Source organism: Urtica dioica, chromosome 7 (assembly GCF_054948205.1).
Source record: "Urtica dioica subsp. dioica isolate 48M chromosome 7, U.dioica_male_clone48M_v1_H2, whole genome shotgun sequence".
Classification (NCBI taxonomy): domain Eukaryota; kingdom Viridiplantae; phylum Streptophyta; class Magnoliopsida; order Rosales; family Urticaceae; genus Urtica; species Urtica dioica.
The window spans coordinates 29,550,803-29,622,891 of record NC_142762.1 but is presented as its reverse complement, the minus strand read 5'-3'; the positions used below and the strand labels follow the sequence as shown (position 1 = coordinate 29,622,891).

The following is a 72,089-nucleotide window of genomic DNA, read 5'->3' as shown; positions in this document are numbered from 1 at the left end:
GCTGCTCTTGCCTTTAGAGACACTTTTCAGGCCGGTGCTTCCTTGTACGGCGTAAGTATCAGAGACCTGTTTGAAATTTCACGAGGTTTAGGATATTATATATGCATTTCTTGTACCATGTGAACAGATAGCTGATCTGAAACTACTGAGAGCTGAGACTCACAAATTCGAATCGCACTACCCAGATAACCTCGTTGGTAATAAGATTGAGTTTGTATCTCAATAAATCAAAAGTTTGTTCTTATCGTGGCGATTCTCTTGACGTAGACAATTATTTTCAGGGAGCGAGCAGGCCTTTTACGATAGATCACCCATAAACTCCGTCAACAAATTTTCGTGCCCATTAATCATATTCCAAGGGCTGGAAGACAGGGTATAAAAGAATGTAGAACCTAACTAACATTGGTAAAAATTCGTTAAATATCGCTTTTTTTTTTCTTAGGTTGTACCACCTGATCAAGCGGAGAAGATATACACGGCGGTTAAGGAGAAGGGTTTGCCCGTCGCTCTCGTGGAGTACAAAGGAGAGCAACATGGTTTTCGAAAGGTTTGTTTTTCCTTTTTGGGATATATGTTCATTGCTGAAAGATTGGTATTTTGTTTCTTTTCCATAAATGCGGTGCTGATTTTGTATTTTGTACAGGCTGAGAACATTAAGTTCACACTCGAACAACAAATGGTCTTCTTTGCAAGGTTAATCGGACACTTTGAGGTTGCTGATGACATTACACCGATCAAAATCGATAACTTCGACAAATAACTTCCATCAGAAACTGTGAGATAGAGGACAACAGTATTCGAGTTTATCTGAAATTCATGATCTCTGCTCCATGTGCGTGTCTATGTAAAGTTTCTTTTTCTATTTCTGTGCCAGTTTATAAAATGTACCACTTAAAACTACCTAATGCCATTGTGATTTGAGTTCATGTAAGTAACATGTTTCACGGCTAGTTTTCCAACATTTCAAATACTATGTATTCATTTGTTACTTGATGTACAAGGAATAAAACTCAAGTTGAAACGTTTTCACGAACTAGAGATAACCTATTATAAGTACATGGAATACAATTCATTTACATGGAACACAATTCATTTGTTACTATGTATTTCCAACTACAATTATCAAAATTTGGAGCGAAATCCAATTCCAATTTCATCTATGTACATGGAATTTTAGTTAATGCCCAGTTACAGTAATCAAAGACAAAGATATATAGAGATATAGGCTTATGATATACAATTTTGCTGAACTAGTCACTTTTTCCCCCTACAAATGCATTTTAAGTAAAAAGAAATGTTCATCTGCTAGTGAGATTAAAATATCATTTAGAGGTAGATGATATTTCTTTAAAAAATTTCTTCATAATGTTAGACTGAAAATAGATTAAATAAAGACCAGTGAAGCAGAATAAGAAGCGTTTGGGTGTCGGGGACGAAATCGAAACACCGAAATCAGTATCCTCGTCGTTGCGGTCTGCGAAATCGTTGGAGAAAATCCTTTATTTGCAGCAATATGGTTCAGTTTTCATTAGCAACGTTTCATAAAACAAAGAGTCAATTTAAAAGGACAATTATCCAGAAAATCATATAAGAAAAACTCATAAGAACAACAAGTACCAATTCAGCGTAAACTGAATTTCCAAGTACAGTTTGAGTGTGTTATAATTTAATCAGTCCCCAAATAAAAAAAAAACCCTAAATATATAAAATCCCCTAATCAGCAAGATATGTGGAAAAAGATGAAAATCTCTTGACTTCCGGCGACGGTCAAAAGATGAAACGACAATCAACTATCACAAATAAAAAAAAATCAAGGTGAATTCCAATTATGATTTTCTGTTACTCAAATTTATAAGCAAATTCCAATTTTGATTTCAAAAACTTAAACATGAATCCATAGAGATAACTAGTTATGGAGACATAATCCCTATCAGCCGTAATAGCAAAATCAATTAAGGAAACAAAAACCTATGAATGGGAAGAAGGAGTCTGGTCGTCAGTGGGGAAGGAACCAAAAGCTGAAAGCGAAATCCTCGTCGTCGTGGTCTGGGCAATCGCCAAAGAGAAATCCAAAGAGCTCTGAGAATCTTTGTCCGCGTGAGAGATGCAGAGGATGGTCCTGTCGCCAGAGTTAAGGCGAGGGAGTCGAACGACCGAGAGGAGGATTCACTACGGCGGAGCGGAGAGGCCGCGGAGATGCGCTCGTAAAAAATTTGTTCTCCGTCGTCAATTGAATTCAAGACCCATTGAATTCATAGGTCGAGAAAACGCGGGGAATGAATTGTTTATGTGTTTACGGGGCTAAAACGCTGGTGCAGTTGAAATTAAGCTATATTTGGGCGAGGTGGGGCTTAGTGGGTCGAAATTTTACAGCAACTAAATATGTAGTCGCCGCTGCTTAAAAAATGACCGGCGACTACATTTATAGTCGCTGTTGGGTTTACGCTTAGAAGTGATATTTATTGTAGTGTAAATGAATATCCCACGTTTGAAATTTTAAAAAATTTAAAAATAAAAAGGAAAGTCATTACTAAATAATGGAATAGAAAAAAAAAATGCTTAGAATCTGTTGAAATCCTTTGACACAACGTGAAAGTGAAAGAAATCTTTGATAAAATATTTAAAAATTAACCAAATCTTTATTTTTACTCACACGCAATTTAATAAAAGATTTTAGATTACAATCGCCCGTATTCAGTGTTTCTAGCTCTTCATAGAGTATATTGCTGTTAATTTGGTAGTTGTTTTTCTTTATGTGAGATACAATGTTAAATTTTACGTTTTAGTAGTTTTTTGAAGGTATAGTTTAAATTGATTTGAAATATGATACAACACTCTATAAATTGTGGTTAATTTGAGTTTATTTTCATTTCAAATAGAATGCAGGTTCAAGATCTGAAAAATCTCAAAGTTAGAAACATACAACCTTAGTAATAATCTATCTTACAAAACTTTGTCTACATAATATTTTTCAACTAGTTAGGAATCATAAAACTACTAAGCACTTCAAAATAAAAAATAAAAAAATAATCATTGTATTATTAAAATTCCAAAATATGAAAAAAAAAAAAAAAAAAACACACACACACACAACCTAAATTATTATTTTAAATTCAAACTTCATTGTAAACAAAAAAAAAAAAAAAAAAAAAAAGGAAGATGCTTAAAATTTGCAGGATCTCTTTTTATGTCCTCCTTTTCACATTCAAGTGAGATATGACTTCAGCTTCTGGTGGTAAGACTAGTGAGCATTGATTTACTCAACATGTACGCATAAAATTAACCATAATTAACAGTATCTAATCTTAATTTGGCCATATTGAAATAAACCAAAATATATAGAAATAAACAATGTAATTACTTTTATTATGGTCTATCAACAATTTTGCTACTACACTTCAAAACAGTTACACATGATTAAATACACAATGAAAACGATGATCTACCATGATGCTCTATCGAGACAATCTGGGAAACCAAAAAACATCGCAAGCGAATTAGAAACAACATCTATTTCGATACATTTTTTAAAGTAAACATGATCATGAACAAAAGAAATTATTATAAATCAATTCTTACCGTAGAAAATTTTATGCATCCCACAGAAACCAACGCCAGAGAAACCTCTCAAACAATTGTTCAAAAACTTTAATTACATATGGAAGTTTAATGTATGAATATATACGTGATAACTAAAGTATTGGAAAATTATAAAAAAGAAAGAATATTGGTCAATTGCCTAATATAACCACATCTGTTACGTTGAAAATTTTAAAAAGAACTAATCCCATACATATTGTCTGCTTGAGATTAATTATGAGGGTGAGCTCCAGGGAGGTGGTTGACGCAATGGCGCTATATATCATATGCTTCACGTTGCCTTCGTCGGGTCGACTTTTACAGTTTCCCATTGTTTTGTATATTCATTATAATGAATCATCATCATATGTCCTGTATGGATTTTCTGCACGATCAGCCAATCATATATTGTACTGGTTTTGTAAAAACAAATGCATTAATTAATAATGTTTTTTGTTTTTGTTTTTGCAGGTGAAAGAAGCGCGCACCATACACAAGATTGTGCAGCACCAAGGAGATCTTGACGGTGAACGGAAAGTTTCCAGGTCCAACTTTGCAGGTTCACAAAGGAGACGCAATATACGTGAATGTCCATAACAAGGCCAAACAAAACATCACTATTTATTGGTAGTAGGTATATAGTTGTATAAACACCAAAAAAAAAATACCAGAATATGAAAAATTATTTAATGGCGGGCATGGAGTGAAGCAGCCGAGAAATCCGTGGTCGGACGGCCCGGCTTATATAACACAGTGCCCGATAAAACCCGGAGAAAATTTTAACCGAAAGGTTATATTTTCTATGGAGGAAAGGAACGTTATGGTGGGCATGCTCATAGTAACTGGTCTAGAGCCACAGTTCATGGAGCTATTATTATTCACCCCAAATATGGATCGGGATATCCTTTCAAAACTAGCTATGGTGTTCCTCCCATAGATGTGCCTATCATATTTTAGGTCAGTCCAATATTTCTTTCACATTTTTTAATGGGTGTGAATATCTAATTGAAGCATATATCTAGGATCAACCTCTAATAAATAAACTATTAAATATCGAGGACTAGTTAAAGTAATTTTTTAAAAGGAAAAAAAAAATAATTGAACGATTTTGAAAATTGGGTCGGATTTCTATTGAAGAATTCTAGTCTGAACCTTCTTTTTTGAAGAACATAAATTTTAAGTATTGGTTAAAGGTTATTTCCCTAGAAAACTTGGAACCGGACTGAGCTTGTACAGTGGACGGGATGCTTCCTCGAAGAGTTTAGAGAAGCGAACAAGGGAGTCGGTCAGAGTAAAGACAAGAATCCGGCCAAGCCTATGTGGATCCCTCCGACGCAAGGAACAATCTCGGTGACTGTGGATGCTGCTCTAGATCGGGATCAGGGAGGATTCGGTATGGGTTGCATTGCTCGAGACCACACCGGAAAGGTGATAGCCTCGCAAACGCTTTCCCAAGCTAGGGGGTTTACCTCCCAGCTTGCGGAGGCGGTTGCGGTCCTCCAAGACGTAGTTCTAGCTCTCAGCATCGGCGAGTCGAGATTGGAGCTTCATTCGGATTGCTCGGAGGTGGTCAAGGCGGTGGCAGGGGGGAAGATTCACACGACTGAACTCGGGACAATCTTGCATCACATCAAGAGAGAGGTTAGTAATTTGGCTGAGTTTAAAATTTCGTTTATTCCTCGGCTATGTAACTTGCGGCCCACAACTTAGCCCGTTTTGCTGTCACGACTCGACATGGAAGGGGCTTGTCCCTCCGTGCTCGGAAGAGGCTATTAGAGCCGACACTACTACAAATGTTGGATTACACAACGGAAATTCCACAACGGAACACAGTACCGTTGTGGAATCTATATGCTTCCACAACGGTACAGTCGTACCGTTGTGGAATGTCCAAGATTCAACAACGGGACACCGTACTGTTGTGGAATATCCAGGATTCCACAACGGTACCACAGTACCGTTGTGGAATCTTTATGATTCCACAACGGTACTGTAGTACCGTTGTGGAATTCTGGACATTCCACAACGGTACAGTGACCCGTTGTTGGATCTCGCCGCGGCCAAGGCTCAAACTCGCCGCGGCCAAACTTTTCCACAACGGTACACTGTACCGTTGTGGGAAAGGTATGAAGTCAGACATCTCGCCGCGGCGAAACTTATGAGTCGCCGCGGCGAATCGATTCCACAACGGGACAATAACCCGTTGTGGAAATTTTTTATGACATTTCGCCGCGGCGAAGGCTGAAACTCGCCGCGGCGAAATGTCGTAAAAAATTTTAGGGCTTCACTATAAAAGCCTCATTTCGATTTCTTTTTTCATTTTTTACACTTTCTCTCGCCTCAGACCTTCATTTCGGCCGATTCTGTGCCATTTCTCCTCCCAAACCAACCTTGAAACTTCGCCGCCATTTCGCCGCCGCCAAATCTCGCCGCCCTCCTCGCCGAAGCAAAATCTCGCCGTGCTCTTCTTTCTTTCTCTCGGTGTCGCCTCCCTTGCTCTCTCTCCCACCAAATTCTTTTATCAAGGTATGTTTTTATCTCAATTTCATATCAAAATCCTAATTTTTATGAATACTTTGTGTGATTTATAAACTAATTTATGATTTTGGTTGTAATTTATGATATTGGGGGTGTAGATTTGGCCGAAATTAGGGTTTTTTATTTTGGGTTTTTTGTTCTAATTTATGATTTTGGGTATAATGTTATTTTAGATTTAAAATGAGTTGTATTTTGATATTGTAGTTAAATTGAGGTCGGATTTGAGTTTGAATTTGTGTTTGTGATGAGTTTTATGTTTTATTTATTTGAATATAATGTGTTTTTATATGTATTTAGTGTTGAATTGAGTTTAATTTTGTGTTGAAGATGATTTATTGTTTGAAAATGTTGTTGAATTTGAGTTTGAAATGATTTGTTCAATTAGGTGAAAATGGGCCGTTCAAAGACAACCGCCGGTCACAAAGAAGCCGCCCCTAGCTCTTCTCGCCCCCCCACAAAAAAAATAAGAGGTCTCGTCAAGCCGAACCCGAACCCGTAGTGGATTATAATAGTCGGGTATTCACTAGCAAGGCCGCAGAAGAACGCTACGACATCCTCGTTCAACGAAGTCCGATCTTTGAACGAGGGTTGAAGGTGAGCTCAACCACGCCTATAGGGTCTCAAATCAACAATACCATCGAAGGTTTCTCTTGGAGAAAATTATGTGCCACACCCGAGCACAAAGCAAACGTTACGCTCATGTACGAATTCTACGCGAACTTACCAGATCACGAGGATGATGTGGTGACGGTTCGTGGTGTAGACGTTGATTGTAGTGTCGGAGCCATCAACGCATTGCTAGGAACCCCGGACATCGAATTCAAGAATGAGGGTTATCGACAATGGTTGAGAAATCCTAATCTCGATGAAATGTTGAGTTTGTTGACTACTCCAGGAGAGAATTGGGTCATGGACAAAGGAGTTAGAAAGCTTTTCCGTAAATCACTGACGAGGTTAGACTTTTCTTCTTTTTTGCATGTATTATTTTATCTATTGTATGTTTTAAATAGAACGGTGTTTATTTTTTCTATTAATTGCATGTTTTAAATATAACGGTGTTTAATTTACAGGCTCGCAAAAACGTGGATTTATTTCATTTGCTCCCGTCTCTTTCCGATAAAGCACTTCACCCGCCTCGACGAAGAACATGTCCATCTTTTGTTTTGTATCATTCGTGGTAACACCATCAACGTCGGTCGATTCATCTACAATTGGATGAAGAGAATCGACTACAAGAATATCAAAAATGGGTTGCCGTATCCGTCAATCATCTACGGCTTGTGTCTGAATGCCGGTGTTGGAGGCGCAAAACACGACACAACCAAGAAGTGTGGGGCGCCTATTAATGACAAGACGATCGAGAGATACATTGTCAAAGAGCCGGAAGAGGAGGAAGAGGATGAAGAAGATGAGGATGAACCGTCACTCAACGAGCCACTGTTGTGTTTACAACCACCTCCGGGGTATGATCCCGCCACCCAAGAGTACATTGCTCGGTGTAGCCACTATCTCGTTGGCGGGTATCAACACACCCAAGATTACATGTACCAACAAGGACAATATGGCGCCGCGGCTTTCGAAGGATTGAACGAGCTGATTGGTCGATGGGACATCAATCAGGAGAATCAATACCGGTTTCCTCCATATCCTCAATACACATACTATCAGGCGCAAGCACCGCAATGGCCACCGCATATGGCACCTCCTCAGTACCCGGGGCCACCACCACCACCACCACAACCACCTACGAATGACAACGACGACAACGAGTAAATTTTTTTATGTGTTTTTTGAAACCTTCTAAGTTTAATAATTGTTTTCATCTTTTTTTTTTATGTGTGTGAGACTTAAATATTTATGTCTTTATGTGTGTTTGATACTTGTTTCAGATTTTAATTTGTGTTTGAGACTCGTTATGGTATTGTATGAATTTATGTTTGAGACTTGTTATGGTAGTGTTATGGTATTGAATGGATGATTTGAGTATTTAAAATTTATGTATTGATTGTGTTTGATATTACTTCAGATTAAAAAGTAATAACTATAGATTCTCCCCGATGAAGAAGACATTAGCCGCGGCCACATGTTGTTTTGGCTGCGGCGAGTCATCTTCGCCGCGGCGTGTTTATAAATGGCCGCGGCGAATTGGGTTCCTAAAAAAACATAGACTCTGGAACTTATTTCGCCGCGGCCAGGTGTTCTATTGGCCGCGGCGAGACATCTTGGCCGCGGCGTGTTTTGTACATGGACGCGGCGAAGTGGGTTCCTAAAAAAACATAGACTCTGGAACTTATTTCGCCGCGGCCAGGTGTTCTATTGGCCGCGGCGTGTTTTGTACATGGCCGCGGCGAAGTGGGTTCCTAAAAAAACAAAGTATCTGGAACTTATTTCGCCGCGGCCAGTTGGTCTATTGGCCGCGGCGCGATATCATCATGGCCGCGGCGTGTTTTATACATGGCCGCAGCGTGTTTTCATCATGGCCGCGGCGAGTTATCATGGCCGCGGCGGAATATTAAGCCTTGACGTTTTATAGTCTTGGAAGCGGCCATATTAGTATTTATCAACAGGATATTAACAATAATTATATAAAGTATATATCATAAAATAAACTAAAATACATATTTTTTTTGTTTTCACACTAAAATATGATTGATATCCGAACGATGTAAATGAGAAACATCATCATCATCAAAATCTTCGATCTCTTCATCAACAAGTGGCAAGCCGGATGTGAATGGGGGGATATTAGACATGTTGTCGTCTTCATCTTCTTCAATATTTCTCGCTTTCATGTGAATCACTAATGACAAATCTGGATTGACGGGTTCTGGTACGTAAAACACTTGAGTTGCTTGTGAGGCCAAAATAAATGAATCATTCTCGTAACTTGTACGTCGAAAGTCGACAATCGTAACTCCGTCTTTATCAACTTTAACATGATTGTTGTCTGCCCATTTGCACTTAAACAAAGCTATTCGTAGCCCACAATAATCAAGTTCCCAAATGTCTTCAATGTACCCATAATAGTTCATAAAAGCTTTTTTTGGATTTTTATCCTTTGCCGAAGAAACGTGTAATGCTTCAGCAAGTAATGTAACACCACTATTTTGAACGGGATGCTTGTTGTCTCTTTCTTTGGTGTAAAAAGTAAAACCATTAACATACCAAGCAGTGTACCTTGTAACCATTGACGAAGGACCGCCAGATATTTTGCTCAACGTTTCTGAATGTCCTGATTCTTGAAATAATCGTTTTCCAAGCCACTTCTGAAACAAACGATTGTGCTCTTCTTGTAACCATTTTTCATTTTTAGCTCTTTTTGGATCATTTGCCCTCAATTCTTTCAAATGAATATCCACAAACGGCGTGACCTCGGAAACGTTATGCAAGACATGGAGACTGGCTTGCTCCCACTCTTTCCGGTTGACGATAGAATAAGTACCTATACATAACCACTCATATAAGTAGTGGTCCTCTCATGAATAAGTTAAATACACAAAAGAAAGTGTCAGAAAACATACCTGTAGATAAAGCTTTTGATTCATGACTTGTGTTCTTTGGCAACCCAATCGCGTCTGCATTAGTTAAATACTCCGAACAAAATTCAACGGACTCCTCAGCTATATAGTTTTCTACTATGCTCCCTTCCGGTCTATTGTAGTTCTTCACATAACTCTTCAACACTTTCATGTAACGTTCGATTGGATACATCCAACGTAAAAATACGGGCCCACATAATTTCACTTCACGTACCAAGTGAACAGTTAAGTGAATCATGATGTCAAAAAACGAAGGTGAGAAAAACTTCTCTAGCATGCATAGAGTTTTTACCAACTCCGATTGCATGGAATCCAACCGAGTAGGATCAATAACCTTCGAGCAAATCGAGTTGAAGAATACACATATCTTGGATATTGCAAATCTCACATCGGGTGACAAAATTCCACGCAAGGCGAGAGGTAACATTTGTTGTAGAAGCACATGACAATCGTGAGTCTTCATTCCAATAAGTCTCAAATCTTTCATAGATACAAATCTCGTATAGTTTGAAGAATGACCATCGGGAACTTTGATAGACGCAAACCATTTACACAACTTCTTCTTCTCCTTCCTTTCTAGAGTATACTTAGCCGCTGGAAATTTAGTTTTTTGTCCGACCTCCTCATCGGCGTGCAAAATACTTCTTATATTCAGCTCCTTGAGATCCCTTCTAGATTTTATTCCGTCTTTCGATTTATGTGGATCATCAAGAAGAGTACCGATAACGGATTCGCAAACATTTTTCTCGATATGCATAACATCCAGACAATTCCGAACGTAGTGCGTCTTCCAATACGGAAGGTCATAAAATATCGATTTCTTCTTCCAAGGATTCTCTTGAAACGACTCTTTAGTACTAGCACGACGCTTTCTTTTTCCAAGGACTTCATTGACGTTTTTTACCATCTCGTAGACATCTTCACCAGACAAAATTCGAGGATGGAGCCATTCTTCTGTGTTGCCATCAAATGCTTGTTTTAACCTTCTAAATGGGTGGTCTCTTGGTAAAAATCTTCTATGCCCGAGAAAAACAGTCTTCTTACTATGCTTCAACCGAATGGAAGATGTGTCTTTCATACAAATAGGACAACCAATCGAGCATTTCACAGAATATCCTGACAAATTTCCATAGGCCGGAAAGTCGTTAATAGTCCACAATAACATTGCCCGTAAGTTGAAAGAATCTCGACGATAAGCGTCTTTAACCTCATAGCCCTTATCCCATAACATCTTCAAATCATCAACAAGCGGTGCCAAATAAACATCGATATCATTACCTGGTTGACTCGGTCCTGATATCAGAAGCGTTAACATCAAGAACTTTCTCTTCATACAGAGTTTTGGAGGGAGATTGTAGTTCACCAATATAACCGGCCAAACACTGTATTTACTGCTCATCATGCTAAACGGGTTCATACCATCAGTTGCTAAACCAAGATGAAGATTTCAGGGATCAGCACTGAAATCCTTATACTCAAAATCAAAGGATTTCCATTGGGCAGCATTGGCAGGATGTCTGAGAACACCATCATTGACACGTTTTTCGGAGTGCCAAACCATGTTCTTCGCGTGTTTGGCACTATTAAACATTCGTCGGAAGCGTGGCATTGGAGGAATGTACCATAACGACTGTAATCATAAAAAAACAATAAGAAGCATACCATTATAGGCTATACATGTATTTGATAATCGAGTAGTGAAAACATACCTTAACTGGAACTCCTTTGACTCCGTCACGTGGCATTTTACCCTTCTTCCACCTCGACTCTTTGCAGATCGGACATTCATCTAGATTTTCATGCACGTGTCTGTATAAAATACAATCATTCGGGCACGCATGGAACTTCTCGTACTTCATACCTAATGTGCCCAAAGTCTTCTTCGCCTCATACATACTTAAAGGAACTTTATTGTCTTTCGGAAAGGCTTCTATAAGTGTTTCCAACAATTTTGTAAAGCTAGTGTTTGTCCAACCACCCGACGCCTTCAAATGAAACAACGTAACTAAAAACGACAACTTCGAAAAGCTTGTACACCCTTCGTATAATGGTGTCTCCGCATCAATCATCATCGACTCAAACAACTCCGGCCGGTCAACAAAATCGTCCTCCAAATCATTCATCATTCCGGGGATATCATCAACATCATTTTCAATATCATCAACGCTATTGTTTATCGTCGAACGAAAAACCTCACCATGATAGTACCATCTTTGATAGGAGGTCATTATTCCATACGCAAACAAATGGGTTCGAACAACATCAAGCGAAAAATGCCTATGATTTCCACATCGAACACAAGGGCAACGGATAGATTTCACGTCGTCCATATTATCTCTAGCGAATTTACAAAACTCATCTACACCTTCTTGATATATCTCAGTTAATCTATTCTCCCACATCCATTTTTTCATCTTCAATGATAGAAAATCCTAGATTTTACAACAAATACCCATTCTAATTACCAAGTTATAAAAAACAAGTATATTCAAAGCAAGTAGGAGAATAACTTACAAGATTTGGACGTATAGTTGAGAGTGATAACTAAGAATGGCGCAGAACAGGTCGGAATTAGGTTTGGAGTGGGTTTCCGAATGAGGTTTTGAGATTAGAAAGTGAAAATGACGAGAAATTTTAATTTATAGATCCAGTGCGCGATGTTTCGCCGCGGCTAACACTATACCTAGCCGCGGCGAATAGATTCCACAACGGGACAATCGTCCCGTTGTGGAATACACTCGCCGCGGCGAAAGAAATACATTGCCGCGGCGAAATGAGTTCCAATAAATCTGAGAACTGTTCGCCGCGGCTATACTATACTTTGGCTGCGGCCAGGTATATCACGCCGCGGCGAACTGCATACGTGGCCGCGGCGAAATGAGTTCCAGGGGCTATGTAAATCTGTGAACTATTTCGCCGCGGCCACGTATGAAGATCGCCGCGATGTGAATGTTTCGCCGCGGCTAAGTATCTACATGGCCGCGGCGAAATGAGTTCCAGGGGCTATGTAAATCTGTGAACTATGTTGCCGCGGCCACGTATGAAGATCGCCGCGGCCAGAATGTTTCGCCGCGGCCAATCAGATACGTGGCCGCGGCGAAATATTCCACAACGGGACGGTCATACCGTTGTGGAATGAACTCGCCGCGGCGACGTTGGACTTTGGCCGCGGCGAAATATCGCGGTCAGACCCTAAAACAGTTTTCCCACTCGATTTTTTTCAAAATTTTCAGAAATTTCATTTTTCTTCTTCTTCTCTCTTTCTCTCCGACCCACCCTCTTCTTCTCTCTTTCTCTCCGACCCACACCCACTTCGTCGCCGTCGTCTCTCTCTCTCCTCTTCTTTCTCGGCCGCCGTCCCTCTCTCTCCTCTCTTCTTCCTCGGCCGCCGTCCCTCTCTCTCCTCTCTTCTTCCTCGGCCGCCGTCCCTCTCTCTCCTCTCTTCTTCCTCGGCCGCCGTCCCTCTCTCTCCTCTCTTCTTCCTCGGCCGCCGTCCCTCTCTCTCCTCTCTTCTTCCTCGGCCGCCGTCCTTCTCTCTCCTCTCTTCTTCACAAATTTCTAAGTCCACAAAACCTTGCCTCCGACCACAACCCTCCGACCACAAGTCCCGACAACGTCATTGACGTTTTATCTCCCCACCACGCCTCCGTGCTCGTCATCTTCACTCCGGGTAAGTGTTTTTTCTATGTAATTTGTATTTTTATGTTGAAATTAGGTTATGGGTAAGTGTTTTTTTATGTAATTTGTATTTTTATGTTGAAATTAGGTTAGAATTGTGTATTTGTGTTTAAGTTATATAGAAATTGAATATGGAATTTGATATTTATGTAGAAAATTAGTGTGGAATCGAATTTCGATTTGAGTTTATATTGAAATTGGTTTGAATTGAAATTGAATTTAAGTTTGAGTTTGTGTTGGAATTGGTTTGAATTGAGTTTATGTTGAATTTTGTTTTTTCATAGATTATATCTAATACTTCCACTAGTACCGTTAGCGGTAAACGGAGATCCACCAATATCGATGGTCCCGGGAAAAGAAGAAATACTCTTATGCCCAAGATTAATAAGGTTAAAACTCTTGGTAAAAAGATAAACGTCAAATTTAATGATAGAGATGAACCATTGGATAAGGAGGGTGATGAGTTATCGAGTTATTTTGGCGTGTTAGCTAGAGAACACGTTCCAATTTCGATGATCGATTGGAGACTAAAAGAGCATAAACAGCTAAAAGAAAGGATTTGGAACGAAATATGTGAAGCATTTACGGTCCCTATCGAACTTAAGAATAATTGTCTTATGAGAGTTGGAGAAGCGGCGAGGTTATTCCGTCACGAGCTATACAACGATCTAGTCAAAGACAACCTCAATGATCCAAGCGTCTTGAAGAGGCCGGAATACGTTTTAAAACGCTATGGAAATATCACCGAAGAAGATTGGATAAAATTTGTTGAGTATAGACGTTCCGATATGTTCAAAAAATCATCGGACAATGGGAAAGAAATAGCGAGGAAGAACGTGTACAAATCTAGAACCGGCCGCAATGGATATCGAAAACTTGATCAACAAAAGGTTAGATCTACATGTTTTATTTTGTTGTCCATGTTTCATAATATTTATTAATTAATTTGTGGTATTGCTTGATAATAGTACGAGGAAACGGGTGAATGGCCTACAAAAGAGGTATTATGGGTTGAGTCGAGAATGAAGGGAAAATCATCTCAAGAAGTTACGGATGAGTCTATGGAAAATGTCTTGCAATCTAAGGAACATCCCGGTCGTGTTCGTGGGCAATCTAAATACTCGTCAAGTTGCAATTCCGTATCTCGTCGGTCAAACTCGAGTGACGAGGTAACTAAGTTACGTCGAGAAATGTGTGAGTTAAAATCTTTCATTATGAAAGCCTTAACTCAAAATGGTTTGAGTCTCAAAGATGCTAATGACGAGTTGCCTAGTGTCCTACGTCCCACAAATGAAGAGGAAAATATTGGTGTTGATGAAGAGATGCCTAAGGGTGATGATGTAGAGATGGCTAAGGGCGGTGATGAAGACATGGCTAAAGATGGTGATGAAGACAAGGCTAATGAAGTAACGTCTTTAGGTAATTTTTAATTTTTTAATACAAGTAAAAAAGTCAAATATTTTTATATATATTTTTTAATAACATTAGTGAATTTATTAGATAAACAATCTCAACATGAAGTTGCCGACAAACCCGATAGTGTTCGAGCAAGTTGCTCAATGAATCCAACCACGCCGGTGACACCGTGTTCGGATGAAAGCATAGAATGCATTCTCCTCCTTGATGATTTCATGAATGGAGGCACGATTCATGTAGCAAACGGGCGAGCGTACATGAATGCCGAACACGTTCATTTTTCATCTTTGGAGGATGTAAACGTTCGAGTGAGCATTGCGACGGCTTTGATTAAGAAAGCTTTTTTGCCGATTCCCACCGATGAAGCCAAGACTATTGAAGAAGCCGTAGGGGGCTTCGTTAAGTGGCCAAAGAGATTAATAGAAACTGAAATTGCAAAAGAGAGTCGCGGCCCGGTGGTCACACAAGTGTTGAAGGTCGGTGGTGGTAGTGAACCTAGCGCCGATGACGATAAGAAGATTTCATATACGTTGATTAATCCAAAGTAGGGCCAGAGATGCTAGAGCAAACCACAGAAGCAATCAAGAAGATCCGAGCGAGGATGAAGGCTTCTCAGAATCGTCAGAAGAGCTATGCAGATAAACGAAGACGACCTCTTGAGTTTCAGGTCGGAGACAAAGTGTTTCTGAAAGTTTCACCAATGCGCGGGGTAATGAGTTTCGGCAAGAAGGGTAAGCTGAGCCCCAGGTATACAGGACCTTTTGAGATCCTGGAGCGCATTGGAGTGGTAGCTTATCGTTTAGCTTTGCCACCGTCAATGTCTCATCTGCACAATGTCTTCCATGTTTCCATGTTAAGGAAATATGTGGAGGACTCTTCTCACGTTCTTCCGGTCCATGAAGTCGAGGTTTCAGAAAATGTACAATATGAAGAGCCAGCAGTTGCAATTCTCGACAGGAAAAAGAAGGTTTTGAGGAACAAAGTAATCCCCTTGGTGAAAGTGCAATGGAAAAGGCACAATGTCGAAGAAGCGACATGGGAACTCGAAGAAGAAATGAAGAAAAAGTACCCATCGCTTTTCTAAGTTTCGAGGACGAAACTTCTTTAAGGGGTTAGGGGTTGTGAGACCCGACTTTTGTACACGTCAGCTTCTGTAAAAATTTCCTCTTATCAATAAATAAAGGAAATTTTCTTCTCTCTCCGTGTTGAATGAATTATAAGAATTCACAATAAGGAAGTGGTGAGTTTTGATAATCCGAATATAAGGAAAGAGATTTTTGAAAGCACTTGAATGTTGGAATAAAGTTAAGTGCTTGAGAACGAAGGAAATAATATTTGAGGGTGATGAAATTTCGGAATAAAGATATTCGAGTAAACCGGATATTATTTTCTGAATAAAATTACTCGGAATGTACTCGGAGATTAAAAATCTCAAGAGTGAAAATAAATTCCGAAATCCCTTAAATATATTCAAGGTAACGAGAATTAATGAGGATTTTCTCGGTTATTTTTCGAGATTATTTTCAATTAATCAAGGACGAGATTGTGAAATATTATTTTGAAAGAGTTTATGTGCAACGTTTTGAGGGATGAAACTGAAAGAAAAGAGAAAAGAGGGGTTATTTTAAGAGAGACGTGTCACAAATCGGGTGGGCCACCTGTGCACGTGTGGCTTAGTGAGGAGTCGCCACGTGGTTTGTTTATTCCACTAATCCTCTTTCTTACACAGACACCTCACGTTCTCTCTCTCTTCCCTTCTTTCTCTTCTTTTCTTCTTCTTCCTCTGCTTCTCTTCTCCCGCGCGCTCACACACCTGCAAACGAAAAAAAAAACAACAAAAACAATCAACGTGAAAAGCTTCAGCAAGTCATCATCACCCCCACACCATCTCTTTCTCTCTCTCACCTTCTCCTTCTTTTCCTGCGCGAGCGCCGAGCACCAGGCCGATTGCACGCGTGCCTCCGCCGATCGCGCGACCAGCCGCCGCCGTCATCTCTCTCTCTTCTCGAGCTTCGCCGGACCTGTGCGCATCTGAGCGAGTCTCGGCGAGCTCCGAGTCATCGCGCGACGCCGGACAGCCAAACCCACCCGTGCACGCTCCGACCGAGAAAAGAAGGCGCCGCAGTGAGTCGCCGTGACGTCGGGCCGAGAGGAAAGACGTCGGGGAAGTGGGAGAGCTCACCAAGAACGCCTAATTTCACGATTTGAGGTAGAAATTTCCTCTCATTGGATTTGATTTCGTGATTAGGGTTCATGGTTTGGTAGATTTGGGGATTTCGAGTTTGATGATGATTTTTGAGAAATTGGGGGTGATAAGTTGTTGTTTGAACTTGATTCTCGATGTTGAAACTTTGTATTGGAGGATTGATCTCGTATTTTGTTGGTTTTGGTATGTTTTGCCGAATTTCATGAATTAGGTTTTGATTTTTGGGGTTTCTTTTGATTCTGCGTTTTGATTGATGAGCTTGAGTCGCTTGTGAACGAATTTTTGAGTATTGTTATGAGACGGTGATGCTGGTATAAGATTCTGGATAATTTGGATTAAATGGTTGTTTTGGCCGTGTGATGTGTCTTGGCCGTTATGCTTCGTGAGATTGAATCTGAGTCTCGGGTTGGTAATTGTGTGTGAACGTTTTTGTGTGTTAGCGTTTAGTTACTCGGATTCGGGTTATGTTTACTTGATTTGGTTCGGGTTTGAGATGTCGGGTTTTGGATTTTGGAATTGATACGAGTTTGAAATTGTGAAATTGACTCGTTATCGGATTTCCCGACTTGATTACAGATTCAGACGGACGAGCGGGAACCGACAGAGTCGAAGGCAACGAAGCCGGAATTTGGAATTTTCAAGAAAAGAGTTATCGTAGTTAAAGCTCGATAAACTCGTGAGTTTTTTTAAATCGCTTAGTGCGTTTAAATACTCTTGGATTTGATTATGTGATGTATTTCGCGTATTTAAATAAATAATTTATGTTTATTTATTTAATAACGTTTAAGAGTTTGATTTGATTCGCTTTGGAATTCTCGGTTACTTTTTATTCGGATCAATTTATTTGAGACTCATAAGCATGTTATTGGATTTTATTTCGTATTATTCTCGATACGAAAATACGCGAGTCTTGAATAAGTTTGACTTCCGAAAAACCGGAGAATAATGAATTAAATTCTCGAATTCCGAACCGACTCGAATCTAATCCCGACAACGACCATCATCTTTTCAAGTAGTTCGATAACTAACGAAGTTCCAACTTCGGATTTCTAGTTCTCTCGACGCTCCAGGACGTGCTAAAGGTCTCGGGAAGCGTGTAAAGCAAAGTGTCCTCCGGAATTCATCGAGTTCTCTGACGAACTATTCCGGGTAAGTGGGATTTAAGTTTGAGGCGCCAAAAAGGGGAATGGTGCCTACTAGAATAATTGTTTATGTTTCTTCGTTTAATCCTAAAACAAAGAGAAACCATCAGTTAGACAAGATGACCGAATAAGGCTTCGGCCACTAACTAATAAGATAATAAAATGATAGGGTTAAACGGTTAGCGGGTTAAGAACCTTGAAGCCTTTAAAGTTATGTTGAGCTTCTGTTATAGGTTTTACCCCTTCGTCCTGATGAGAGGACAACAGGAGGAGGAAAGACGGTGTCCTCCAGATTCAATCCCGAGAGGAACTGTTCTAGGAGAAGGTCCAGCCTCACAGCTGTCGACAACTCCTTGTAAAATACTTAAAGAGCCATACAGTGAAATTAATAATGTTAATGACGGGCTTTATCCCGATAAGATCTCCTCCTGTATTAAGATAGGCAGGTAGGCTGTAGACAGCTCCTGTAAAACATAACGAACTCTTGTCGGCAATGTAGCGAGTGGCATTCCTGAAGGCCCTTTAATGGGAAGTCGATGGGTGGCTTCAGGTAAGTCGATGAGTGGCTTACCTGTCCTGAGGGAAATATGAAACCCTGGACCAACCAGGGATTGGTGAGGGTTTGCTCCCCTCTACCATACGCGCGTCAAGGCCCTCCTACATGTGCTAGTGGATCCCAGACATTAAAACTTCGGCCTTTTGAGGACTAGGCTCAAGTTCTCAGAATGGTTTACTCATCTCTCATGAACGGCTGCGGACTGAAGTGTTGATTGGCCAGTCCACTGATGTAAGGCGCCGGTATGAGCGAGATGGATGAGTTTCTAGGAAGACGGTTGTTAGCCGGATTCCTATATGATTATGTGTTTGATTGTTTTAGAACGGGGTTCTAAAACTGAGTATGTCTATGTTGATTGAATGATATTTTTGTTATCCTGTTTGAATGATTGAACTTCTTTATTCTTCTGAATCTATCACCTGCTGTCATCTGCATTCTATCATCTGCACCCATGCATCTCATGTAGTGCTAGGTTAGATATCCTGCTTACTGAGTCGGTGTGACTCACCCCTTAAATCCATCTCCTTGTAGATAAAGGAAAAGCTCAGGCGAAGCAGGAGTGCTAGTCAAGGTAGATCTCATGACGACCTGTGGCATAGGAAATGTCTTTTTGGGAAATGGGTATCTGGTTTTTGGAAACCGAGCTTGTATGCTCGTGAAAGTTTTATATAGCTTATAGATAGCAAGCTAGGGTAGTCCGCATTTTTGTAACCCCTTTTAAAAGCGAAAAATTTTACCAGTTTTTAGCGGACTAGCTCTAGGAACCCTTGTTATTCTTTATATGTAAATTAATTTTATTTCCGCTGTTGTTTAATAAACGTTTTGTTAATGACGTTTGAAAATGTTTTATGTTCATTTCGTTTGAAAATATAAATGATTATGAAAAAGTTACGAGAAAGGTCGCGATCCGAGGGCGACGGGTGTCCTGCGGGTCGTGACAGAGTTTTAAAAACTCACCATTTCCTTATTGTGAATTCTTATAATTCATTCAACACGGAGAGAGAAGAAAATTTCCTTTATTTATTGATAAGAGGAAATTTTCTTCTCTCTCCGTGTTGAATGAATTATAAGAATTCACAATAAGGAAATGGTGAGTTTTTGGTATCAGAGCCACAGGTTTAGTCGTTTCTGTAGACTGTGAGATCTATTAGTTGACTGAGCATTTTGTTTACGGTCTGAGTGTCTACATGTGTAACCTTTTTGTTTATGGTTACTAGGAGTATGAGGGTATCAGTGTGTCGGTGTGCTGTGTTTACTGTTTGGATTCGTTGAAGTATATGTTATGCTATCTTGAGCTTTCTGGCGTCATTCAGTTTCTGACCTGGCTATTGTCATGTGATTCCTTTAGAATCTGGAAGTAATGGCGGAAGAAGGGGAAAGTCTTGACGCTCGTATCGCAAGGATAGAGCAATCGTTGGAACGACAGGCTAGAGAAGCGCAGCAAAGGAATGAGCAAACGGAGAGACAGAATCGTTTGATGGCATTGCTGCTTGAGCGAATGGATCAGCAGGTTCCACCGGATCCTCCTCTAGCTGCCGAGAACCAACCTCAAGAACCTCTTCCAGCCTTACCGGTAGCGAGAGCGGAAGAGCTGAACTACCGTATTCCTGATGTAGCCCCTGTTATAGGAGAGCCAGTGTACGAACGATTCCGGAAGCAGAAGCCACCAGTGTTCGAAGGAGGTCCAGACCCTGTAGCGGCTGAGAATTGGATCAAGAAGATCCAACAGATCGTTAGCTACATGCAGTTGTCCGACGCGGAGCGCGTAGCTTGCGCGATCTACCAGATGACCTCTGAGGCTCGAAGCTGGTGGGAAGTAACTGTCATGTCAGAGGATGTAACGACTATGACATGGGTACACTTCATCAACCTCTTTCATGAGAAATACCTGAGCGAGGCAAGCACATCCGGCAAGATTCGAGAGTTCATGAATCTGCGTCAAGGGAAGATGCCAGTAGCGGAATACGTTGCGAAGTTCGACGAGCTGGCAAAGTTTTCTCCGTCCGTGGTTCCGACCGATCAAGCACGGAAGACGAAGTTTATGCATGGTTTGAACGTTGGAATCGTGAAGCTGGTAGAGAGCGGAGACACTGGGCCAAGAACCTATGCTAGTGCGATTCAAAGGGCGTTGAGGATCGACGCTTGGCATGGAGACGTGGCAGTTTCTGCTCCAACTCCTCTTACTATAGTGCCGCCACCACAAGCTGGTTCGAATACAGGGAATCAGTTCAAGAGGAATCGTTTCCAGCAGCAGTCAGGACGCCGTAATCCGACGAACTATGGAAATCAGCCTCAACAGAGGAATCAGTCCATGCCAACCGAGTAATGTTACCGAAAGGGGATGCAATCAATGTCAAAGTTTGTGCAAGTATCGCCGTAGAGCGTATTCCGGTGATGTTTGACGATGTTAAAGAATTCCTTACATACGAGGAAATAGGCGCGTCATGCATAACGGTTTACATGGGGTAAATATTTCTTTTATATTCTTTTTCTTATATCAATATACAATATTTCATTTTATTAACTAATCCAATAATTGTTTTTCGTAGTTATCTACAATCCATATTAGACAAAAATAAGCGGAGTGAAGTAATGTGTTTTGTTGAAGCGGGTTTGAGTTGCTACCTCCAAACCAACAACGATGAGGCCCATTTATCCGAACGCGTCAAGCAAATCGGGAAAATAGTACGAAATTGCAAACCAAAACAACTAGTTTTGATGCCGTACAATTTAAATGAACATTGGATGCTTGTTGTCTTCGATCTTTGGAAAGATCAAGCGATGTTCTTCGATCCGTTGAAAAATAAAATCCCATTGGATTTAAGGATGTTGATAAAAAGGTAAATTAATTACATGTTATTTGAAATATTTCATTTCCACTAATGCTTCTTTTCTAATTTTTTTTTTTTTTTGCGTATAAGGATTTTTTCGGATTTCAAGCTTCACAATCAAGAAGCCCGAAGTAACGGTCAATCAACCTTAATCACAAATGCCTCGGCTCCCAAACAAATCGGAAACACGGAATGCGGGTATTATGTTTTAAGTTATATGCGTGATATTGTTGGAGTTGGTATAGATAAATTACAAATGAAGAAGTCATATACACCGGATAACTTAGAGAGAGTTCGAGAAGAGTGGGTGTTATACGTACAAACTTTTATAGAATGTCAATATTAGTTTGATTTTGGATATAGATATTTATTTTTGGATTTTTTGGATATATATTTGGTTTTGGATGTTATGTATATATTTTGGATGTTATGGATGTATTTGGATTTTTTGGATATATATTTGGTTTTGGATATATTTAATTTTTAGGTTTTTAATTGGAAAACAAAAAAATAGCTCTCAGGTACAATTTGGCCGCGACGTGTAATCATTACGCCGCGGCAAAGTTTCATGGGAATTCATCTCGCCGCAGCCAAAGGTATTCCTTGCCGCGGCGAGAATTTTAAAAAAAACAAAATTCTTGTTCGCCGCGGCCATGTATGTCATTGGCTGCGGCGAACTATTCCACAACGGTATGTCTGTACCGTTGTGGAAGATCACGCCGCGGCGAGTACGTACCGTTGCCGCGGCGAGAAACGGAAATCTACATAATTCTTGTTCGCCGCGGCCATGTATGTCATTGGCCGCGGCGAACTATTCCACAACGGCACGTCTGTACCGTTGTGGAAGATCACGCCGCGGCGAGTACGTAACGTTGCCGCGGCGCGTTTCGGAAATCAACATAATTCTTGTTCGCCGCGGCCATGTATGTCATTGGCCGCGGCGAACTATTGCACAACGGTACGGGGTACCGTTGTGGAAGATCACGCCGCGGCGAAGTCAATACGTGGCCGCGGCGAGTTTTTAAAAAATTGATTCATTTTTCACAACGGGACTATCCCGTTGTGGAAACGTGGAGGTTTCCACAACGGTACTGTACCGTTGTGGAATCATTACACAGCGGAGGATTCCACAACGGTACAGAACCGTTGTGGAATCATTCCACAACGGTACTGTACCGTTGTGGAATCCACTGTTTGTAGTAGTGCGATGACAGAGAGGTCCGTTCCCGCACGTCGGGATAGTGACTTTCGAGTTTGTCATACGTGAGGGCTTTTATGAAATCTTCGTGGCACCGCCCACGTTTAAAAAAAAAGGTTATTCCCCAAAAAACCCAAAGGCACATATCCTAGGTTTGATATATGTTTTAAAATATCCATGTAGGAGAGTGGTGAAAGAAGTTAGAAGCGGTGGTGCTCCTAATGAATCTGATGCTTTGACCATAAACGGTCAACCCAGAGATCTCTACGAATGTTCAAAATTGGGTACATTATAACTACTCAATAATCAACCATATATTTAGGCTCTCAAATTAATATTTTTTAAAAGTATATACTTCTAATATATCTTGTTGCACACTTTCAGGCTACAAGTCAATCCAACACAACCTATTTGCTCATAATGATCAACACAACACCATTCTCTTTTTCTACATCGCCGGACACAACCTCACGGTGGTCGGAGCTGACACAAGCTACACCAAGCCGTTGACTTCACGTTACATTACAATAGCCCCGTGACAGACGATCGACGCCTTTTGAACACCGACCAAAACTTCAGGCTCTACTATATGGCGGCTAGGGCTTATTAATTCTAGCGGAGCCAAAGTTCTCTTTGATAACGCCACCACAACGGCTATATTTGAATACAAATCAGAACCACGAAACCAAGCCCTAGCAACTCCATAGTTACAGTACCTTCATTTCTACAACGACACAAAACCGGCTTTCAATTTTGTTACCCGACTAAGAGGCAAAGGCGAAGACAGGTAGGGATCACCCCCTCAAACTTTTAAATAATTAAAATTCACAGGTTACTTTACTAGATGAAATTGCGGTATAAATTACTAATGTTTTCAATTTTATACACTTATATATAATTTTTTTACGACATAAATAGTTAATGTCTTGTTTTAGTATATGAAAGTGTAAAATAGAAAACATTACATATTTATACCGTAATTTTTAAAAAAAAAAAAAAATTTGACTTCTATTAACTGAAGCGCATAAATACGTAATGCTTTTTTTTCAATTAATGTCAGGATCAAAGTGCCTTTAAATCAAGGTTTGAAATGCTGACGGTCGATAAGGTGCCGATCTGGTCTCAAAAGTAGCTCGAATTTGGCACCTTTCTATTACTGTTTCAAGTTGCGGTCGCTGATAAAAATTTCGACGGAAAAAATATGAAAATTAAAAAAAAAATCGACAAAAACTGCGGTGCACAATGAAAATTGCGATAAAACACAGAACTTACGACAAAAATAATGTCGTTTGAATTAAAATGATGAGATTATACCATAAAATAGATAACACTGTCACAAATATTTATTTTGTTGACTTTTTATTTATGTTGACTTTGATATAAGAAACCGAACCAAACCTCAAATTAGTACCTTAACCCACAAATTCTCAATTTTGAAATTAAAATAGTCCTAAATAAAAATAGACTAATAAAACTCATACATCACAAGAGATGGCTTCCTTCCATGTTTGAATTGCAACTATGAGTTCTGGATTTGACGGTCGAATTAGTGATTTTGATAACAATCGACTATCAATTTTTACCCTTTTCCACTGTATGTATTCTCCATGATTACGTGATTGTTATTTGTTTTTTCTTTTTTAAAATAAATTATATATAGGACACGAATGAATAAGGGTAAAATGGAGTTTACATAAAAATATAAGAGTTAAAATAAATGAAAAGCCAATAAAAATGGAATTTTAATTTGCATTTATAGAATAATTTTAAATTGCGACGGGATTCAATGTTAGAAATAAAGAACAATATTATGTAAAAGCGGTAATAGCATGTGGCTTGTTAATGCCTGAAAAATGGATCACCACTTAAATCGGTCCACAGTTCGGTCTAAGGCCGAACCCTATGATCGTGTGGTGGTCGAACAAGAAAGTTGTCTCCAAATTTGTCACATTCGCCGTGCCGAAAAGAGGTTTCTGGTGGCTCTAAGAGGCACGAAGGGGTTTCCTCCGGCGGACACTCCGACGCTCAACATTTCTCCAAGTGGTATGTGAGGTTGCTTCAAAATTCTAGAAAGAGAATGTTTCAGATGAGAGATAACCTAAGGTTTTTTAAGTTGTGAGAAAACTTACCTCAAAATGAAGAGATTTGAGGTATTTATAGAGATGTGATGATTCAGGATAAAATCGTTATTTACTAGGGTCCTCATTTCAAGTTCGGGGTAGAGGCGAACCTTCTTTGCGAGACGAAAAAAGGGTAGAGGTCAATCCCTGTTACCGAGATGGAATGGCGATAGATGTCGACCCCAGTTACAGAGATGGAATGGGGGTAGAGGTCAACCCCTGTTGCCGAGATGGAATGGAGGTAGAGGTCGACCCTTGTTGTCGAGATGGAATGAGGGTAGAGGTCGACCCCTGTTGCCGAGAGGGAATGGGGTAGAAGTCAACCCATGCCGTCGTGATGGAATAAATGTCACCTTTTGCGGGGTCGGAGGTGAGCCTGGTTGTCTTGAGTCTAAACCCTTCAATTTGTTTATTGGGCCGAATTCGTCATGCTTCTTTGTTTTTTGGTTGGGTTTGATGTTTTTCAAATCAGAGAAAATCCCTCATAACATGGCTTATGTATACTTCAATGGTTTATTGTTATATTATGTCATTACAAATATAGTACATATACTTCTATTTCTATGTAATAATGAAATAGTATACTTCTATGTGAGAGACGTGGAACGGGTCTCAAGTGGCAAACCTTCTTAGGTCTTGGGCCTCTAAAAATAAATAAAATAATTAAATTTCATACTCTTCATCATTTCTGTGAGATAAAAATAAAAAGATACAAGAAAAAAATCATCTCCTTTTCAAAATAAAAAGGAAGAAAATAAAACTCACATTGGGAACAAAGTCTTTACTGATTCCTTTATTCTGATTGAGTTTATCTTCATTGCGATTATGTTATGAAAGCTTGATTGCATGTTCTCAGCGTTTTAAATATCGAAGGTATACCTCGATATACCATTGATATTTTAAAAATTGGGAGTTGTCGGTATAAAACACTTAATAACTCCCTATATACTAGTTGCTTATTGATAATATGGTGGTATGTAATCCATGTGGGATACTTTTTCTCTCACTTCCATGTTGGATCTGCCATTTATTTCATTTTATTATATTTTCTTTACTTTTACTCCCTCATCAGTGATGATTGACTTTACGAGAAAATAGGCTGGAAACCGGCTTATTGGAGAGAATCGATAACGGTTCGCAAGTAACCGTTTCGGTTCCAATTTTTCGATGGTTTCCGGCGATTTCCGTTCGGCGTTGCCTTTTTGTCTGTTTTCTTTGGATTTCGGCAGGTAAGTTTCGGAGATTTCTCAAATTTTGAGTTTTTTTCTTTTTTTTTTATAATTTTTTTTACTTTAATTCATGATTTCAAGGGTTTGAGCAATAAATATGAGTTTATTGGTTGTTTTGTATAGATTTCTATGTATTTTTAGGTTTAACCCGAATTAAAATGTTGATTTTTAATCCGAATCTGAGTTTTTTGATGTTGTAGATGATGATTTGATGATGAATATGATGATTATGATGTTCTTGAGTGGATGTTCTTGAGATGAATATTATGCTTATGATGTTTAGTGATGATGAATGATGTTCTTGAAATGAATACGATGATTTGATGATGAATATGATGATTTGTGATGATGAATTGATATCATGTATTCGTTGTATGAACTATTTCATGTGTATGAACTATGAAAATATGTTTATTTTTGCAAAACATTTATATGAATACCACTCGGTTTCCAACATTTTTTTACCAGTTTCCTCTATGGTAAGTGATTTGTTGCAGGTACCGATTGTTTTTTGTTGTCTAAACACCCCTCAATTTCCCCTCCGATAAATGATTTATCCTCAAAATTGAAGTCCCGGTAACGGTAACCGTAAACGAACCATGTTCATGTATGATATAGATATACCAATATATTTGTTTTATTCTTTTTAACATCGCAAAATGTACATGAGATAGACTTTTGTCTTTTACTTATATATATGATATATGTATAAGTAAAAATATATAAACATACATAATTTATATGTATAAATAAATATATATGTATATATCTTTAAAAAAAAAGTATATACATGTAACTTACATGTTTTCATAATTAAATTTGTTATTATCTTCAATTTGTAACATTTGCGAATATTTTAAAATTTGTGTGTAGTTTGAGTTTATTTATTAATTTGAATAAGTAGATTAAGAACTATTTTATTATTTCAACTTATATATATATATATATATATATATATGTGTGTGTGTGTGTAAATATTATACGTTATTTTAAATTAAATTTTGTTATGAGATATTTGACAGTATATTCGTCGATAAGTGATATACAATATATCATCGGTTGTATCGATAGTCGGTATGAATATTTTGATAAGATATCAATCGATATATCAGTAGGTAACATATTTCAGTAAGTCGTTAACCATATACTAGTAAAAATAGACCTTCCGACATTTAAAATAGATACTGGGCCGTGTTCTTTTTACCCAGATGACTAGTCGAGGAATAGACTGAAATTCTTCGTCATAAACATGGAGTTATTTGCGACCATTGGCAAGCGTTAAATGAAGTGTCGGAAGGGACCATGCTTGAGTATATCAAAATGTGGTTTCTCGTAGCGGATCTAGCCACATGGATTCTATTGATGGGTTTAGAAGCTAGGTTTTGCACAATGTTATACGATTGGTGGTCGCAAGGTTGGATAAGATGCATTCCGAGCCGGAGAAACTTTCCGTCGACGATGACGACCCAATAACATAAACAATGGCGACTCAACCCCTACTCACCGTCGCACCCTACGGGTCGTGAGAGTCTCCGTTCATCGCCGACATCGTCGTCGGAGCTTCCTAGCAGCTCAGCGGTATCGCCGTTGACTCTAACGGCCGTCTCATCTGGCTCGAGACTCGCCCTGAAGAAAAAACGGGTTCACTAATTTTTCTTTTCAAGAAAACTTACCCATAATAGCAATGATAAATATTGTTCACGTATATGATTCAAAATGTAGACGAGGCGTAGTGGTGATGGAGGCGGAAAGGCCTTAAGAAGCATCATAGGACGTCATTCTCGTCGGCTTCTCGGTCTAGACACTGGCTCAAGAGTACGGTGGCGGTGATTTTAGGGTCTCCGGTGACACCCTCATGTTTAATAATTACTACGATCAGAGGCTTTATGTGCAGTTCCTCAACGACCTCACAATTTATTTCATTACTTTTCATTTTGGTGCTTCAATCTGTGTGTGTGTGTGTGTGTGAACATTTTGGTGCTTCAATCTGTGTGTGTGTGTGTGTGTGTGAACTAAAGCAGAGTCTTACTAAATGTTTGACCAAAAGACTCTTCGCCCAAACCCATCACCCTGAATTACGGAGGACCAGTGATTAGCTATGCTGACGGAGTGTTTGATCCAAGCTTTAATCGATTCGTCAATGTTTGAGAAGGTACATTTTATACTCGTTTTATAATCGAGAAAAATAAGCTTTCTTGCATTGATGAGATTCGAAAATCGCCGTCGAAGCAGTGCAGGTGCGACCAGCGACCACGGAGATTGTTGCGGTTCATCTTGGAAGCAAAGGCATTCATGGTAAGATATCTCACCAAATATTTTTTCTTTGTGATCATATTGGCTGAAATGTGATGAAATGAATCAGAACCGCGTGTACTGATCGGAGAAAAAGACTTCTACGCATTTCCTAGTATCAACCCGATCGGCAAGAGAATGGCGTGAATCAAGTGGAGTCATCCCAACATGCCATGGGACAAAACAGAGCTCCGGGTCGGTTTTTTTTTTCTTTCCGAAGCTGGGTAATTCATGTTTTCTTTCTTCACCTCCCAATTCTGTTGATGTGCTTTACACTCAAACATTAACGACGCGCTTTATGCAGAGCTATCGAGAAACACGTCTGTATTGCTGGCTCTGACCCTTCTATTCGCGAGGCTCCAACTAAACCCAAGTGGTCATCTACTAGTACTCAAGAATTAGTGTTTTTTTTTTTTGTAACAATGTCTAATTAAGAATGAGTTTTGTACAGCCTTATTGGGATATATTTGTTTGGAAGCTAAAACATTTTTTCTGGATCATCAATTCATTTCATTATTCATCATCATATATGAATCTATGCAGAGGAATTATTTTTTTTATCACAGATCGGAAAAACGGGGTTTGGAGCCAGACAATTGTTGACATATATGAAGCTAAAACATTATTCATCATCATACATGGTGTCAACAATCGATGTCAATTATTGACATAGATGTCAACAATTGACATAAATATTTGACATCGATTGTTGAGGGTAAAATTGTATTTGTACAAGTGGCTTAGTAGTATTTTTGGCCAAATTAAGCTTTTGGTGGGAAATTGGAAAAAACTTATGATCAAATTGTGGTAGTTGAGGCATTTTCTCTATTTCTTTTGGTTCAATTATTCACAATGACATGTTTTTTTCTTCCTAGTTCTTCCTACACTCATTGCAATAACGAGTCTACTAAATATTACATTTTTCCGATAAAATCCTGGCTTTGTGACTGACTATGTGGTCTTTCAGGGTATGGAAGAGAATATCACGAGCGATTGTTGGGAAATTGGGGGATCGTGGATGTAGATGATTATTGCAGTTGTGCAATGCATTAACATTTTCAGTATTCTTTGTATTAGATATGCGGACAATATATCTTTCTCTGTTTGGAACATTACTTGAATCTCGTACATAAATTATATGTGCTTGTTTAGGTGGGTTCGGGGAAGGTAGACGAGAAACGGCTTTGTGTGACTGGTGGCTATACAATGTTGGGTGCACTTGCCTTTAGAGATACTTTTATAGCCGGTGCTTCCTTGTACATCATAATTATCAATGAGCTGTTCGGAATCTCACTAATTCAACATGGGATGTTATATATGTATTTCTTGGACCATGTGAACAGATAGCTGATCTGAAACTACTGAGCGCTGAGACAAACAAATTCGAATCTCATTACCCAGATAACCTCTTTGGTAATAAGATCGAGTGGTATCTTAATAAAGCACTAGTTTGTTCTTATCTTGACGACTCTCTTGACGAAGATAATTCTTTTCAGGGAGCAAACATGCCTTTTACGATAGATCACCCATAAACTGCGTCTACAAATTTGCGTGCCCATCAATCATATTCCAAGGATTGGAAGATAGGGTATAAGAGAATCTAGAACCCAACTAACATTGGTAAAAATTTGTTAAAAATCGTTATTTTTTTCTTAGGTTGTACCATCTGATCAAGGAAAAATGATATACATGACAGTTAAGGAAAAAAAGGCAAAATGATATACACGGCAGTTAAGGAAAAAGGGTTTGCCTGTCACTCTCGTGGAGTACAAGGTAGAATAACATGGTTTCTCCGAAAGTTTTTTTTTTTCTTTTCGGGTTTTTGTCTGTTGATGAATGATGTTTTTTTGTCTTTTTTTTTTCCGTCAATGTGGTGCTAATTTTTATTTGGTGCAGGCCGACAACATTAAGTTCACACTCGAACAACAAATGGTCTTCTTTGCAAGGTTAATCGGACAATTTGAGGTTGCTGATGACATTACTCCGATCAAAATCAATAACTTCGACGATTAACATCCAGCAGGAATTGTGAGAAAGAGGACGACAATATTCAAGTTTTCATGAAATTCATGATCTCTTCTCTGTCTGTGTCTCTTTGTAAAAAATATTTCTTTCTATTTTTTGTTCTAGTTTATAAAATGTACCATTAATATCAAAATATTGTTACCGATACTGTACCGGGACTCAAATTTTGCTGGGTTACCGGGAGATACCAATAGTTTATCGGGGTATCCAATGAGGGTAAGGATAAACTGTACCGATGAAGCTACCGTTATCGAGGTGATTTACAGGCAAATACCGGATTTAAGGAGGGGTATCCAGTGAACACATCATTATATATAAATATTTTTATACATAGGATAAAAATGTAAATAGTCTACAATATCTTCATTACAATACATCACGTTTTTCATTTTAACACACCCATTGGAGCAATCAACCCTCTATTATTTAATGTCCATGTGTTTAAAATTTCAAAAGTCGGCCCATGATCATTGGTTGAAATTTTTTAAAATTTTAAAAAATTGACATGGTTTTCGGAGTTTCGATAGCCAACTCCGGTTTTCTTCTGGTAACCGGCGTTTTCTCGGTATTTAGAGGTTTTGTTTATACTGCTACCGAAAAGTGCCAAAAATCGGTATACTGATCGATTTTCCCGATATTTCAATCCCTGCTTAAAACTACCTAATTCCATGGTGATTTGGGTTGATGTAAGTAACAAATTTGGCGGCTAGTTTTCTAACATTTTAAGTGCTATGTACTCATTTGTTACTTGAGGTACAAGGAATAAATCTCAAGTTGAAACATTTTCACGAAATAGAGATAACCTACCAAATAAGCGATTGGACTATATTGCTTATCATTAAACAATGGAGCTAATCTAAGTGAATAATACAAAATCTTTCTTGATTAAAATAAAAAATAATATTTATATACAAGAACCAAAACCTAAAGCAGTTCACTTTTGTTGGATATTCATTTTTCCCACAATTTTCATACTTTATAAGTCGCCCAATTAGAACTCATGCATATATTTGGAAAATGACACATATTTTTGGTAATAAAAAAGTATCAATTTTTATCATACCGATTATTTAAAAAAAATCATTGGTCTGATATAGTCCGTTAATGATTTTTCGATTGTTTTGCAATATCTTGTCTTTCACACGAGTAAAATATGTAATTAAAAAATAAACCAAGGGAAAATAAAATTAAAATTAAATCAATGAAATAGTGAGTACCTAACTATAACTATAAGGAGAATCTTGGTCAAAGCAAGGGAAGACTCACCCTTGGAAGTCTTGCAACCACATAAAATAGAAAAATCCTAAAAAGAAAGATTCAAGCTATAAAAAGAGCCACAGAAGCAACTCACTTCCAAACTTGCCAAATTCGAAAAAAAAAAAAAAAAAGGGAACCCCACCTTCGAGCTCAATCGAAAATAAATAATAAATAAAAAAAGAGGAAAAAATGCTCGCAAAGGAACTCAAACCCGATGACGAGACTCGAATGAAAAATAAAGTTCTCAAGTATAACTGGGATGATGATTAAAAAAAAACCTTTTAGTCACATACACAGAATAATTGCACATGGAACTAAATCTGAAATTTCAGTTAAATATATAATTTTGATTTATTTTTTAACCGAAAATACTCGGTTAAAATTAACCGAATTTTCGGTTAAAATTAACTGTACGGTTAATTTTAACCGGTTAAGTTATAAGTTAACCTAAGTTAACCGAAATAAAAAAAAAAACACTTTAAAATATTTAAACACTTACGCTGCCACAATTTGAGCATGTGACCGGCACAAGAGATAAATATTTACAGCAGTGAGCAGTTGCCTCATTTGACCACAATCCACAAGGACCACAACTTTACTCTGCCATGCTCAGATTTTGTGTAGACTTTGTACAAACAATTCTCTTTTCAATTTTTTTTTTTATTGTAAAAGTCTTTGTTTATTTTTTGTCAGCCACACATATAAATTTGTACAAACAATATTTAACACTTACACGGTTAAATGCTCAGACTTTGTGCAGATTTTGTACAAACAATTCGGTTAATTGCAATTAATTGAGTTGATTTTTTTTAGGTTAAAGGTTAACCTATGACCGAGAATTTTGGCTAAGGGTTAACTTCGGTTAACCAAATTTCCAGCTTTACATGGAACTAGGGGTTAATGTATGTTGTCATTGTCTGAATAAGAAAAAGCGACTCTCCAACAACAAAATTGACACGTGACAAGAGTCTAGACACAAAGACACGACCGAGACAAGTCATGGCTCGTCACTAGGACCAGCCACGAGCAAGTCCACAACTCACCATGAACATCATCGAATAAGGATATGGGCATCATCAAGACACGCAATTGGGGCAAATCATGTGCCCATTCATAGCTCGTCACCGGGACAATCCACAAGCAAAGTCACGACTCGCCATCGAAGTACATCATCAGATCAAGCCAAAGACAAAGACAAGACCAAGACATGCCGCCAGACATACCATAGTCGATTATTTATGTAGAATTTAGAGTCACAGAATCGTTCAATACCGTTTCTTCTAATGATTATTGGAACTATTTTTAAACCATTTGGGGAAGGGAAAAAAAAGTGCATTATCATTGAATAGTAAAATATGTATAAAAAGACCAGTCTTCCAAAGTAAGGGAAATGGCAGTGTCGTCAACTATTGGCCGTCTCACTCGATTCTCAGTCTCAGCTCACTATTCAGCTTTTCCTCGTTTCTCTTTCAGCTCCATTCTCACTCGACTCTCAATCACCAATCCTCACTATCACCAACACCAGCGTCACCGTCTCACTTCCAACAGACCGGCCATGTCCGCTTCTCTCTCTCCGGACTCCGCCGCCGTCGCTCCGTACGGCTCCTGGAAATCTCCGATCACCGCCGACGTCGTGGCCGGAGCTTCCAAGCGCCTCGGCGGCTCCGCTCTCGGCCCCGGAGGCCGCCTCATCTGGCTCGAGTCCCGCCCGGCCGAAGGAGGGTACGAATTCCACGCTAGGTCTTTTCTCGTTCAGTCTTTGTTCTCCGCTCGGTTTTGTAGCTGAACCGTTCGGGATGTTTCAGGCGAGCGGTTCTGGTGAGGGAACCGGAGACTCCGGGCGACGATCCGGTCGACGTCACGCCCGGAGGCTACGCGGTCCGCACGGTGGCGCAGGAGTACGGCGGCGGAGCATTTTCCTTGTCCGGTGACTCCGTCGTTTTCGTCAACTACAAGGACCAGAGGCTCTACAAGCAGTCTATTCACGATTCCAATGGTGTGCTTTTACACTGACGCCGTTTTTTATTTCTAGTTGTGTATTTACATTGAATGTGTCTCTCTGTGTGTTTTGGTTGGGAAAGAACTGTGCAGAGGATGTATCTGAACCTCCAGTCAGGTTGCTACGCGTGTAATGCTTGTTGCAACCATATAGAAGACTGTGTCTTACAATTGGATTCTTTTGAGCAAAAAAAAAAAATGGATTCTTTATTGTCGTAGTAAATGTTGTACAATCAAGAGTTTTGTTTTTTGACTTTTGAATCATCAAATTTATTTAATTATGTTATGTACTGAATGCAAAGCAGATTCTTCGGTCAAACCAATCACTCCAGATTATGGAGGGCCAGTAGTTAGTTACGCGGACGGTGTGTTTGATTCCCGGTTTGATCGTTTCATTGCTGTTCGTGAAGGTAGTTTTTGGGGTTATTTTGTTGCTGCTGGGTTAGTAAAGAAGATCAATTTCAGGATTTCTCTTATCCTTGTTTTTTTGTGTGTGTGTAGATCGTCGTAAAAGTAGCACAAATCCAGTGGCAGATATTATAACAGTGAGGCTGGGATGTGATGATGTTCAGGGTGAGAATTGTTCGAGGAAATATTATAATTTTTTTTTTTTTTCGTTTGTCGAGTTTTTCACTGCATAAGAATATTTGTCATGGGTGGCGAAGACATAGAGTTAGTTTGTTTTGATTTTCGTTGTGCAAATGTGTTGTGGTATTCAGAACCCGAAGTACTAATAGGAGGAAACGACTTCTATGCGTTTCCTCGCATCGATACCAAAGGTGAACGGATAGCATGGATTGAATGGAGTCATCCTAACATGCCGTGGGATAGTGCACAACTTTGGGTTGGCTATATTTCCGAAAACGGGTAATGATATCCATTTTCATTCGCCTAGATCTTTGGAGTAAATATTTGTCTAGTGGAAAGGGCGATTCTTGGGACCTTATCAGTCCTTGTTCGATTACCCCTAGACGCAACAATTGAGGCCACTAGGGTAAGTCTCCCTGCCGATAATGCCAGAGCCTCGTTTATTTCAGTCGGGTTTAACTCGGACACCATGGTTATGATATGTATGTGTGTGTATTCGTGTGTGTGCGCACGTGCGTTCTTGTAGTTTTCACAAATTATTTTGCACTGTATTGATTTTGAATGATTTTCCTATTTTTCGTAATGAAGAAGTTCAGGCTCAAACTCATGCAAATATTTTGTAATATTTTTCGCAGAGATATTAACAAACGCATCTGTATTGCTGGTTCGGATCCTGCCATTCGAGAGGGACCAACTGAACCCAAGTGGTCCTCAACTGGTACATCCTGGTTTATTTGTTGAGAATGTTCTTCAGAATAATATTCATAGATAAAATGGAATGTCGTAAGTTGTTTAAAAATCGGCCAAAAGTCATTGTTCCAATCCTGTCTGGATGATTTATTCATGATATCAACTATTGTTCCAAGATTCATGCCGAACAGAGCTGCTCTCTCCAAATACATTGTTTTCATTTTAAAATTATATTGGTTTCTTTAAATATCAGCTGATGATTGAAGTTGAATATGTAGTCTGCATATCTTTTTGACGCAGTTCATTCTTTATATTTGAATACTTGCAGGGGAACTGTTTTTTATAACAGACAGAAAAACTGGGTTTTGGAACCTTTATAAATGGGTAGGCATCTTCTAACTTTGATGTTTCTTTCAGTGTGTTAGTGCCATTCTACTTATTAATGATGTTTTGAATATTGTTAAACAGGTTGAGTCTGATAATACGGTAGTGTCAGTTTATTCATTGGATGCAGAATTTTCAAGGCCTTTGTGGGTTTTTGGAACAAATTCTTATGAAATTATTCAGAGCAACAAAGGAAACAACTTAATTGCTTGCAGCTACAGGTGATGTTAGGAACCAAGATAAGAAATTGTTTATTTTATCATTTTTATCTGGCGTGTAATTATCTGTACTTTGGACTTTACTGCAGGCAAAAAGGGTGTTCGTATCTTGGAGTTCTAAATGAAGCTCAAAGCGCGCTATCTTTGCTTGATATCCCTTTCACCGATATTGATAACATTGTACTCTCGTAAACCTTATCATGACTGTGTCATGGCGCTAGTAAATGACAAATTTGTTTGTGTTGCTTTTGCAGACTTCAGCAAATAAGTGCCTTTATGTTGAGGGAGCATCTGCTACTCAACCATCATCAGTTGCAAAGGTAATAAAATTCATATCCACATTTGATTGCACATGATGGTACTTTAAGTTTATGATTGTGCTGTCTTATTACTTGCCACTGTTACAATATTGTGTGTTAATGATCAGGTGACACTGGATGAGCAAAAGGAAAAAGCAGTTGGATTTGATATTATTTGGTCTTCATCACCAGATTGTTTGAAGTACAGATCTTATTTCAGTGTACCTGAACTAATTGAATTCCCGACAGAAGTCCCTGGTCAAACTGCTTACGCATACTTTTATCCACCTACTAATCCCAATTACCAGGGTGGTCAGGAAGAAAAGCCTCCACTGCTACTGAAGAGCCATGGTATGTCCTAATTTAGAAAGAAAAATATAACGGACTAAGCCTTGAAACGTTAATATTGCTATTAAGCCAATGTTTCAAATATGTTTCATACATAACCACTGAATCTGATGTGGCAATGTTAATCTCTGTCAATTTCAGTTATATTAGTTATATTTTGGATATTTGTATACCGTTAATTTCTGTTAATGGCCAACGACTTGTCATCCATAGTTTCTAAACGAAAATGCTATCGGTGGAAATATATGCTTACCTGCCTGATGCATTAGATTGCTGGTACTATGATAAAGCGTTCTTTTGAGAAGTGTGATGGATAAAAACCGGTGCTTGTTTTGAGAAGCATTTTTTTTTGTGGATTATCGTGCCTTATATTCTATTTCATGCTTATATACCTTGTCTTGCGTGATTGAATATGTCAAACACCACGGTTATTTTAGAATTTTTGAGGCCATTCTTGTTCCTTAATTATTGCAGGAGGCCCAACAGCTGAAACACGTGGAATGTTGAATCTGAGTGTTCAGTATTGGACTAGTCGCGGTTGGGCTTTTGTCGATGTTAATTATGGAGGAAGCACTGGTTTGTTCCTACCTTATTTCTGATGTACTCTCTCATCTAGTTCTATGTTTCCCTTAAGCTTCCCATGTTACAAAGTTTCTCCTCTTAGTTTCCGTTGGCTTTTCCAGTTATGAGAGACTCTTCTCTAATGCCCGATCTTACTCTGTATGATTTTCAGGATACGGCAGAGAATATCGAGAGCGGTTGTTGGGGAATTGGGGGGTTGTGGATGTAAATGACTGTTGCAGCTGTGCTAAATTTTTGGTATCAAGCTTCTGTTATTTGTGTGAATATCGACAATTAAAAACAAATTAGAACAATGATTAATACTTGATTATGTGCATGTCTTACATAGGTGGAGTCAGGCAAGGTCGACGAGAAACGACTATGCATTACTGGTGGCTCTGCTGGTGGCTATACAACCTTAGCTGCTCTTGCGTTTAAAGACACATTCAAAGCTGGTGCTTCCTTGTATGGTGTAAGTTCCAAATCACTGGGTTTGTCATATTTTTTACTTTCTTACATTTTGTAATTTTCTCATTTCCATGTTTTCTATCGAGAGGAACGGTATGCTGAAGAGCTAAAACATATTAATCTTTTGATATTCTTGATCAGCTGCTTGGAACTTGCAGCAACGTTTTTGTTTTCAAGAAAGCAAATGACGTGAATGATTAATGTGTATTTTGCACAATGAACAGGTCGCTGATCTGAAGTCGCTGAGAGCGGATACACACAAATTTGAATCTTTCTATATCGACAACCTTGTCGGTAATGCAAATGATCTTAACTGTACATTAGTTTATTCTAATTTTGGGAAGCTATTTTGACATGTTAACTAAAACGTATTTCAGGAACCGAAACAAACTATTTTGAGAAATCTCCAATAAACTTCGTTGATAAGTTCTGTTGCCCCATCATCCTATTTCAGGGGTTGGATGATAAGGTAAGAAGCTTAGGTCATTAGAGGTTTAAGTGATGTAACCAGAATCTGTAGTGATTAATTTCGACCCGATTTTGAACACCATTGATTTTCAGGTTGTGCTACCTAATCAGGCTCAGAAAATATATAAAGCCGTGAAGGAAAAGGGTTTGCCTGTTGCACTCGTGGAATATGAAGGAGAACAACACGGATTTCGAAAGGTATCTACAAGAAATTTTACACTTCACCGTGTGATTTATTCTTTCTTCCCAAAACAGTAATAACATAGTGCTTTCAACAGGCTGAGAACATAAAGTTCACGCTGGAACAACAAATGCTTTTCTTCGCACGTCTGGTTGGAAATTTTGAGGTTGCAGATGATATCACTCCAATCAAAATTGAAAACTTTGACTAAGAGATGAAAAGTGACGTATATTCGTCGACTATATGGGTGAGATAATAATTTTTCGATCATACTCAGATGAGAACACCCAACTCTGTAGTTTGCACAGAAAGTTTCTGGTCTACTGGCATGTTGTTTGGTAAAGTTTACAATGTCCGATCAAGACTTGTCACTCTTGAATAAAAACTGGTGTTTTGATCCATGTAATTTCTAGATCATGGTTAGACTTGTTAGTACCAATTTGGGAAAATAGACTTGCAGTCACGTTTTTAGACTAATATACCCCTCCAATTAATAAACCATTTGAAGACAAAATATATAACCATTAATTTTGCATAGTTACGAGATCTAGAAAATGAAATTTTCCTAATGGAAAGGATTTACAACTTTGTTGCTTAAATGTCCGTTCCAAAATAGGTAGTTAATTATTAGACTAATAAGACACCATCAAGGAATTAATGCCTACGAGAAAAGCAAACAATTAATTTGGTTTTTGCTTGTACATATAAAACTCAAATGGATTTTGTTTGTAAGAAAGATATTCTTACTTGTTCTTGAAAAAGACATAAAAAAATTATTGCCATGAAACTTTCAGACTTTACCTGAATATTGAGTTGCGATATTTTGTACTTCTCTATGATACTTCATGTAACAAAATTTTGACAGTCTCTAGGCGATTTTCCCTCTGATGAAAAGCCAAATTTGACAATATTGCTTAAATATCCCTCACTTTTCGTTGCCATGCATTTAACCTCCATCTTTTATATCTGAGATTATAAACTAAATTTCTCGAGATGATTTTGATGTCAATAGCAAAGTTTGAAATGCTAGTTGCCGATTTTGTGCCGATACTCCAAAAAACGGAAATTGCGGTGGTCGGTGAAAATTGCGACGGAAGTAATGTAGAAATTTGAAAAAATTATGTCGAGGGAAACTGCGGTGACCGACAGAAATTGTGACAAAACATGAAAATTGCGACGTAAATAATGTTGAACAATTTCAAATATAAAAAATAAGTTCCAAACACATATAAAAAGTTCTAAATATACATAATAAGTTTCAATTACAAACACACACAATACACAACCATAATAAGTTCAAACTTCAAAGTCAGATACATATAATCACACATAATAAGTTGAAAAATATCAAATTCAATCACAATATAAGAAACACACATAATAAGTTCTAAGTACATCATAATTTCATGTACTACCCTCAGATATGAAATTCACTAACAAGGTATCATTTTTTTATATTTTCAAATATTTGTTTACGATATATATATATATATATATATAAATAATGAAAAACTTTCAATTAACATCAATTAAAAATTTGTAACCTCTCAAAAATATTAAAATAATAATATGTTCACCATGAAACAAGTACAAACAACATCCAATGAAAAATGAAAAACCTAAAAAAAAAAATTAATTTATATGCTGAAAAACACAAATAAACGCAATTTCCACAAATATTGTTGAAGCTTGGCCGGCTTTTGGATGACATGACCGAAACTGCGGCGTGAAATGCCACGGAAATTGTGACGAAAATGTCACGTTTTTTTTTTTTTTTTTTTTAAAACCATGGGCTAAACGGCATTAATGGACCCAACTGCATGGAACTTTTCATGCAATTTTGATGCAATACTCGCGACATAAAATGACAAAACGCACATATGGTCATAAATGTGCCGAACTTCTCAAATTTTCGCAATTTTGGCGAATTTTTCATGCAAATTTCTGAAATTTTAAACCTTGGTCAATAGTATGAGATGCAAAATTGCGATACTAACACATTTAAAAGGTCAAATTAATGATTCCATGAATGAGTAAAAGAGTATATGTAGAATGGAAGGTATCTGAATAAGTCAAATCAGGAACAATGTCCGTAACTAAATTAAACTATATACATCTAATAAAATAAAATCATATATATTCCTAGAACACGCACGTGCGCCAATTAGAACGAGGCGATGTTGAGTTTGAAGGTGAGGCGAGTTAACGCGCGCGGTGACTGCACACGAGAGAGAGAGAGAGAGAGAGAGAGAGAGAGAGAGAGAGAGAGAGATGTGTGGTCGCGGAGATGAGGCAACAAAGGATGTATCTTCCTTGACTTAATTTTTAGATGTGACAAGTCGCTTTAAATGTCCGATCAAATAAAAAGTGGTCAAAATGTACGCTTAAATTTTCACCAATTTTTTTTTTTTTTTGAGGAAGCGTGGTCGGTGCCACGAAATATCATAAAAGCCCTCACGTATGGCGGAGGAAAACCGTGGTTACAAAGGTAAGAATGAAAAAAGAAACCAACGGGAAGAAAACACAAAAACATTCAAATAACAAAGCCCTAGGGGGCCGTGCGGGACCTCAATTCGCGATCATCGGTCCTAATGGCCTCCTCCAAACAAGGCGGGACTAAACCCAGCCAGGTCGAAGACGAGTGATGGTTGACCGCAAAACGCGCTAGATTATGAGCTGCAACATTACAAAGATGAGAAATGTGCATGATGCTAAAAACCTCAAGCTCCCTCACCTCTCTGAAGATGCGGTGCAAGATCGTCCCAAGCTCGGTCGCAGGCGTCACACCCTTATCGATCATCCTCACTACCCCCAAGCAGTCAGACTGGATCTCCGCTCTCCTGCCACCGACGCTGCGAGCTAGCTCTATGCCGCGGAGGACAGCATACGCTTCCGCAAGCTGGGGGGAGAACCCCCTAGCCAGGAAAAGCGTCTGCGAGGCGATCACCTCTCCGGTGTGGTCTCGAACTATGCAACCGACACCGAAGCCTCCACGGTTGCGAGCTAGTGCCGCGTCGACGTTAATCGAGAGGGTCCCGTCCCTAGGGGAGTTCACCCTCATGCTCGACTAGGTCTCCCCAACCGTAGCCGCTCTGTACTCCTCGAGGAAGCTCACCGTCCACTGGACTAGCTGTGGCTGGCTCCATTCTGATCTCCCAGCTAAGACGTTGTTCCTGTGGTTCCAAAGTTCCCAAATAATAGTAATGAAAAGCTCATGGAAACGAACCTCAAGGACCTCCGTCGCTCTGAGGATAGCGTCGAAAACATCGTCGTCTCTGAAAGGCGGGAGAATATGGCTGAAGCCCGCCTCCTTCCAGACTCTCCTGCTCCACCTGCAACCCAATATCGCGTGGAAAACAGTCTCTCTAGCCTCCTGACAGACCGGACAGTTGTCGTAAGAGGTGATCCTCTTCTTGGCTAAGACTGCTCTGGCCGGAATTTGGCCTAAACAGACTCGCCAACAGAAGCGTTTCACCTTAGGAGGAACTTTCAGCTGCCAGAACTAAGTCCACCACCTCTCCATCTCCGTCGGATCTGAAGAGCTGGCGACCGGAGTACTGGCCCTCGACATCGCAACACGGTAACCGCTCTTGACGGAGTACTCTCCGTCCTCAGTGAAGTGCCAGCGTCGCACGTCAGGAATACCCTCACCACCACGCGGGATGCTCAAGATCGCCGCAGTATCCTCCACCCCGAACATCGCGGTAATAAGATTGGCGTCCCAACTTTCGTCGGATCTCATAAGCTCAGCAACCCGCATATTGAGGGGAATCCAAGGGGGATCCATCCAGGTTACAGGTCTGTCTCTAGGAACCCAACTGTCGCCCATGACCAACACAGACTCCCCGTCCTCGATCCGTCATCTCGAACCGGACTGAATGATCTCACGTCCCCAAAGAAGACTGCGCCACATGGAAGAGCTACACGAGCCATGTTGAGCCGTCATGATATCTCCGTCTGAGAAGTAGCCCTGTCTATAGACTTGGCCTACCAGGCTATCTGGTCTCCTGAGGAGCCTCCAAACACTCTTAGCCAGAAGGGCTTGGTTGGACTTCTCCAGATCTCTGAAGCCCATCCCACCCTCTGACTTGTGTCTCGTGAGGTCCTCCCACTTGCACCAGTGGATCTTCCTCGTCGTTGTTCCACCCCCCCCACCAGAATCTGGCAATCGCCGAATGGATGTCCCTAATCAAACGCAGCGGGATCTTGTGGCAAGAGGCCACGTAGCTGGGAATCGACTGAAGGACGGACTTAATGAGAACCTCTCTGCCTGCCTGCGAGAGGGAGAGACCGTTCCAGCTCTTAATCTTTTCCAATACACGGTCTCTCACAAACCCAAAAAGCTCCGTCTTCCTCCTACCAGTGAACGCGGGAAGACCCAGATAACGCTTATGGCACTCTGTCCTCCTGACACCTAGGATCTGAGCCAAAGCCTCCCCCTCTACATCACTAACCTCCGTACCGAAACAGACATCAGACTTTTGAAAGTTCACCATCTGGCCCGAGGCCTCTGAATAAGTCCGTAGAATATCTGTAACCCTCTCGTACTCGTCAAGTATCGCTCGACAGAAAACCATGCTATCATCTGCGAAAAGAAGATTTTCACCAATTTTTAGAAGTAGTAAATTTTGCTTCGAATTTCTAAAATTTTGATTTAAATGTGTTTTTAATATCTTAGCGGTACCTTCAAACGCGATTTATCGCTTCTAAAGTCCATTTCGCTTTTCTGCTACTAAAAGTCATATTTGTAGTAGTGGTTGCAACTTTTTGTCAAGAAATCGCTGATTGTGAGGCTCTGCTTCTTTGTGTTCTATATCGTCAATTTTATATTGTGACACCTTTGCACGAATTCGAGATATCCATAGAATGGCTCCGATGTTGAAATCAATTCAACTATGGTTTTACAATTTAAAAACCTAGAACCAAGATTATAAGTCATTGAGGAAAACATTCAAGAGAAAATGAATTGATCTTGGTACCTCAATCTAAGAATTCAGGATTGATATCTTCGGCGATCCCTTCACGATTTATGTACTTCATTGGTGAATAAATGGTCAATAGGTTGTGGATACAAAATTCAGAAAGCCGATGTCCTTCCGTAAAATAAATTTGTTTTGCTTGAGCTTGCAATGGGATGCGAGAACGAGTGGGGGTTGTGGAACAAAGCATCAACGTGGTTTCGCTGGACGCGGTGTTAGAAAATGTTTGTGAGAGATAAAGTGTGTATTATCCCGCTCTAATACCATTATAGTGTGTACGAACGAGAGATATAGAGATAATGAAAACAATCAAATGATCAAGGATGTCTTCATTGACTTGAAAAGTATTCACTTACTACTACGCCGTCATTTTCAGAAGGTGAAAATAACACCATCGCAAGTAAAAAAAACGACATGATAAGACCATGCACCAGGGTCAACCCTACAAACAAAGTATTGCTCAGGGCAAAGGTGGTGTCAACTCCGAAACAAGCAAGAATTATTGCAATCCCTATTTTGCCTTCAACATGACTTTTGCCTTCAACATGAACCTAACGCCTGTCTTGAACCTGAGTTTTGCCTTCAACTTATCGCTTGCCTTCAAGTCGAGTTTTTCCTTCAGCCCGAATTTTGCCTTGAACCAGACTTTTGCCTTGAACCAGACTTTTGCCCTCAAATCCGAGTTTCGCCTTCAACCCAACTTTCGTCTTTTCCTTCAAATCAAGCTTTCCTCCAACCTCTATTTTCCTTTAACATCTATTTTTCCTTCAAAATGCATTTTTCCTTCAACCCGCCACACCGCAAACCTAGTGCCGCCAATCTGTGTTGCCAACCTGAGTTGCCGTCAACCTTAGGTGTCACAAACCTCATCCACGCTGCCAATGGTGATGCCACCAACCCTCCTTGATGGTCGCTAATGTCTCATTTTTGCCACAACTTGACTCTCATGTGCTCAAAACATAAGTGAAGGGCCTAATAACTTCCAAGAGCGCTATAAATACCCCTGAAACTCTTTCTCAAGGTAAGTTAATTATGTTGACTTGAGAAAACTCTACATACTTCTCACCATAAATTATATCTCTAAGCAATATAGAGACGAGCATAAATTGATTCACAAAAACACAATATACAACACCTCTAATATTGAGCATCAGAGCGCATGCCGAGTGAAAACCCTTCACACTCATCTAGATTTACTTTTCTCATGTTCTAGGTTAAGATACGCGAAGAACGCGGAGACTGTTGGACTTGAAGACACGAATGACTCGACGAATGTTAAAAACATGGAGACTCTCGGGCTTAAAGACTCGAAAAACTCCACAATCACGAAGAACATGGAGACTCGAGGACTCGATTTGAAGAGCACGAAGAGGGATTGAAGACTCGAAGAAGCAAAGACTTGATGATTCGACGAAGGATGCAAAGATTTGAAGACTCGAGAGGGCTTGAAGACCCGAAGAATGCGAAGACGTGAACATAAGGAAAGAAAAAGAACGCATGAGGTTCGGTCCTTGACGAGGCAAAGACGTTAAAAAGGAGAAAGGCTTCACCACACCTTAACTTGTGTAGTCAAAAGGTCCGACCCCTAGATCGAAACATAGATGATTCTAAGTGTTGACCCAAAAGCAACGTTACACCACTCAAGTATTTAGTCTAACTAACTTGTATCATCTCTAACACTTTATAATAGAAAAGCCACAATGGCACAATAGTGAAACTGAATCTTCCTCTATAGTTGTGTTGGCCCAGCTACCTCAGTAGCTTTGGCTTACACCTTGTGGAAACTATTTTCATGGACAATTTCTTCGTCGTGGTTTAGAACGTCGTCATCGTGGTCACTCCTCTCAATGGCTCTTACTTTGATATTGAGAGCCTCTTCTTCTAGAGCCAAAATTTTGATGTATAAATATAGGTTCAAACACTAAAGCACACATGTTTATCATAAATGAAGGCTTGAGGAAATCTTATTAAAAAATAGTGCGTTGGATCGCTGAAATACAGAAAAAGAATATGAGTTGCACAAGTAGGAAAGAAGAGTAAACTGAGAAATACATGACGAGTGGTGGTAAGCTTTGAAGAGTTGTATAGAGAATCGTGTGTGTAAAATCTTTGAAAAGGCTGCGTATTATAGCTGTGTTTGGGGAGTTATAATTTCATTTTGGGGAGGTACATTGTGAACTAAGGTGTCTTCTTATTGGTCCACATAAGCATTATTAAAGTCAAAGTGCAGCTGAGACATAGAGGATTAATCCGAGAGAGACCTTTAGTTTTTATATAAGGGCCTTTGAGCCATTGTATCTGATCATCCTATTTCATTGAATAGTAAATCCCTAACTTGAGAGAGAGAGAGAGAGAGAGAGAGAGAGAGAGACGAGAGATAGACGAGAGAGAGACGAGAACTAGAGAGAGAACAAGACTGATTGAGAGAGTTTTTGCTCGGAGATTGTTCGTAGCTTGATCTTGTAACTGGAGTTTGGTGTACTCTAACCAGAGTTGGTGATTAGTCATAGTGGATCGCAAAATAGGGCCTCTCTTGTCCAAGCTGGATTAGGATCACATTGAAATATCATCTCGTCCTAAATCATATGAACAATTACGTGATATGTTGAAATATGGTAGAGACAAATTATCTTTAGATGAGGTTGTTACTGCAGCATACTCGAAGGAACAAGATCTCAAGTCACTAGTCAAACCATCAAGGAGTGAATGATTGAACGTGAGAGAGTGATCTGAGAGAAAGAGAAGGGAAAGAGAAACAAGTCCAGGTCAAAGTCAAGACCAAAGGAAGGAATGTATGTTGGCATTGCAACAAAGAAGGGCATTGGAGAAGGAATTGGCCTGACAGAAAAGACTCAAGTCAAGCAAACTCATCAAAAGATTCAGAAAATATCTCGAGTGGATTGGATGGGGTGGAAGTGCTTGCAATTTTAGAATAAGATCCCTTAGATCAATGGATCTTGGACTCAAGTTTTAGCTTTCACATGACTCCAAGAAGGGATTAGTTATTTGACTTTAAGTCAAAGAGTTCTGGGAAAGTACTAATGGAATATAACCAATCATGTGATGTATTTGGTGTTGGTTCAATTAAGATTCAATTGAGTGATAGATCTTGCAAGATTATTAGGGATGTAGGATACATACCATATATAAAGAGAAACTTACTCTCTCTTGATGTGTTTGACGCTGCAAGTTACTCCTACAAGGCTCAAGGTAGAGTCTTGAAGATCTTCAAGGGTGTTTGATGGCATTGAAAGCAGAGTTAGAGAATGGTCTCTATGTCCTAAAAGGTGACATAGTACTTGTTGAATCAGACACATCTCAAACAACATCAGAATAAACTGAACTTTGGCATAAGAGACTAGGTCACATGAGCCAAAGAGGCATTCAAGAACTGTGCAAACAAGGTCTCGTCAACGTCAAGGAGATCAAGGAGTTGAATTTCTGTGAGACGTATGTCATTGGCAAGGTACACAAGCTAAGTTTCACAAGAGCTACACACAACACGAAAGGTACCCTAGACTATATCCATTCTGATCTTTGGGATCACCTCAGGTAACTCAATCTATCTCAAAATGTCAGTACTTTATCTCCTTTTAAGATGACTTTTCTAAGGAAAATTTGGATATATTTTCTCATAACAAAGGATGAGAATTTTGACAAATTTGTTTCTTGGAAAACCCTCATTGAGAACCAGACAAACAAAAAGTCAAAAGGCTTAGGACAGATAATGATCTTGAATTTTGTAACAGTGAGTTTGATGATTTCTGTGTGAGAAGTTGTATAGCTGGGAAACGTAAATGTGCATACACTCAATAGCAGAATGGTGTAGCTGATAAATTCAACAGAATGATAATGGATAAAGTGAGGTGTATGCTCTCTGAATATGGATTGAATCAAAAGTTATGGGTAAAAGCAGCTTTCACAGCATGTTACTTGATCAATAGATCACCAAATTCTTCACTAGAATTTAAGGTTCCAGAAGAGGTGTGGTCAGGACACAAGCAAAGCTATTATCACCTAAGACCTTTTGGGTGCGTGGCTTATATTCATATCAGTCAAGGTAAATTTAATCCTAGAGCCAGAAAAGGTATATTTCTTTGCTATCCTAACGGTGTTAAAGGACATAGGATCTGGCTTATTGATGATAAAAATATTGTGATCAGTAAAGACATTGTGTTCAATGAAAAAGTTTTCTTTAAAACTAACTCTGATTCTCTGACAAGCCCATAACTTGATCAGAAAATTTCAGGTCATGAACAGGTACAAACTATCATCGCTAACCTAAAAGGCATTACTGATCAAGGTAGAGCAAGTCAGTATGATGATCAGAGACAATATATGTTTCAAGATCATAAATCTCAAGGCCAATTTGATGACCAATATGAAGATCCAGTTGATAACACTGGGGACTCAGTGACTATCGGTTGGTAAGAGATAGAATCAGAAGAAGGACATTACTACCATCAAGATTTGCTGAGCAGACCTTATTGCTTTTTCTCTCAACACAGTAAAAGCAATTAAAGAAGAACCAAGAGAATACAGATATGCTCAATACAACAAAAAATGGAGAGAGTGGCACAAGATTATGTTAGAAGAGATGGACTCTTTGGAGAAGAATCAGACATAGATTTTTAGTTGATAGACTTGTAAATAAGAGAGTTGTAGGTTGCAAGTGAGTTTACATGCTCAAGCCAAAAATTCATGGAATAGAGAAAGTGAGATACAAAGCAAGGTTCGTTGTGAAAAGTTACTCACATATTGATGGTATTGACTACCATGAGGTGTTCTCACATGTGGTAAAGCACACTCCAATCAGAGTAATCGTGTCTGCAAAAGCTATGTATAACTTTGAGCTGGAGCAATTAGATGTCAAGATAACTTTTTTGCATGGAAAGCTGAAGAAGTGTACATGAACCAATCAGAAGGGTTTACGAGAAGAACCATGTATGTCTGCTGAAGAAGTCACTCTATGGCTTAAAATAGTCACCAAGACATTGGTACTTAATATTTGATGACTTCATGAGCAAGCAAGGTTCCTCAAGGAGCAAACATGACAGTTGTTCACCAAGATAAATTCAGAAGAATACATGTATCTACAGATTTATGTAGATGATATGTTGATAGCATGCAAGGATAGAGAAGAAGTGATGAAGATGAAGGCTCAACTCAATACAGAGTTTGAGATGAAGGATATTGGACAAGCTTCAAAAATTCAAAAATTGTGGGCATGGACATCATGAGAGATAGAAAGAATAGAAGTTTGACTCTGTCACAAGGCAATATCTCATAAAATTAGTGGATCTCTTTGGTCTAAGTGAAGCAAGAGTGTGTCTACACTAGTTGGAGCTCACTTTAAGCTTAGAGCTGTTACATGAGAGGAAGAACTTCGGAAGCAATGTACATGAAGAATATACCTTACTCTAGCTCTGTTGGTAGTTGTATGTATGCAATGATTAGCACTTTCCCATATATTGCTCAAGCAGTGAGCCTGATCAGTAGGTTTATGAGTAAACCTGGAAAACAACATTGGGAAGCAGCAAAATGGCTTGTTAGATACATCAAAGAAAGCATGAATTTGAAGATGATGTTCAAAGGGTCTAAAGGTCAAAGTTGTAGAATCTCTGGTTATTTGTGACTGTAATTATTTTGGTGATTTGGATAAGAGAAAGTCTATTTCAGCTTATGTTTTTACTTTTGGTGGAAATATTGTGAGTTAGAATGCCTCAGTGCAACATGGTGGCTTTATCAACTACACATGCATGAAGAGACATCTGTGTTTTGTTACTCTCAAAGCGCTATAAAGGAAGCCATGTGGCTCAAAGGCTTTGTGAGAGAACTTGGTTAAATGAATGAAGAGACATCTGTGTTTTGTGACTCTCAAAGTGCTATACACTTGTCTAAAAACAGTGTGCATCACGAGAGAGCAAAGCACATCGGTGTACGTCTACACTTCATTAAGGAAGTCATCAACATCAATCAAGTCATCATGAAGAAGATAGCTACAAAGGTGAACCCTGTAAATATCTTCACCAAACCAGTGCCTATCAGCAAATTCCAAGAAGCTTTGGATTTGTTGAGGTTTGTCAAAGCCTGAAGACCTTCAGGATGGGCGTGGGAGAGGGTGATTCACTGAAGATCAGAATGACAAGACAAGGTGGAGATTTTTGAACTAAGGTGTCTTTTCATTGGTCTACATCAGCATTGACAAAGTCAAAAAGCAACTGAGATATAGAGGATTAATCCGAGAGAGGGTTTTAATTTTTATATAAGGGCCTTTGAGCCATTGTATCTAATCATCCTAGTTCCATGAATTGTAAACACCCTAACTAGACAGAGAGACAAGAGAGCTAGAGAGAGAACAAGAGTGATTGAGAGAGTTTTCGCTCAGAGATTGTTCGGAGCTTGATCTTGTAACTGGAGTTTGGTGTACTCTTACCGCAGTTAACGTTTATTCATATTGGATTGCAAAATAGGTCATCTCACACCCAAGTTGGATTAGGATCACATTGATATGCACCAGGATAAATATGTGTCCCTTCTTCTTCATCTCTTTCTAATTTCTCTGTTCTTGGAATGTGATTTGTTTATCAGTAATTGCGCAAGAAGTTTCGTCTGTATGTATGTTTGTTTCGTTTTTCTATTGTTTATCTATGAATTTCGATTGCGTAACTCTAGCATACATAAATAATTGTTATTTCTCATGAAATAGCCATATATTTTCATATCAACATAAGTTCCTGTTAAAATTAATACTACAACAAATAATATTTATAATATGAAAAATAAAAAGAGTTTGCACGGAAAGTAATTAAATAAAGAATTAATGATACTTTTGCCCCCTGAAATGTGGCGCTTATGAAAATACACCCATCGTACTATAAAATCGATCGATTTACTCCCTAATATAAACTTTTGTAATGATTTTGAACCTTCCGTGTATTTTGAACCCAAACGTTAGTTATCTTAACACTCTTTTCTCACGTGATAGCTTAAATACAAGAATTTATCAAAATACCCTTGTCTTACACCACTCTTTTATTTGTTGCTATGATTTCATAAATAAAATTTAAAAAAAAAAAGGAAAATAGTCATCTTCCAGGTGTCGCCGGCGTCGGAGGTGTACAAAAGGATGGCCGGAGATTCAGAGATAATATGTGCAGCAACTACGAAAACAACAAGCAGCCTGAAAATGCACCGTCTTGGAAGAGAAGGAGGCTCTCGGATTCCACTTGGGGCGATACGGGGAGAGCCTATTTCCCGACATTTGCTCACGAGTTCGCCGCGGGCCCGCCGCCAGCGAGGCACGTTTCGGAGGCCTCGACTTCGAGCTCGTGTAAAAGGGACCGGTCGAAGTTGGAGGAGGACGAGCCTGTGTTTCTGTCGAGGGACGAGATCGAGAGGCACTCGCCGTCAAGGAAAGACGGGATCGACTCGCTCCGCGAAACCCATCTTCGATACACCTATTGCGCCTTCCCGTTGAGGCTTGAGTGTGAGTATTAGTTTTTTTTTTTTTGGTTTTCGTAATAGTTGGTTTGATTTGAAATTTCCCTAGCGACGATGGATTTTAATGTTTTTTTTTTCCTTCCCGTTTTGCAGGCCACAGACTACAATCGGCACAGCCATGGTTCTCTGCCATCGGGAACAAAGGCGATATCGAGAAGGACGACGCCGGGATCGAGCGTCCACGGACCTCGCCGGAAGTGCGGAGCCTAGAAACGGCGCGGCGGAGACGGAGAGGGATATCGCGGCTGTGTCGGCGATCAATCGCCTCCGAGACGGCGTCGACGGAGAAGAGGAAGAACAAGCTCTTGGCGGAGCAGAGAAGCGAGACGGACGGTGAGAGATGAGATAGGGTCGTCTGAGGAAAATGAGGGGCTTTGAACAGCTGGAGAGTTGCAGAGAAGACGCCATTGAAGAAGATGAAGATCATAAATAATAGTCTTATTGTATTTTACCCGAAATACCCTTATCATGTCTATCACGTGAGACCCACGTGCTTACTTAACTGACGGATGTTCAAAAAATTTGACGGAAGGACAACTTTGAAATCAAAACAAAGATTAAGGTCAAAAGTGGTCGTTTTTATATATTAGGTGGTGGATTATCAGGAACGCCATACATCAGGGGGCAAAAGTGTCATTAATTCTTAAATAAAAATTAAAAGTGATTATTATTTTATTTCATAAACTAGATAAAGAAAAGAACAATCAACAAAATAAATAAACCTTAAACCGGAAAAGAAGGAAAGAAAATCGGAGGACGTTAAGGACCGTCGACGGTTTTCTTAAAGCTTATATTGCTCTCCCAAGGGTGTTGGAGTTGATGAGCAATAGACCCCCCAAGATACAATAACGTTGAGAAGTACTTTACACCAAAGATATTTGTCCGGCAGACAAAACTTGTAACAAAATCAAACACCGACTACAAAGAAAACAAAAAAATTTGGGAGCTGAAGAAAGTAGAGAGAATTCGATTTAAGGTGTGTTCGAATGAGAGCCCAAGGCCACCCTTCATAGCCACGGTCTCAGAGTGGTTAGCAAACTTGAACGACACAAAAAAAAAAACCGACCAATTATGGCCTTAAAACCCATTAATGCTCTTAACTTGGCTGATAACCATCCTCCAAAATGTTCAGAATCGTTTATCATTCAAGTGTAATCCGTAGCATTAATTTGCACGGTTGCATCAACTTTAAAAATTAATTTTCAACATAACAAAAGTTATTTGTGGAATTAAAACTTTCATAAGTGATTTTTTCAATAAAAAAGATAAGGATTAAAAAAAAAAAGCCCAAGCCCGGTCTGGCTCGGCACGGCACGACACAACATGACCGATCGATCGACCGGACGGACATCAGTTGTAGCGCGCGCGTGTAGTGAACTTGAGCTTCCCTAAACCCTTACCCTTCTACAAAATTGGTCAACCCCTTCTCAACAAATTGCATATATAAGCTCACTCATTTATTCATTCCCAATCTATGCGAGACTCTTGCATTTCACTTCATTCACATACCAATGTGTTTACACACAATTAATGTGTTTCATTTAGCATAATTTGAGCATCAATTTTTCATTCATTATAGCTCTAATTTTGGAAAACTTATAATCAATAATAATTAATACGCAAGAATTAACTAATTCCGTTAAGTGGACCACACTCAAATCTTTCCCAAAAATCACCAGCCCACAAGATAATATATACTCTTTATTATCAAAATCTTTTCTTTATTCCAACAATCTCCCACATGAATGAAATTACATAATGAAAAAAAAAGACTCGACACAACTCAATATAGTGATCGGTTCTACGGTCATACCAGTATAGGATAAGTAGACAAAGTCCTTGAACCTTCCTTAGTGGAAATATGCCATGTTTACTGACTGATGTCCTTGAACTGTTAGTCGCTTGTATATAAATGATAAACACAAATCCCATTAATATCTTTGTTACGCAGGTTTAGTTCTCATGGTTATGTTCATTTCGGCCGTAAACATGCTCCTAGTTTTGCAAGTTAAGCCCCCATTAATTTTGAAGCGGGCCCACATCTCTCTCACATAGGTGATTCTTACATCAAAGAGTAATCCCGCATTACTCGTTCGGAATCTCAAAGGTCAAATTTCAAAGAATCATTAAAAGAACAATGCTTAGCCTTGTACGGGTGTTACCGTTTTATCATAGGAATACGACCGGGGGTCTTCCCCTATAGTGACATTACTTTGTCTCAGCAGTTAGATTGTCCCTTTGAACTAAGTTATTGGGATATCCAGTCATCATGGTTAAGTTTCCTTTGCTAAAACTTTATATAATTGCCTTTAGTCTCATTTCTATTGACGTATTCTCTACTATTGGTCTCTATTTAACTCTTTGATTAGCGGATCCGTAATATATTTTTTGGATCTTACATAGTCAATTTTTATGACTCCGGAAGAGAGAAGTTGTATAATGATATTATGTCGTCGACGTATATATCTAGACTTACCATTGTATATAGCACTTTGTGCTCTACCAATCGCAGATTGGTTATTGCAATATATAAAAATTGCAAGCACATGTGTTGTCCAGCTAGGAATATCATCTACGAAGTTTCTTAGCCATTCAACCTCTTTACCACATTTATCCAAAGCAACAAACTCAGGTTCCATCGTGGATCTAGTTATCGATATAATACCCATTTTCGCAAGAAATAATAATACGCAATAATTAACAAATTTCGTTGAGTGGATCTCATTCAAATAATGTCCTAAAATCACCGGCCTACAAGATAATAAATACTTTTTATTATCAAAATCCGCATTCCAACCGCCGCTTAACAGCTGTACCCCTCTGCCTTCTAGCAAATATTAAATTCATGCTTCTTAATAATTAAGACAATAATAATTATATACAATAATTTTCAGGCATGTAATATAAAATATTATTAATATTTTTCATATGTGAAAATTAGCTTCAGTTACGTTTACACATACGTCCCTCTAATGATTCATATATAGTTACAAAAATAATAGGTCTAATAATTGTGTAAGTCGTGACAAATGCCTTGCTATGACGCAGTGGGCTTCTCTTGATGCTTTGTCGTTGAAATAGAAGATAAGACTATAAAACTAAGTCAACAATGCACAGCAAAAGGTAGATCTGTTTATTTAACTCCATTTATATATTACCTATTCCCATTTACGAGTTTCTGATTGATTAGACGTTGAAAATATGCAAGTGTGTGATATTTAGGCGTGTTCTAGTTTATCTACCATCGAGCTTTACTTTTAAACCTACAAAGACTTAGCACGTAAAGATTTATCTGTTGCACCAAAATAAAAAAGAATGAATGAGGCCCATAAGAGTTCTCATTTCTCAACAGGTCTTAGGTTTTGATCCGAAACCTAAAACCTTAACCCATTGTCTAAGTATTCTTAATACTTATCGAGTCGTATTAGATCGGTAAAGGAAGGCCCATACGCAAGTGAAGTATACTATACATCACTGTATATCATCAAAGAGAAAAAGAAAGTATATAATATTGTATTGTTTCAAAATCAATATTTTCGTAGTTAATTAAATAAATAAATAAAAAGAGACACTAATTACATTAGAAATAAGGAAAGAAGAACGAGAAATGGATAATGGTAGTAATAAATTCAGGCACGTGAGAGCGAGAGAGAGCCGAATCCATTTGAGATGGCGTGAAGAGCGGGATTGAAAGCCAGTCTCCCCAAAATTCCCTGTTTGTAGGGTAAAAACGTCTTTTTCTTCATCTCCTCCGACATAGCTTTATTTGCCATGTAATGCACCTCGTGCGCCGACCTCCTCCTCCTCCGACCGATCACCTCCTCCGCCGCCGCAACACTGTACTTTCTCAGCGGGTCCTTTTCGGCCGCGCGTCCCTCCGACGCGCTTCGGAACAGAAGAAAATCCCTCAGCCTCCACTTCTTCGATGACGACGACGGAGAGCGCGAGCTCTTCGCCGGAGATGAAGGCTTCGGCGGCGGCGACAGCGACCTCGCCGCCCTCCGTCCCGACCGCGTCGGAGGAAGTTCCGGCGCCGGCGACCGTCCCCGCCGGATCGCCTCCAGCGGCCTGATCACGCCCCCGTGGAAGAGCTCGTCGGCGGAGAGGGAGGTCCGCTCGAGGTCCTCGCTGAACTCGAAAGCGAAGTCGGTGCCGTCGTCGTTGTTCGCCGGAGTTGGGTGGAAGAAGTCGGAAACTCTGGAGGGGCTGGCTGGCGCGCTGAAGAAGAAGTCGCCGAGCCTCGTCGGAGTATTCGGAAATCGAGATGCCACTTCCATTTATGTGTATGATGTTGCTGTGATTAATCAATGACTTGGGTGTTTGGTGGTTTGGTTTTGTGATGTATTGTATTTTGGTGTTTTTTTATTCTGTTTTAAATAAGAGTGGAGTTGTGAAGGCGAGGAAGATATTGGGAAGGGTAAGAGAGAGAGAGAGAGAGAGAAAGAGTCGTACTTACAAATACTGTTTTTTATTTTTTTATGTTATGGATGAAATCTCAAAATATAGTAGTGTTATTACTTATTACGCTTTGTGGCTACATGTGGTATTTGCCAATTGGTCACATGTACAAATCATTGTGTATTACATATTTATTTTATTCTTGGTTGGTTTGTTATTCACGTATCAAGCTTCCTTGGTAGGCGCAGGCGTGATTGCAATGCATGGGGCTTAAAAATAGATTGAAAATATAGTGATGCTCTATCTCGAGTAGAGTATAAAAATAAGAAAATAACCATATGTATATTGTTGAAATTAGTTTTTTTTTTTTTTTGGTTAGTATAGAGTAAAAAAAATATCTGACTTATCCTAGGAAATAATTCATAGGATAAAATATTGGAATCGGTATATATGTCTTTAAGTGTTAGTTCGCTTTACTGAGTTTAGTTTCATCTCATATCTACTATAACAGCAACTGTATTTTTTTTTCCTTCCCAAAAAGTAGTTAAAATAAAAAGGAAAACAGAGAAGGGTCAAAAAAGTTTGAAGAGTGGGACAAAGTTAATGAATGAAATGTGAAGAAGCTGATTTTGTTTGCTTCAGAGCCAAGGCTTTTTTTTTTTTTTTTTTTTGAGGTATGAACCAAGGCTTTGATTTGCCGTATGGAAGCATGCAGTCAAAGAAGTAATTTGTCTCATATGATTTGCAGTCAACAATTATAGCCCTGATTGTTACCCTTTATTTTCTTACTTTTGGTTACGATATTATAGCTGAGAGCTCGATATGTGGGGAAAAAGCCAAACCAAGATTGTTGCTCTGTATGATGTGTTAGGACTTAAATTATATATACAGTAAAAGTGTGGGGTTAACTAGTAAGTACAAGTTATTATGAAATCTTAGAGATGATCATGGTGGAGAAGTATAATTTAAGGCTAAGAACCGTCACTATGCAGTCTATGCTTGTACAACACAGTAAGTAATGTTGGGAACGTAGTCATTACAATTTTGTGTCCACCTCTTCGTCTTCATGCATAGTAACTCCTTGTCTCTTTTATGATTAAAAGCACATGTAAGAGTAACAGCCAATTTCTTAAGAACTCAAGAGTAAACAATAGGAGAAGACGGAAAACCGGCAAAAGCAATAGATTTACAATTTTTTTTTATAAGAAAACAAATCAGCAAATTCTAAGTCAATGGACATTGCAAATTCTATTCATCATGGCCAGGTCGGAAGCATCAAATTAATCTTTAAAGGCAATACCCATTCGTAAACCTGAGCTTATGGAAGGAATAGTGAAAATTCACTTCCATAAGATGTGGAATTTCGTATTTGACTGTAAGAATTTATTCCTTCCAGTATTGATCGAAATTTCACTCATTATTGAAGGGAAATTTCCATTTCATTGGTGAAAATTTCCATTTCATTGGTAAAAATTTCCATTTCCATAAATAAAATAATAATAATTAAAATAAATACATTTTTTTAAAGGATTTAAATGCATGTAGTGTTTTTTTTAAATAAGGACCAAAATGTAAAGTGAGAAAATTGAGAGTAATTTAGTTTTTTAAACTCATAAAATCTTACAAACGATATACTAAATTTATATTTGAAAATTACATATTAAAACTATATTAAAAACTATATATATAAAGAAGAACAAAAAAGTGGAGAAAACGATAATTTTCACTAAATTTATATATTAAAACTATACACTAAAATTATATATGAAAATTAAGTTAGAAAATTTATAATAAAATAAATATATATTAATATTGTATAAGAGTTAAAGTAGTTGAAGAGAGTAGGTGAAGAAATTATATGAAAAAGTTGTGAGCAAATTATGTGAATAAGGGTGATATTTATAAGAAAAGAAAATGAGAGGTTAAAAAAATAAAAGAATAAAACAAAGGCTGAAATCAGCGGAAACCATTGGAATGAACATTTATGTATCATTTTTGCTGATTTCCGCTGGTCAACGGAAGGAATAATTAATTTCATGCGCTGTCAGTGGAAATAAATTTTCATTCATTTAAATTGGCCGGAAGGAATGAAATTCCACTCCATTTATATTCCAAATGTCCAGGTTTACCCGTTTATGATCCTCTCTCTTCGCTCGGATTGCCCAAGGTTTGAAATACCGGTTACCAATTTTGTCCCGATGGTCCAAAAAAGCGGAAATTACGGTGGCCGATGGAAATTGCGACAGAAATAATGTGGAAATTTGAAAATTTTATGTCGACGGAAATTGCGATAAAATGCGGAAATTGCAATAGAAATAATGTAGCACAATTTCAAATATAAAAATAAGTTCCATACAGGTTCTAAACAAGTTTCAATTACAAACACGCGTAATACACAACCATAATAAGTTCAAAATTCAAAGTCAAATACATATAATAAACACGCATAATAAGTTGAAAATATCAAAGTCAAGAGCAATATAAGAAACATGCATAATAAGTTTTCATGTACTACGTACCCCAATATGAAATTCACTAACAAATTCTAATTTTTCATATTTTCAAATAGTTGTTTACAAATACATATATATATATATATATATATATATATATATATATATATATATATATATAACTACAATTTCTTAACAATTAACTTCCAATTAACATCAATTTACAATTTGTAACCTCACCTAAAAAATACTAAAACAATAATATGTTCACCATGAAACAAGTACAAACAACATCCAATGAAACAAATGAAAAACCTTAAAAATTACAATTTATAGGTGAAAAACACACATAAACGCAATTTCCGCACAATTTTTCGAAATATTGTTGAATTTGCATTGGTTTGGTCGGCTTTTGGACGACACGACAGAAATTACGGTGTGGAATGCGAATGATTTTTTTTGTTTTATACCATAGGCTAAACGAGATTAATGGACGTAACGACATTAAAATTTCCACGCAATTTCAACGTAATACCCGCGATGCAAAAAGGCGAAACGCACATATGATTGTAAACGTGTCAGACTTCTAAAATTACAGCAATTTTGGCGCAATTTTCAAGCAACTTCCCGAAATTTTAAACTTTGGGACTGCCTCATACGAGTCGCTCTCATGAACTCCTTTTTTTTGGCGTACTGAGAGAAATTCAGAACCTCTGTCCCTTTTTAGTGTATTTATTTGTGTCTTTTCAAGCAAAATAAACCAATTTAATTATTTTAATTTATGTTTAAATAAATATAAACTAATAATGAAATAAAATGATAACATGACTTATTTTAATTGGAAGGACACTAAAGAATAAACCATAAAAAGAGGACAGGGGATCTTAGCACATCAAACGAGGACATGTCTAACATGAATTATTTTAAGGATCTTGAATTCGCTTGTTGTTGTTTGGTAAATTTGTTGTGCTGTGGTGTAGGTATGAGAGGATCGATCATGATTTTTGGTTGTATTAGAATTTGTAGACCTAGAAATCCAAGAACACCTATACTGATCATGGCATAAACCATGCCTAGATACCCGAAGACCGATTTTCCCGAAAAAGTCGAAACAATATGATGATCTCAATCTGATTTTATATGTTCTTAAAGTGTATTTCAATAAAGCCGGAAGAATCAGGTTTTACAGGCAATAAAGATATAATCTTCCAGCGGAAAATGATGAACAGATTCAACTCATTCCGACTAAGAAAATTCCGAACTGGTTGTGATCATGCCCTTGACGTATTAGTGGGTTGTGAAGGTGGCCTCGTTATTCGTAGATCTTTCCACGAGACCCGGTCGGTTTTCATGAAAGAAAAATAAAAGTCTTGTTTTTGTTTTTTTTTATTATGAATTAATAAAAATTTCTCAATGGCTTTTGCTGCTTTGTAAGTAAAGAATTATGTGTTAATTCTGGATACTAGATTGATTATTATTATTTTTTTTAAAAAAAATTTGCTGATTTTTCTATCTCCTACTAAATTTATATTTATTGATTTGTGAACTTAGCAAGATTATTTTTATTGAATTTTTTGTCCTTGCCAGTAGAGATGGTTCTCAGTTGATTTCTTCGTGTGTGTATGTTTGTATGCATAATCCGAGTGTATGTTTGTGTATTTTTCTGTATTATTGTAGAATAAATGTGTAAAATATTAACATAAATAATGAAGAAATTGTGTCCTCTATCTCAACAAATCATGTCGATTGTGACGATTATGACAACAATTCATGCGTTTGTTGACATATATGTCAACAAATTGAGCAGATTATTGACATCTATATTAACAAATTATGTCATTTGTTGACATTTATGTCAACAAATCAACAAACTTTTCATTGTTGTCATTTGTTGATATATATATATATATATATATATATATATATATATATATATATATATATTTCAACAAATCAATAAACTTTCCAGTGTTGTAATTTGTTGATATATATATATATATATATATATATATATGTCAATAAATTGTGTCAGTTGTTGATATATATGTCAACAAATCGTCAAAAAACATAGATTTATAAATAATAAATAAAAAACAACAACAATAGAAAACCAAATTTCTTGCTAGACTCAAGAGAAAAAGGGTAAAAATGGATAAAAAAAAATTCTATCTCCTCTTTGTACTAGTATTTTTTTTTTCAAATTATAATTTTAGTGTAAAATGAGAAATATGTTATAAAATAATAGTAATTGTGGTAATTTTTTCAACATTTTAGGCTCGCCCCCTCAAATTTAATTCCGGGCTCAAAGCTCATTACACTTGTGCCTCTCCCTTAGCATTTTATCATGAGTTCATATTGTAGTTAAACATTGAAGCCCAATAACACATGAGCCCAGCATGACGCCTTCGATCTGTTGATCACATATTGCGTATTTAAAATTCTTTTATTTTACGTTCAAGTAAAGTCGATTACAACTCCCAATGCTACTGTCGTTGCCTTCTCTTAAAAAAGCTCAGGGGCCGTTTGGTTTAGTTTTCTAAATTCGTTTTCTGTTTTTAAATTCTGTTTTCTGATTCTAATTTTTAAATTTAAAAAACAGATTTAGAATTACGTTTCATAATATTTTAAATGTTGTTTGGTTATGTTTTCCATTCAATTGTATAGAGATAAAATAGAAAACAACTTTTCATTGTTTTCTGTTTTCTAAACAAATTTCAAAGAAAACAGAAACATGATTCTAAATCTGTTTTCTGAATTTATAACCAAACAGTTTTTTTAAAACTGTTTTCTAGAATTTAGAATCAGAAAACAGATAACAGGAATAGAAAACATAACCAAACGGGGCCTTAAGCTTTGTTGGATGACGGACAAACAAACAAAAAGAGAGAAAAATGTAAATGAGATTTTCAGGGATTTTTAATAACTTTATTCAGCGTGGATTAATATTAACAAATATATTCATGCAAATCTGATTACCTAAATACTAGGATTATCCTAAAACAGGATAATCTCAAACTCACCGAAAAGTGATTTTTCTATTATTTTTAGGCGTTAATATGTTATTATTATATAAATTCAAGTAATTGTTCTTCTAAAATTAAAAATCCTATTTATTTACAGCAATACCGAAACATAATTAATAACATACGCAATCGACCTATACTTCGTAAATAAAATTATTCAACTACTATGCTTATACTCCATCGTTACAATAGCCTCACCTCGCCACCTTGGAAATTTCAGCCAATAATTTTTTTTTTTCAGCAGTTTTACTACTAAGAGCGCGACAGCTTCACCTCATTACTTTTAAAATGTCAACTTCAAGGTCAATGGAGATTATTTTTTTTTATTTATTAATTTTTTTTTTTTTTTTTTTTTTTTTTTTTTTTTGTATTGTATTGCGATTTTAAGTCTATAAGGGATTATGATGACCATAAGCTCATAAGCTTGGACACCACACTAGGGTTGAACCAATCCACCCTCTCTCTTGCACTGATAATAACAAAAATACCTAATAGTTACCCAAAATCATACTTATATATCTATTTTTTTAATTAAATATACCTAATCTTTTTTTGCTGCGGTAAAACTACCTAATATAATGTTTTGGTTATGCCATAGGTACATCCACCTTTAAAACTTATAAATGGACGTGGACCGCTCATATTTCGTGAAAATTAAGTTATGTACGTATTTTATATAAAAAGTAAATTTGGTAAAAACACAAAATCAATTAATATTGATATAACAATTAATTAATAACAATAAATTAATAATTTATTGAAATAAGAAGGCAGAGCTAATTTTTTATTTTATTTTATATTATTAGGATGTATTTGAGTTTATTTTTTATATTATGATTAAATTACCAAACGTTTGCCATTAACTTTCTTTTGGTAAGTTATTAATTTATTGTTAACATTATTATTATTTTATTTTTGTATGTTTAACCAAAATTTGAATGTATTTTTGTGTATTTTACAAAATTATTATTTTATTTTGTATAATTAAAAAAATTTAACTTGTTTTTCATGAAATTTGAGTTGTCCACGTGTACTTATGTTAATTTGAATGGCGGAAGTACCTACGGCGCAGCTAATATGTAAAAATAAGTATGATTTCGGATAATCATCAAGTAGCAAGTGTTTTTGTCGCTATTTCCTCTTTTTCATAATAATTTATGTAGCGTGTTTTAAGCAAGGATTAAAATTCCGGGGGAACAGGACGGGAACCGGTCCGGTTCCCCCTTTTTTGAAGAACCCGGCACCGGAACCATCAAAATCGAAAGTTTCCGGTGATTCCGGGGGAACCAGACCAGGACCCGGGCAGGAACCCGGTTCTCACTTCCCGGTCCGGTTCGCTTAAAAAAAAAAACCGGATATTTAAACCCGGAATCCCCCTGTTTTTTTTCATTTGCGTCGGTAAGTTCTCCTCCAAATTCCGCCGCGTCCACGTTGAAATCTTCCAAGATCCCGCTCGGATCCCGCCGTGCCTCCAACTTCCCGACGCGACTCTGTTGATTTCTTCCCAGATCCCCCCGGTTTCAAAGCTTTCCGGTGAGCTTCCCGACCCGGGATTTTTTTTTCTTGATTTTGAGTTTAATTTTTCAAATTTCTTGATAATTCTTGAAGCTTAAGTATAAATTGATAGTTGTGAACTTAAATGTAGTGTTTATTTAAGGTTTGTGGTCATGATTCTAATTTTTTTGTAATTAATCCGAATTATTTGGTAATTTTTTGATTATTTAGTGATAATTAAGGTTATGATGAACTTGTTTATTAATTTATGAAGAAATTGTTGTGACTTGTTTTTAATTTTAGAGTTTGTGTTCATGATTCTAATTTTTTGTAATTAATCCGAATTATTTGGTAATTTTTTTATTAGTTAGTGATAATTAAGGTTATGATGAACTTGTTTATTGATTTCTGAGGAAATTGTTGTGACTTGTTTTTAAGTTTAGAGTTTGTGTTCATGATTCTAATTTTTTTTGTAATTAATCCGAATTATGTTGTAATTTTTTTATTAGTAAGTGATGATTAAGGTTATGTTGAACTTGTTTATTGATTTATGAAGAATTTGTTATGAATTGTTTTTAATTTTAGAGTTGTGTTCATGTTTATGATTTTTTTGTAATGATTATGGTTATGTTAAACTTTGTTATGAATTTTTTTTAAAATTTTCATTTAGATCCGGGAACCCTTTAGAGTTTGTGAATACGATTCATGATTGTTAGTGTAATTTAATTTGCTAAAGGTGATTTGTTAATTTGTAGATTACAACTTGCAAGAATGGAGGCCCCCGACCCAGCTAGGAGGTACTGTACACCCGTTCCCGGAAAAAGTAGCACACACCAATGTATATTTTGCGAGCACATTATGGGAGGTGGCGGCATCATGAGAGTGAAAAACCACCTAGCCCATGTAGACCCAACGAGGAGTGTTAAATTATGTGAGAAAGCCCCTCCTTAAGTGAAAACAAAGATGCAAGCTTTACTTCAAGGCAATGTCGTAAAAAAGAAGAACAAACAGTCGTTGGATTCTACGCTTCGCAAGACATTGACTAAAAATGTCGGCGTGGAAGAATCAGAAGAAGAAGACTACGAAGCGCAATTACGAGCAGTTATGAAGAGGTCAAGAAAAGAGGCGGCTAAGACGGAATGAGAGGCTCGGATGATGTCGGGGCCCGGCAGTGGTTCTACGGCAAAATCTCCACCAGCTGCTCCGTCATTATATAAGTCAGCGAGTGCGAAGCAAACAAAAATTGATGAGATAGTTGATCCGAAGAAGAAAACGTGGCTCGGAAGACACATAACAAAATTCTTTGTTCACCAACATGTGTCGGCGAGTAAGGCCGCCTCGCATGAGTTCAAAAACATGATAGCGTCCGCTTAAGATCTAGGTAATCCTCAATTCGTGATAAGTAATTGTATTTTCATATTGTCGAATCGCATGTGTTCTTGAAACGTTAACATGATGTATATTGGCATATTGCAGGTCCAGGCGTTCCTATACCAACTCCGTATGAAATTCATAACAAGTACCTCGATATGGAGGTTGCAGACGCGGAGAACTACCTTGAAGAACAAAAGAAGCGGTGGGTAAAATACGGATGCACCATACTCACTGATGGTTGGACGGGGCCGACCAGACTGAGCATCATAAACATTATGGTTTATTCTGCTGGTGCAACGGTGTTCTTAAAGTCCGTTGATGCGTCAAAGCATACGAAAACAGGGGACTACATCTACGAAATATTGAGGTCAGTGGTCAAAGAAATCGGAAAACACAATGTCGTCCAAGTTGTGACCGACAACGGTTTGAACTACAGGAGTGCCGGGTTGAAATTACAACACAAGTACCATGTGTACTGGACACCTTGCGCCGCACATTGTCTAGATCTGATGTTTGAAGATATTAGGAAGAGAGATAGTGTTAAGCATACAATCAAATCTGCGAGGGATGCGACTAAGTTCATCTACAACCACAGTATTGTGTTGTCCAAGTTACGGGAGACATCCCTAGGTGAAATCATCCGTCCCGACGCAACAAGATTTGCCACGAACTATCTAGCTCTCAGAAGTCTCCGAGAGAAGAGAGTTGCGTTGAGGACGATGTTCAGTAGTCAATGGTGGGATGATTCCAAATTGAGTGCAACTCCTGAAGGTAGATCCGTATCCGAGACTTGTTTAAAACCCAGATTCTGGCATTCGGTGGACGAAGTATGTGCCATATTCGAGCCGATGTACACCACTCTTCGATTAGTGGACACTGAGGTGCATCCCACGATGGGATTACTATACTACGTCTTCCATGAGATGAAAAAGAAGTTGGAAGCGATGAGTGGGAAGAAAAGGGTTGTCGACATCGTGAACCACAGATGGAGTACTCAAATGGAACATCCACTACATATTGCAGCTTTCTTCCTAAATCCAAAGTTGATGTTTAACCCGGATATAATCATGAACAATACTCACATGGCCGCTGTCACAAAGGTGTTCGACTTCTTTCATCCGGATCTTGATGGGTCAACTCTTGGGAGAGAGGTATAAAACTATAAATTGTTACAAGCTATATCACATTATGAATATATAAGTCTTATTTGATTTTCTAATTACAGTTAATCGCATTTCGAGACGCTCAATGGGGCTTCTCACAAAGAAGTGTTGTTTCGGCACGAGGCACCCTTTGTGCAAGTAAGCTTGTGAGATGAATTGTATGCATTAACTATGTCATGGAATGGTAAGAATTTTGTCAAGTAAGCTTATGATTTATGTCACATGATTGCAGGTGAGTGGTGGGAGCTTTACGGAAATTGGACCCCGACTTTACAGACGTTGACCATTCGAATTTTGTCACAAACTTCATCCGCCTCCGCTTGTGAGAGGAATTGGAGTACATTTGCCCTCGTCCACACAAAACAAAGGAACCGTCTAGCGTACAGCAGACTCGAGAAGCTTGTTTTCTGCTCATACAACATGAAGTTGCAGCTCCGAGAAGCAACTCGGATTCACGACAACAACCTCACCCCGATGGATCCTTTGGATATCATTGAACGAGCTTTCGAACGCTCGGGGAACGACAATGAGGGAGACGACGAAATGCTCCGCTGGATTGACGAAGTTCACATGGACGACGTCAACCAGATGCCGGATCCGGCAGTAGCTGAAGCGGCTCGAGACATTGGACTTGATCCGGAGCGAGTGCTGAACGAGGACGTCCAACCTCAACGCGGATCCAGAGACAGTTCGGATTCAGATGGCGGAGGTTCAAGCCGTAGATCAAGCGGAGCAGATGGAGGTGAAGGTGACGATGGATCAGGGGGAGGTGGTGGAGGTTCATATCGGGCTGGAGGTTCCTTTACTGCTGGAGGCACTTCATTTGGTGATGTCGGCGGTGCTCAACTCGGATACGCATCATCGTAAGAAGATTTCGATCGTCTTCATCACCCTGCCTTTTTTTATTCAGGATACGGGCGCGGAGGTCAGGGCGGAGGTATGAATGATGCCAAGTCATTTACGTCTAGCAATGACGTTGATGACTTGTCCTACAACTTCGGATCGGTATCAATTGGTCCTCAAGGCACAGAGTCATCTTATGATGATGGATCTTCCAGTTACAACAACTAGGACTCATATGCATCAACTTACGCTCCCGAAACGGTGCGACCAGTTCCAGGTTATCCCCTCCACTCCATGTATGTTGCTTCATCTCAGTATGAGTACGACTATCACTTGGACATGTACTTTCGTGCATGTGCTCATTATATGACTTGGTATGATTACTGTATGACCGCTGCATACGGTCGCTTTGAGTAGTCATTTGTATCCCTCCTATGTTGAATTTGTTGAACAATAGTATTTGGTGGATTGTGTTGAACTTTATCATTTTGGTTATTAAACTTACTTTTTGTTGTGTTTGTAATTTGGTATTGTGTTGAAACATTCTACACTATTTTTAATTTTATGAATTTTATCTTACGTACTTTGTATGTTTTTTTTGTATATTTCTTTTATGAATTCCCCTCGGTAAATATGGTATTTGACGGTATTCATCTACGGTAACGGTAAGTTCAACGCTACCGGTTTCCTTTTTTTCCCCGCTTCCCCCGTATTCCTTTACCGGGGGGGGGGGGGGGGGGGGGGGGGGGTTACCAGTAAATTCGAAAGCTCGGAACGGTAACGGTAACGGTATTTCGATCCTTGGTTTTAAGTATTTAATATTACCTATTTTTTCCTTCATGTGTATTTGGTTTTAAACAAATATTATTATTTAATATTACCTATTTTACAGGAAGTAGTTATTAATGTGTTGTTAATATTATTTTTAGAATTTTGAATTAGAACAAAAGGACTTAAACATCTGAACTTATATTTGTTCTGGTTTTTCACTGTGTATGATGTGACATCCCAAGAATGTGACTTCTTCTCTTGGTCATTAGTCGAGTCCGGTATGTATCTTAATTTTTTTTAATTATTATGTTTAATATGCGTTGTTGTTGTATTAACAATATGTTTGTTATGTTTACGGTAATAATTTTTGAACGACAATGTTTTGAAAAAATAAGTTCTTCAAATTTTAATCATCGAGAAAATCATGTTTCTGAAAGAGAAACTATTTTGTTTGATGATAAAAATTTGAAAACTTTTCCTATGAATTTGGAAAGTTATGTGCATAACATGTTTATTCTGAAAGACGTTTAACTTCTGCAATGAGTAGGATAGCTTTGATTTTGAATTCAGGAGCAAAAGATCTAGCAAAACTCTTTTTAATATTCTATGTTGCAATCCTGATTGCCCTTGGAAAATGAACACAAATGTATGTTCTGAATCTAAACAATGGGTTAATCGCATAATAAGAAAACTCTTGCTTTGTAAAGATTATCATACATCAAAATAAGCAACTTTTTTCCGTGTCCATCAACAAAGTCATTTATCGGGATTTTAAGTATTCATAAATTGTTGATAAGTATTTCCCCAAAGTTCTTTTCTATTGTTTTTACTTAGTGCTTGAGAGAGATAGAGAAAAAGAGGAGAGCCGTTCTTCATCAATTCGCGTCAAATATGAGTAAGTTATTCTACTTAAAGCATTGAGATTTACCATTTTAGTGTAGGTAACTTCTTTTGTGTGTTTTATTTTCGTGTTTATTGTTTTGTCGCTTGAGGACAAGCAACGGTTTAAGTTTGGGGGTATTTGATAGGTGCGTTTGGTACGTAGAAAACTTCTATCATCCTGACTAAATCCGAGCTTGTTCTTGAATAGTTTTGAGGTTTTTCATGTGTTTTGAAGGTTTTCAGGTTTAGATGGGATTTTTATGATACTCTGGGCAAATCTGTACAAAACCAGGCATCCGAGATCGAAAACGAGCCAAAAACGAAGATGGAGTCAAGAACAGGACAACCCCACGCCGCGATAGGCCAACCGCGCGCCGCGAGGTCTGGATATCGGTCCCACGCTAATCTCCGAGCGTATTGCGCGTTCCGCAATGCTGTGGAAATGTTTACCTCGTGCCGCGACCTCCAGACTGCGCGCCACGAGGTAAAGGAATTTGGGCGCCGAAATTCTCCGAGCATGAGGCGCGGAACGTGAAGTCCCGAAGATGTCAACCTTGCGCCGCGACCGTTACACTGCGCGCCGCGAGGTGCACCGAGACAAAAAGAGGAAACACGAATTTTAATTACCCAGTCTGCTCCGAAAATTAAGAGAAACCCAAAGATTTCGACCTAGGCCTATAAATACACCTCTCAACCTCTTGTTTAAGGATCTTAGTTCTTTTTTTTTTTATTGTTTTTACTTAGTGCTTGAGAGAGATAGAGAAAAAGAGAAGAGTCGTTCTTCATCAATTCGCGTCAATTACAGTTTTCTTCTTCTCATTTACTCTTAAACTCCCGTATTTTAATTTACAATTGAGCTTTTAATTATGGTTTCTTCTTCTTCATATTCTCTTCTTCTATTGTTGCTTTCTCGCTACGCCATGAACTAATTCAATTAAGGACTACGGCGTAGCGGGTTTAGGATTCGGTGATGGATATGATTTAATATATTGAAGTTCAATTTTCATTCTCTATTACTTTGCTTAATTCAAATCCGTTTTAATGCTTGATCGAGATTAGCTACCTTGTTCATGATTTTATACTTCAACTTGATGCTTGAGAAAGATTAAGTTGTTAGTGTTTTGGTTTGAATTACTATGATGCATTCCTAGGCTAGAGATAGCTAGGTTGGCATAGAATCGTGTGAATGCTCTTAATATCAATGCATGTTTTTGTTAGGGATTGGGATCGAGAGAAGATTTTTCTAATTTTGACATAGGTTGTTAGATGCTCGAGAGAGATTTAACAATATTATTTTGTGAGTATGAGTAGCAAAGAATAGTGAGTTGATTATTGATTGTGCGTGAAATTCGTGTATCCAAACTGTTGAATAAACCCATGAAGCCGTGGTCCTTAGCCTCTCTTTCTGCTTTCAACTGTTATTTGAGTGTTTTGCTATTTATTTGCGTTAGAACTTGTCAATAATTTGTGACATCTTTCCATCTCTCCTTTAAGTTCAATTCGTGCTAGTTGATTTGTTTGTTAATTAAGCTTTTTTCCTCGTGGGATCGATACTCGTACTTAATTCACTATATTACTTGAGCGACACGTGCACTTGCACGCGTAAAAATCGCAACAAGTTTTTGGCGTCGTTGCCGGGGAACTAAGTTTTTAATTTCAATTCAATAAACTAAATTTCAATTTGAACATTCTTTTATTTTCTGTGTCTCACCTATTTTTGCGTTTTCTTTCTCTTTTGAAGGTTAATGCCAAAAGACAGTGATTCGAGTCTCCTTCTGATAGATTCCAAAATCGAGAAAATGTGCAAGAAAAATCGAAAGGAGAATAAGCAAAACATAGACGAGGAAGTCATTGAAGAAGTGACCATGGCCAACGAAGAAGGACCACTCCTCGATTATGTGTTACCCACCACTCAAGGGTATCGCCCGACCATTGTAAATCCGGCCATCAGAGGGAACCAAAGCTTCGAGGTCAAGACGGGGACGATCAACATGATCCAGCAAAATCAATTCTTCGGAGCCCCGAATGAAGATTCGAATGAGCACATCCCCAGTTTCAACGAGTTGTGCGGGAGTTCCAAATCCACAACATCAACGCGGACGCCATCCGACTCCGAATGTTCCCATTTTCCCTTTGTGACTGGGCAAAAGCATGGATCAATTCACCCCCCCTCCCCCCGATTCCATCATCATATAGGATGGGCTGTGCAATACCTTCCTCGCCAAGTTCTTCCCGTTCGAGAAGACAGCCCGCCTAAGAAACGTCATTCACTGCTTCGCGCAAATGGACGGCGAGTACCTCCACGAAACATGGGCACGCTTAAAGGAGATTCTCCGAAAATGTCCTAATCATGGGGTTACATTACCGGTCCAATTTCAAACGTTTTACTACGGACTCCTCAACTTAACGAAGACTTTAGTTAACACCGCTGCGGGAGGCACGGTGCTAACTAAGACGCCTTTAGAGTTCCAAGCTCTCCTTGAAGAATTAGCACACTCCAACGATCAATGCCCGATAGAGAGAAGAATCGTGAAGGGCGGCCCCGCTACTGCTCAAGCCGCGACAACCACGATTGATCCGGAGACAATGCAACAGATGACAATATAGATGGCAAACCTCCAAAAGAAGATGAAGGAGATGAAAGAGATGAAAGCCGCTGTGAACTCCACGCAAACGACTTGGGAGCCGTGCTTCTGGTGTCAATGGAGTAATTTCACCGACGATTGCCCGCACACGAATGATGTCCATGCAGAAAATGCGAATTACGTGGGGAATTACAACCAGCCCACATTCCAATACTCCAAGCACTACAACACTGGAGCAAGGAACAACCACCCCGACTTCGCATGAAGGGCGCAACAACTATAAGGCTTCCTACAAAATCGACCACCGGGAGTTCCACACCAACATCAACAACAAGTGGGAGGCTAGAATAGTCGACAACATCAACAAGTCTAGCCCAAACCAAAGTCGAACATAGAGGAGCTCTTGGCCTCCTTCATCACCGAGTCTCGAGCGAGAATGATGAATCAAGAGGCACAAATCCGGAATCTCGAGACGATGTTGGGGCAACTACCAAGGGACTTCCATGCACGACCTCAGGGCGCTCTACCAAGCAACACCGAAGTCAACCCGAGAGATCAATGCAACTCCATCACACTTAGAAGCGGCCTTGAACTCAAAAGCACCAACAAGGGGAAAGAAAAATAGGAAGACAAACCATATTCATCAACGGTCGCGACTCCGACGATCATGCCTCCCTCACCCTCTGCCACAATCAAGCCGGTGCCGGTGCTATTCCTGCAGAGATTGAAGAATGTGAAGCTCGACAAGCAATATAGCAAGTTCATGGAGCTCTTCAAGCAACTTCGCATCAACATCGCCTCGCCGATGTCATCGAGCAAATGCCCGCCTACACAAAATTCCTAAAGGACATCGTCACGCACAAGCGCAAGATCGAAGATTGTAGCACCATCACACTTTCGGGAGAGTGTAGTGCTATAATACAACGAAAGCTCCCACCAAAGCTCAAAGATCCGGGTGTTGTCAATGGTGCCCACAAGAAGAGTAGTAGTGTCTATTTATGTACATTTGATGTCATATAGTCTTACGAAGACTCTTGCTTGTAATTGCTTATTCATTAATAGTAAAGTTGAAACGTTCATTCATTCTTTCTTTGTTTGAAGCTTTATGATAAAACCTTAGTCTTTTAGTCCATAAACAAACTTAACAACTTACGAAGAGACAAATGTAGATTTGCATGAACAAACTCTTCGTAGTTTGCTTAAAACGATATATTCGCAATCTTAGGGTCAAAGGACTATTGACCTCAGTATGATTGTTAGAAGAATCTATGATGTCTGGTTATGAGGCATTGAGAGTTTGGGACTCTATAGTTCTTCTAGGTATCTTCCGAAGATACTGAATTGACCAGTGCACTTCTAGAGACAATATAAGAACAAACCATTTAACCTCTTATGTCTCGAAGTCACTATGTATGAATTGCATCATGCTTACCTTAATCCTGAAATGAGACATGCCATTTCACACCTTAGTATTCTCATTTGAGAAAGTCAATGTTCGGACTCACTATGTGATTCCGAACAAGGCCTATTGGTGAAGTACTAAGTTGTGAGTCTGTCATGAGTAACTTTGTGAAGTTCTCATAGATATGGAATTCATGTACAAGATTGCTGAAATGCAATGTATATCACCTCATGCTTTGTTCCTTGGAGTGTGAATAAATGAACTGGCCAGTGTCCAAATTGAGTCCTGACTCTTTTGGATGAAACAATGTGACTTGTTAGCTCCTCGTCAATACATTGTTTCTAACTTATTCACAAGCGACAAAGGAGTTGAGGAAATAACAGCTAGAAGGGTAAAATGGTAATTTAGTAAATCCCGACTAGCTGATGACATTCATGAAGGGTAAACATAGATAATATTCAGTGGATCCGCTCATTACAATTAGGTGAATTCTTGAGTAGAAAATAAATTCATTTGAACCGAGAGATTTTCAGTGTCAGCTCTTTAGTGGAGTCAGTTGGCATTAAGCTAAACTTGGAAAAGGTTTGTGAACTTTTGAGTCCAAGTGTTTAGCTAAAGCTTTGTTCATTTGGGTCCATGAGGTCACTGTCACGAATCACATCGATAGGAATAGTTAAACTGGAAGCTAAGTCAAAACAAGAATGAAAATAGTCAAAAGGGTATTTTTGTCTTTTGAGACAAAGGATGAAATGAATGTTAATAAATTTTTGACAAGTTCATTTGATGACTTAATGTCACTCGGCCATGACTTGATCATTGGGCCTTGTGAATTAATTTCATTTCATAAGAATTTTATTGAAAATTCTTAATGGGCCTTTTTCTTATGTTGTCATGAACAAGTGAAGAAAATTCTAGAAGCCTTTCTAGAAGTGTTGGGCGCCCAAAATACCCAAGAGAAAGAGAATATTTTGTGCATAAATGTATCAAGATACTTGCCAAAAGAAAAAGAGGAAACAAATTTCCTATGCTTGCCATAAGGAAATTCGGCCAACACAAGCAAAGAAGAGGAAACAAATTACGAAACAAATCCCTTAAAGGGAATGAGATGTTGGGCGCATATGGAGAAAAGGGCAATAAGAGACTGCTCATGAATGCTTGGAAAAAAGAGGAAACTCCCATTTCTAAGGCTAACCCTTCTCCTATAAATAGGGCCCTCATTCTCATTGTTTTCTCATTCCACATAAGTTAGAGATTGAGAGCTTCTCTCTCTAGACCTTGTGGTGGCCGAAATCCTCTCTCTCTCTCTCTTTCTATTTTATTTTCGATTTTTCTTGTCTTGGCACCTAGGTCCTCACTCGACCTAGTGTTTAGCTCTGCGACTTCGAGACTTGTTCTTAAGTCGTAGTGTTT

At 38.5% G+C, this 72,089-nt stretch overlaps 4 protein-coding genes, 1 long non-coding RNA gene and 1 pseudogene across 5 annotated transcripts in view; 5 read left to right on the top strand and 1 right to left on the bottom strand.

Annotated features, from left to right (window-relative positions):
• The window catches only part of LOC149390711 (peptidase uncH-like), a 4,087-nt gene extending 3,034 nt beyond the window's left edge, over positions 1 to 1,053 (top strand). The window contains exons 14-18 of the mRNA XM_089621290.1: positions 1 to 51; positions 128 to 197; positions 282 to 373; positions 443 to 547; positions 644 to 1,053. The exon at positions 1 to 51 is cut by the window's left edge and continues 72 nt beyond it. Coding sequence (XP_089477416.1) covers positions 1 to 51; positions 128 to 197; positions 282 to 373; positions 443 to 547; positions 644 to 760 — 435 coding nt within the window. The 3' untranslated portion in view covers positions 761 to 1,053. The remainder of the gene's footprint in view (positions 52 to 127; positions 198 to 281; positions 374 to 442; positions 548 to 643) is intronic.
• A 16,462-nt stretch (positions 1,054 to 17,515) lies between these two features.
• On the top strand, positions 17,516 to 19,453 carry LOC149390710 (uncharacterized). The gene is made up of 3 exons (XR_016300284.1): positions 17,516 to 17,632; positions 18,010 to 18,105; positions 19,186 to 19,453. It is a non-coding gene; the product is annotated as an uncharacterized LOC149390710 (long non-coding RNA).
• An 8,060-nt stretch (positions 19,454 to 27,513) lies between these two features.
• On the top strand, positions 27,514 to 30,337 carry LOC149390709 (uncharacterized; annotated as a pseudogene).
• Positions 30,338 to 32,924: 2,587 nt separating this feature from the next.
• Positions 32,925 to 38,244, top strand: LOC149390708 (peptidase uncH-like). Its single transcript, XM_089620344.1, has 18 exons — positions 32,925 to 33,328; positions 33,412 to 33,602; positions 33,910 to 34,014; positions 34,106 to 34,177; positions 34,324 to 34,471; positions 34,828 to 34,910; positions 35,211 to 35,266; positions 35,351 to 35,487; positions 35,574 to 35,664; positions 35,739 to 35,804; positions 35,912 to 36,134; positions 36,606 to 36,707; positions 36,865 to 36,950; positions 37,042 to 37,164; positions 37,385 to 37,454; positions 37,538 to 37,629; positions 37,722 to 37,826; positions 37,907 to 38,244. The coding sequence occupies exons 1-18, from the start codon at positions 32,997 to 32,999 to the stop codon at positions 38,018 to 38,020; spliced, it is 2,196 nt and encodes a 731-aa protein (XP_089476470.1). The 5' UTR covers positions 32,925 to 32,996; the 3' UTR covers positions 38,021 to 38,244.
• Positions 38,245 to 53,784: 15,540 nt separating this feature from the next.
• Positions 53,785 to 54,798, bottom strand: LOC149390707 (uncharacterized). Its single transcript, XM_089620545.1, has one exon. It carries the CDS (start codon positions 54,566 to 54,568, stop codon positions 53,921 to 53,923), a length of 648 nt encoding a protein of 215 aa, XP_089476671.1. The 5' UTR covers positions 54,569 to 54,798; the 3' UTR covers positions 53,785 to 53,920.
• An 8,016-nt stretch (positions 54,799 to 62,814) lies between these two features.
• Positions 62,815 to 64,479, top strand: LOC149390706 (uncharacterized). Its single transcript, XM_089619841.1, has 3 exons — positions 62,815 to 62,986; positions 63,136 to 64,184; positions 64,429 to 64,479. The coding sequence occupies exons 1-3, from the start codon at positions 62,815 to 62,817 to the stop codon at positions 64,477 to 64,479; spliced, it is 1,272 nt and encodes a 423-aa protein (XP_089475967.1).
• The last annotated feature ends 7,610 nt before the right edge of the window (positions 64,480 to 72,089 follow it).

Excerpts from the sequence above, each read along its gene's own strand:
- LOC149390707 (XM_089620545.1), bottom strand. The coding sequence starts at position 54,568 with ATGGAAGTGGCATCTCGATTTCCGAATACTCCGACGAGGCTCGGCGAC.
- LOC149390706 (XM_089619841.1), top strand. The coding sequence starts at position 62,815 with ATGTCGGGGCCCGGCAGTGGTTCTACGGCAAAATCTCCACCAGCTGCT. Across the intron at positions 62,987-63,135 it reads TCACCAACATGTGTCGGCGA|GTCCAGGCGTTCCTATACCA; the intron begins GTAAGGCCGCCT and ends GGCATATTGCAG. Across the intron at positions 64,185-64,428 it reads GGTCAACTCTTGGGAGAGAG|GTGAGTGGTGGGAGCTTTAC; the intron begins GTATAAAACTAT and ends ACATGATTGCAG.
- LOC149390708 (XM_089620344.1), top strand. The coding sequence starts at position 32,997 with ATGGCAGTGTCGTCAACTATTGGCCGTCTCACTCGATTCTCAGTCTCA. Across the intron at positions 35,488-35,573 it reads TTAATTGCTTGCAGCTACAG|GCAAAAAGGGTGTTCGTATC; the intron begins GTGATGTTAGGA and ends ACTTTACTGCAG. Across the intron at positions 36,135-36,605 it reads ACTGCTACTGAAGAGCCATG|GAGGCCCAACAGCTGAAACA; the intron begins GTATGTCCTAAT and ends TAATTATTGCAG.